General features: G+C 37.3%; 6 protein-coding genes across 12 annotated transcripts in view; 4 read left to right on the forward strand and 2 right to left on the reverse strand.

Moving 5' to 3' along the window:
- Window positions 1-4052, forward strand: part of cntfr (ciliary neurotrophic factor receptor) — a 358577-nt gene extending 354525 nt beyond the window's left edge. For all 3 annotated transcript variants that reach the window (XM_077586331.1, XM_077586329.1, XM_077586330.1), the window contains exons 10-11: window positions 1401-1527; window positions 2721-4052. In XM_077586331.1, coding sequence (XP_077442457.1) covers window positions 1401-1527; window position 2721 — 128 coding nt within the window. In that variant the 3' untranslated portion in view covers window positions 2722-4052. The remainder of the gene's footprint in view (window positions 1-1400; window positions 1528-2720) is intronic.
- A 2255-nt stretch (window positions 4053-6307) lies between these two features.
- On the forward strand, window positions 6308-9707 carry tmem267 (transmembrane protein 267). Its single transcript, XM_077585563.1, has 3 exons — window positions 6308-6385; window positions 7270-7722; window positions 8589-9707. The coding sequence occupies exons 2-3, from the start codon at window positions 7327-7329 to the stop codon at window positions 8922-8924; spliced, it is 732 nt and encodes a 243-aa protein (XP_077441689.1). The 5' UTR covers window positions 6308-6385; window positions 7270-7326; the 3' UTR covers window positions 8925-9707.
- A 40-nt stretch (window positions 9708-9747) lies between these two features.
- il11ra (interleukin 11 receptor subunit alpha) lies at window positions 9748-43551 on the reverse strand. 2 transcript variants are annotated; one of them, XM_077585555.1, is made up of 12 exons: window positions 43413-43551; window positions 25078-25174; window positions 20755-20821; window positions 20289-20455; window positions 19777-19891; window positions 19358-19521; window positions 18812-18975; window positions 18557-18701; window positions 16688-16780; window positions 15812-15911; window positions 14415-14494; window positions 9748-13174 (listed from the first exon to the last, which is right to left on the reverse strand). In XM_077585555.1, the coding sequence occupies exons 2-11, from the start codon at window positions 25172-25174 to the stop codon at window positions 14416-14418; spliced, it is 1191 nt and encodes a 396-aa protein (XP_077441681.1). In that variant the 5' UTR covers window positions 43413-43551; the 3' UTR covers window positions 9748-13174; window position 14415. The 2 variants fall into 2 exon arrangements, with proteins under 2 accessions (XP_077441681.1, XP_077441680.1); XM_077585554.1 differs by having other exon boundaries at window positions 20289-20458.
- A 2630-nt stretch (window positions 43552-46181) lies between these two features.
- LOC144063736 (cystatin-M) lies at window positions 46182-48642 on the forward strand. 2 transcript variants are annotated; one of them, XM_077585565.1, is made up of 5 exons: window positions 46182-46325; window positions 46396-46628; window positions 47917-48068; window positions 48150-48251; window positions 48420-48642. In XM_077585565.1, exons 2-5 carry the CDS (start codon window positions 46541-46543, stop codon window positions 48522-48524), a joined length of 447 nt encoding a protein of 148 aa, XP_077441691.1. In that variant the 5' UTR covers window positions 46182-46325; window positions 46396-46540; the 3' UTR covers window positions 48525-48642. The 2 variants fall into 2 exon arrangements, with proteins under 2 accessions (XP_077441691.1, XP_077441690.1); XM_077585564.1 differs by having other exon boundaries at window positions 46255-46628.
- On the reverse strand, window positions 48643-55712 carry rassf6 (Ras association domain family member 6). Of its 3 annotated transcripts, XM_077585561.1 has the most exons (12): window positions 55600-55689; window positions 53687-53886; window positions 53430-53506; window positions 53244-53317; window positions 52467-52618; window positions 52228-52322; window positions 51586-51782; window positions 51263-51364; window positions 50204-50255; window positions 49971-50089; window positions 49677-49774; window positions 48643-49503 (listed from the first exon to the last, which is right to left on the reverse strand). In XM_077585561.1, the coding sequence occupies exons 3-12, from the start codon at window positions 53446-53448 to the stop codon at window positions 49428-49430; spliced, it is 984 nt and encodes a 327-aa protein (XP_077441687.1). In that variant the 5' UTR covers window positions 53449-53506; window positions 53687-53886; window positions 55600-55689; the 3' UTR covers window positions 48643-49427. The 3 variants fall into 3 exon arrangements, with proteins under 3 accessions (XP_077441687.1, XP_077441686.1, XP_077441688.1); XM_077585560.1 differs by lacking the exon at window positions 53687-53886 and having other exon boundaries at window positions 53244-53322; window positions 55600-55712; XM_077585562.1 differs by lacking the exon at window positions 53687-53886 and having other exon boundaries at window positions 53430-53503; window positions 55600-55618.
- Window positions 55713-57604: 1892 nt separating this feature from the next.
- Window positions 57605-71146, forward strand: part of musk (muscle, skeletal, receptor tyrosine kinase) — a 20439-nt gene continuing 6897 nt past the window's right edge. Inside the window, exons 1-12 of the mRNA XM_077542774.1 lie at window positions 57605-57686; window positions 60860-60986; window positions 61102-61253; window positions 61350-61477; window positions 61542-61683; window positions 62661-62785; window positions 64929-65088; window positions 65489-65495; window positions 67019-67282; window positions 68627-68820; window positions 68909-68932; window positions 69021-69109. Coding sequence (XP_077398900.1) covers window positions 57605-57686; window positions 60860-60986; window positions 61102-61253; window positions 61350-61477; window positions 61542-61683; window positions 62661-62785; window positions 64929-65088; window positions 65489-65495; window positions 67019-67282; window positions 68627-68820; window positions 68909-68932; window positions 69021-69109 — 1494 coding nt within the window. The remainder of the gene's footprint in view (window positions 57687-60859; window positions 60987-61101; window positions 61254-61349; window positions 61478-61541; window positions 61684-62660; window positions 62786-64928; window positions 65089-65488; window positions 65496-67018; window positions 67283-68626; window positions 68821-68908; window positions 68933-69020; window positions 69110-71146) is intronic.

Raw genomic sequence — 71146 nt, forward strand, 5'->3', positions numbered from 1 at the left:
ATATTAAAAAAAATCACTGAGTGAGCTGGAATTGCACCCAATTGTCCAAAAATATTTTGAAGTTCAAAATGGCACCGTCCAAAATTTCAAAATTATTATTGTCATTATATGTGGGGAACTATGACTGCGTAATAGGGCCACGTATAAATATATTATAGGGCCAGGGCAATATTCCGTGAAAACAACTCACAAATTTGCCACTTTCTAAACTTTTTTTCTCTGACTTTATTTCAAAAAAACTTTATATAAAAAAAAAAACTCAGAAACTTACAAGAAATACACGTAGCGTAGCTATAGCCTAATCATGTGAGGATTCATTGGTGGTTAATGAGACATTGTTTATAAAATGAAAAGGCAGGAGGGAGACGGATTCATTCTTAAATTAAAACTTAACTGGTCATTCACCGCAACCAGGGCGACAACACTTCCTGATCCCCTATCAGCTGACTAACACTATCCAATCAGATGCTAGCATACTTTGGGTAAATGCAAGTGAATGACGGAGAGCAGCAGATTCGACATGTACAAGTAAATATACATTTTAACAAATTTCCTTAAATGCTTAAATAATTTGTCGCTGGCCAGTGGCCGTACACGATTCAAAGAGCGAATGCTTAACATGATATGGTTAATCTATGCTAAAGCATTTACTATTTCCTTAATTGGAAACCCGACCGAAAAGTATTGGCACAAACAGTCGAGTTGTACGCTACGTGTATTTCTCACGTTTTTTTTCTCGCAAATCTGCCACTATATAAAGTGGCAAGTTATTTTTTTCGGAATATTGTCTCTCCCCTCCCAAAAAAAAAAAATATATATATACGTGGCCCTAATACGCCGTTTTATAGTACAAGAGTAAAAATGTCCAAATTTTGATAACACGATGCCAATAAGTTTAGAGCCTTACCACATCATAACCTCGATCCAATGTATGTTTTATCGGCTAGTGTGAACATTCATTAAACGAATCATTTCTCCATTTTACATTGAGCAGTTTGGCTTGCTTCACCCGTATAAGAGCGTATAAATTATAGCCGCAAAAAGAAAAAGCCAGAGCAATTCTATGACCTCAACAAGAAGTTCAAGTGTATCAGTTCTGGGCAGCTTCCAAAGGAATATGATTTTTCTTGTCCAGTTCACTTCATAACTGCCTCAACAAGTTTCCTATTGATTGCTGGTGCAGATTAGAATTGATTTTGCACTGCAATGCATTTTCTTTTCTGTTTGCATCTTCCCGCTATCATGAGCTTTTTTTTCCTTTTCTTTTCGGCGGCCACTCGTCAAAACAGTGTTTTAAATGTCAATTCCCGTGGGAATAAAAACAGCTGTATGATGTTGTAGGAGCAACAACATGTAGATTTATTGATGAAATGAAATGGTGTGTGTGTGTTTCCCCACAGAGACCAAGACCTCCCCCATACCTTCGTCCAACGCGCCACATAAGGCTGAACCTCCAGTGGGCAGGGCTGCCAAACTTCTCACCTTCTTCTCACCTCTTCTGTTAGGGATGCTGCTGCTCCTCATCTAGTGAGTACACACACACACATATACACACAAACTCATCTTTGAATTGATTATGCACTCAGCCCCTCAGTCACATATCAGCAGCATGACCTTCCACGGCGAGAACACATTTAGAGGCATCGGGTGAGGTTGTTTTAAAAGCCCAGCTGATGAAGCGAGTTCATTTATCTACATCTGTCCCGTTTCATTTATTTCTGCTTTTTTTTTGTGTGTGTTCTTTTTCAAGGTGTGCAACTCACAGACTTCCTAAAAAGCATGCAAGCAGGAAATGTTTTGCTCGTAGAAAGAAAGAAGAAAGAAATTGCAGCTTTTGCTCTATTTCGCAAGTTTCTTCAGGCTAAAGATTAGCTAGCTCTTAACATGAAAAGAAAAATGCACTGAGCTGTCACCAACGTCTTTAAAAATGCAATTATGCCATCTAGTGGCAAAAAGATGACCTCAACACAAATCAATATGGCACTCGTTTTTTTTTTTTTACAGTACAGTACTTCTTTTTCATTTTAACTCCATTTTATGAATTATCATGAAATTACTATATCAATGACTAAAATATGCAGCCATTTTACTCTATTTCGCAAGTTTCTTCATGCTAAAGATGAGCTAGCTCTTAACATGAAAAGAAAAATGCACTGAGCTGTCACCAACGCCTTTGAAATGCAATTATGCCATCTAGTGGCAAAAAGATGACTTCAACACAAATCAATATGGCACTCGTTTTTTTTTTTTTTACAGTACAGTACATCTTTTTCATTTTAACTCCATTTTATGAATTATTATGAAATTACTTCATCAATGACTAAAATATGCAGCCATTTTGCTCTATTTCGCAAGTTTCTTCATGCTACAGATTAGCTAGCTCTTAACATGAAAAGAAAAATGCACTGAGCTGTCACCAACGTCTTTGAAATATAATTATGCCTTCTAGTGGCAAAAAAGATTACCTCAACACAAATCAATATGGCACTCGTTTTTTTTTTTTTTACAGTACATGTTTTTCATTTTAACTCCATTTTATGAATTATTATGAAATTACTATATCAACTATATTGGGGTTAGATGCAGTTTTCTCCCTGAAACAAGATGATCAATGTCGTAGCAGTTGAAATCAAAACAGAATATTTCATCACTCTGCTATTCCTATTCAGGTTGTATACAAATAGAATGACGTTGTTTAACTGTTTTGCATCTCTGTCTAGACGTCTTAAAGTGGAAAGAGGAGGAGGAAGAAGAAGAGGCTGGATCTTTGTTTTCTCTTTTGCACAAAGTCCCAAGGATGCAGTGCATTGATCATTTCTGTCTATCATACACTTACTTGCCAAGATGACTTGGACAATGCCCCGCCCCCCACTCCCCCCCACACCCCCCACCCCAAGGCAGCATTTTTCCATGAATGGCGACACACAAGTTCTTCGGTGGAACAGTCTCGGCCATCATCGTCTTCATCAGCAGCAACAATAGGAGCATCGCTGCAAACACTCGTCGTCTAACAGCACCTGCTGGCTTTAATTTAAATCCTTTGGCTGGTAACAGTATTGACTCTCTTCTCTGCTCTTTTTTTAAATTTTTTTAATCTTTAATTTTTTTTGTTAACCTTTCGCCGGATTTCACTTTTTGTGTGTGAACATAGAGCGGAATTCACACGGAAACGGGCGCGAGTAAAAGTCGAGCATGTGCACGTGTTTGTCGCCTTCCCAGTGCCCCATACAGCTAAAACGTCATGCCAAAGACTCAACTACCACCCCCCCCCCCCCCCCACCCCGCAGTAAAATGGTCCCCCAAAACGTACAGATTTGATCAATTTGGATATGAACGGTGCAGCAGGAGTCACAAAAATGATCGATGCCACTTGAAGTCTGTTCATAATTCAACAGATGATTTTAGTGGCATATGAGGACTAACACTTGCAAAAGTCTGGTTTATTTAGAAAGTTAGCTTGCATCTGTCAAGAAGGACTATGATTGTAAAAATAAAAATAAAAATAAAACAAATATATCTATATGTAATGAAGTCTCAAGCTGCCCAATTTTATTTTTTACTTTTGACAAAGGCTGTTTTTGGGAGGCATTGATGGCTGTAAAATAACACAAATCACTTCGCTTTCTGCCGCCTTCACATCCATAGAAAATGTATTTTTTGCAGTTTTTTTGTTGCCAAGATCAATTGTTGGTATTATGTTATTCCGATGAGTACTGATGTGTTTAATTGTGTGTGTGTTTTTTTATGTATTTTATGGAGAAACAGCTACAAAAACACATATAGGTTTTTAGTTCTTCTGTTTCTGGCTTTTTTCCCTTTTTTTTTATTTTTTAAATACGACATTCATAATGGCTTATTTCTCTGATTCTATTTTGTAAACTATGATATGTAACTTTAACATTGAACAAAAGTTTATTATTTAATGATAATAATAAAAAATATTAATGTATGTATTAGCAGTAGAATGTCGTTACCTGTACCTGGGGTCCTTTTTTATAGCTGTATATACAATGACAGGTTTCAACCATTAAATGTGACCATTTCACAATGAAGGATGACAACTGGGTCTTTTTTTTTAACACAAGCCTCATTTTAACAATTTACCATGAATCACATATTTGTCTTCAACAAGAGGAAGAGGTTCGAGGGCACATTTAGGTGAGTTCAATTGAATCGATCAGTTTGCTTTTGTTTGCAAATTTGTCTCAGTCCTTCTGTTTTCATAAAGATGCTTTGAAAATAGCATGAAAAGGCTGTGGTCGTAAGTCCCAATATCTTTAAAAATATATATATATATAAAAAAAAAGGCCTGGTCTTGACCCAATATCAATATTTGGTATCAATGTAAAGTACATTACAAATATAATTTATTATTGTTATTGTTATTTATTATCACTATCAGTACTAGCCCATCAAGTCTAGCTACTGATCGGAAAACTGCCACAAGAGGGCGCTAAATTGCCCAATGCGAACGGTCAAAGTCCGCTGTGGACAAAAAAAAGGGTAAAGAAAAGGATGGATAGAAAAAGATCATTGGTCTCTCTTAACCTTTGAAGCCTCTTGTGCATGTCTGTCGCTTTAAAAGCACCTCGCTCTTCTCTCTTCGTTATTCTGACAAGTTCTGGCAGGCCAATACGGAGACTGGGGACAAATCAATACACCATCTAACAGCTGTCAGCTGGTGTTCCCATTGTGTGTGTGTGTGCGTGTTTATTCATCCATTCATCTTTGTGCCTCTATTTTATTCATTCCTCCCTACTCTCCTTGAATCCATAATTGTACACAAGCTAGCTTCAAAATGTGTCAAAGAGAGCATGACGCAACCCGCACTTGTTCGTTGTCACAGCTGTCCCACGTACATCTCATTACAAGTTGAGAAAGAACAGATTGGACTCGTCGCCTGGTACTCGGACCCGGCTTTTAATTAAATGGCAATTGGAATGATCAGCCACGCTCTTTGTCCGTGGTCAAGACGTGATCCACATTAACCTCAGATATCTACTGTGTGTGCGTTGTGTTGTGTGTGCGTGTGTGAGTTTGCGTGCGCGCGCATGGAGAAGCCATCAAAAAAGGCCTCGCTCGGCTCTAATGACTACGTTGACCTTCCATTGATAGACGAGTGACGCAATATTTTACAATTAAAATTTGGGGGTCGTTGGAGTTTTTGGTTTGAATTAATCGATATTCAATTACAGTTTCAATTACACAACACAATTACAAAATTGGTATAATTGTAACTTAAAATATATTAATAAATCTTGTTTGGTCCAAATAAACTTGCAGTTAGTAATATGCATAATAGTGTTTCAAAGAAATGTATTTGTCTGAATATTTTTAAAGTTGAAACATTTTCTTGCATAAAATAAAATAAAAATAAAAACATTGTCCTAATCGTGATTTAAATGGGGGGTAGATGCTACGGATTTCCGACTTCCGGGATTGACACATCAGTGTCGTTTCGCATTCCAACAGTCGCACCCCCACCCCTGTGCCCCCCAACCGCGCAGCGTCTCAACTCTCTGAGATGCTTCGCAACCGAGACAGACACACTACACACTCGCACCCGTAGGAGGTAGAAACCACATTCAGTGGAATTTTACATCCCAGCTAGCAACAATTAAAAATGTGAAGCCCTATCTTTGTATTGTAATTGGGGAAAAATGTTTCCATGCATTAGTCCACAAGAGGGAAGCAGATCAAATCTAACTGTGCTGTCCGTGGTGCTGAAGCTCATATTGTGTTTACGTAAAAATAAATTCCGACTACCATAATTGTATGCATCAGTTACTTTTGTACTTAACTGCATGCACCACTGTATGTTTTTAAATTATTCGTTTTCTAGGCGCCATTTTGTACTGCGTGGTCCATCTTGGCCTGAGAGTCAAATTGAAAGGAGGTATCATCTTTTGGTCAGGTCTGACCAGACACTTTGGGTGATGGTAAATAAACCCTCAGTTGGAATCGTCATTAGAGAGTGCCACGGGAGATGTTTTGTGCAGGAAGATGCGAGGAAGCCAAAAGAAACTAAGTCCAGTGGAAAAATTGTTGGCATAAATACTTTATATTCAACGCAAACACAACAGTGGCCTGGGTGCTAACACATAAAAGTACTACGAAAATAAATATAAATAGTATGTATAATTTTGGGGGGATGTTGGGATGATAATTGTGTGATGCTAAGTTATGATTTAATTAGCAATAGAAAATTCGGATAAATATGCCATGGAAAATAAAGTGAGAAATGAGTAGTAACTAACAAAGGGTGGTATACATCATAAAATCCGCTGAGGGGCGCTAACGAGCTATACCCACTGAAGTACGACTGCGGTTTCAAATCAGAAGAAGTGTGTGTTTTGCAGCTGGACTAGCAGTACAAGACGATGGGGTGAGTGTCGTTATTATTATTATCTCGGGGAGAAAAACAAATCTAAAACAATACTCAACACAGTCATGATTTGATGATAAATTGTGCTTTGACGGCAAGTGAATGGCGTGTTCGCTTGCAGCATTATTCGACGTTAGCAGAGCTCGATCTGCTGTCAGCCCACACAATGCAGCATCCTCCAATTAGCTTGTTAGCTCGCTAGCTCCGAGCTAACTGGCACTTAAGGTGAACTTCGTTTGTTTTTTTGTCATAACAAGACGAACAAAAACAACGTAGTTGCATTGATATTTTAGACGTGATTTACAAGGCAGTGGCAGTTTAATCGCGTTTGTGGATGCTACATATAATTATGATTCCTGATCCAATAATGGTTAAAAGCATTTATGATGTTAAAAAAAAAACAGTCTTGAAATATGTTTTTTTTTAACTTTTAAATAATTCGAAATGGTCAAAGCCACCGATTTTTTTTTACTTCTTATTTTTGCCCATTTGAGATGTATTTGTTTCAATATGTGTTATTTTTGTCCAAAAAAAATTGCAGCCCTTAACATTAATTATTATGTGTAAATGCCAAAAGGCTAATTGAATGACTAAAATGTCATATGTTATTTAGGCTAGAATGCTAACTAATACTCTCGATTAGCCTCATATGAAGGTGGTTTGTTTGTTCAATAATTGAATGACCGATGTAACATGGATTTAGGATTGTACACTCAAAAATGGACCATTTGACCCAACTTTCTGAGTTGTTTTATACAAAATGACCCCATTTTTTGACCCAAGTAAGGGATCTGACCAATATTTATGAGTTGTTTAACACAAAAATATTAATTTCTGAGTGCTTTGCAAATGTGATCTATTTAACATTATTATTATTTGTGTAGTCGACAAGTGTCCTGCTGACCTTCAGTGGCGTTCGTGCGGCCACCATCATCATCAACATGCAAGGTTTTTACTCCAAGCTGGATTCCTCCCCGCTGCTGGGCGTGGGCCTCGGCGGAGAAGGCGCCCCCGTGCCCCTCAGCCTGGCCGTGGAGACCGAGAAGGCCCAGGCGCTGTTGCAGACGTTTAGCTCCGCCTCTCTGCTGGCGTCGGCCGGCCTGGGCGTATTCTGCGTGGCGGCGGACCACGCCCTGCAGCTTCCGCTCATCCAGCATCACTTGTGGCTGCGCGCCGCCCTGGACAACGGAACGCACGCCATCGTGGGGTTGTGGTCTTGGGCTGTGGTCATCGGGCTCAGGAAGAAGAGCGACGTGTACGAGGTGCTGCTCGCGGGTCTGCTGGCGTCCATCATTGACTTGGATCACTTCTACATGGCCGGCTCGCTGTCACTCAAGGTGCTTTTTAGTATAAGAGCAGAGGAGGGCTGGATGATTATGGAACAAAATTAGCAATCGTGACGTTTAAGCTAGTAAATATGATGTGAAATTCAAGCCTCTTTGCTTTTTTATTCTTCATTTTCATTCGTATATCTCTTGTTCATCATATTTATATTTATAATATCTTATGTTATTTTCACAAGTGATGGGATTTACTAAAATAACCTGGGACCTTGGGGGTTATATTTCATGTCATTTATTTAAATATAAACAAGAAAGTAAATACATTTGTAAGAGAATAAAATAAAAATATGCGAAAATATTACCGGCTGGTGCTGAGCGGTTTGGCCTTTAGGGGGCAGTGTGGTGCCGTGCATGGTTGTAGTACACACTTAAATAAGAACTGAAGAACGTTGCGATTAAACTCTTATTAATTTTTTATAACTAGTTTTTCACAGAATGGAAACAATTTGTGCCTTTGAGTAGTGTTATCTTACCTGTGTGTATACGTGCACACAATCGTTGTGTGTGAATATTTGTTATTTCAAGGAAAATCGCTCCCAAAGTCGATGTTAATTTCCTGTTAGCATTTCAACGGGATCTTCCATTGACTAGCATTAGTTGCTAGCGATGTTTTAAACGTGTGTAAAAAAAAAAAAAAAAAGTTTGTTTGGTTTTATAGTAAATTTTCATTAAACAGATTAAATCACGCTCAAAGACAGCAGAACCACATAATGCTAACGTTGCTAAGTAAGCAACATGGTGCATTCAGGTGACATGCATAACGTTGGGAACTTACAAATCACAGTTCAATTTTGATTAATCAAACGTCTCATTTTAGAACCCTACCATGAAAATATATATTTTTTTTTTTTCTCCCCCAGGCCGCCGTCTCCCTCCCTCAGCGCCCCCCCTTCCACTGCTCCTCCCTCATCCCCGTCCTGTGTCTGTCCCTCCGCTTCCTGATGTGGCTGGGACGTCTGAAAGACGCCTGGTGCTCGTTGCCGTGGATGCTGTTCATTTCCATGGCGACGCACCACGTGCGGGACGCCGTGCGCCGCGGCCTGTGGGTGTGGCCTTTGGGGAACACGGCGCCGCTCCCCTACTGGCTTTACGTCAGCACCACGGCGACGCTTCCTCACCTGTGCTCCGTGCTCATGTACCTGACTGGAACCAGAGACGTCATCTCCACCAAACACGGAGTCGCCATCGATGTCTAATGAATTGATGGAAGGGAGAAACTATGAACAAAATTGAAACAAAATGTGCCAATCACAGGAACGTTTACTTTCTTACCTTTAACACCCCTGTATGTTGTTTGTGCATCGTCACCTTTATGACATTTTATTCAGTAATAACTGACTGTACTTGATCACAACTACTCACAAGTATTTATTTTAAACAAAATGTCTTAAGAAGTGTCACCTTTTAAATTCATTAGAAACCTGAAACCACCTTGCTATTTATTGTTACGACGAAAATGTATTTGATTTCCTCTATCTTTGTATCATAATTTTACTCATATTTATGATTATTTAAAAGGTTGTAGATACACATTGTTTGAATGTGACTAGTTTTTGTTACTCATTGCGTTTCTCTGGCAAGAAAACGTTGTCCTCATCCCTCCACTAGATGGCGGTAATGAACCTAAGGAGTAATTGAATTCATTTTGCGTTAGATATTTTAATTGTGTGCAGCTGTACTGTACAATCATTTGTAATCCTAGGGTTTAATAAGGTTGTCACTTGTGATTTTTATGGTATAAATAGTATTAAGGATTTTTTTGACACACATTGTACTTATAGCCGAGCATTGTTCTGCCGACGTGCACTGAAACTTGTAACTGATTTTCCAGAAATTCGATTAGCCTGTTTTGTCATTCACTCGAAACTTGTTTTGCACATTATGAGTTTCTTTCAATTTGCTATGTAAAGACAAAACTTTAGTTGTGAACAAAACTGCAATGTAATGCACTTTTAATCTCAATAAACATCCTGAATGTGTGTTTGCTACAGAAAGTTGAAGAAAGCATTCAAAAGCTGATAATGTGATAAAATAGTATTTATTTTTTTTACAGAAACATACAAGGACAAGAAAGGAATAACAGCTTATGGTGATATCTGGCAAACATATGAAGGAAAAAAAAAAACATACTATGTACATCTGAGGATGGATGCCTGAGTGTACAAGCAACAGGCTCCCGGCATCATATACTGTACAAGAAACAGGGAGAATGCGGGGGGATTCACATGGAATTATGGACAGTCACTAATACTGCACTTTGCCCAAAGAAAATGTAATTGTATTACAAAAAATATCTTTTTAACCAGGACAAAAATCTTCCCAAGTGTGTCGTTTGTTTTATTTCAGTTTTACTTTCATAAAAGTGTGCATCATGCTGGTCATAATTTAGATAAATCAGTGATACAAAAATGGAAATATTTTTTAAAGATTATTTTCCCCCATTGACCTTTGAAATTCAATAAAAAAAGAACTAATTTAATTATTTTTGTTAGATTGTGAGGGGAGGGAAAAACCCTCAACTAAATTTTTTTTTTAAAAAAAAGACACTGAAAAGCACTTTGAATTATCAGTCTACAGAACAGCTTTGTATAACTACGCAAGACACAAATACACAATGTTGGGGATAAAAATACAGACTATCCTCAGTGATCTTCTTTGAAGCTGTTATCTGGAATTTCAAAATGTTTCTTTCCATTCTTGAAATAGTACAAATTATTTTTAACATCTATAAATTCCCAATGAGCTAAAATTAACACAAAACTGAGCTAACCTGTGCTATCCCAAATTGGTTATGTACATAGGATAAAAAATATATCAGGAAATGTGTTTCATTATTACGGAAGAGGATTAGGGCCAGTGAAGGTGAAAAAACTTTTTTTTTTAGTCAAACTTTAAAGTTAGAGGTCACTTCCTGTTCAATTTGGGTCACTTTTGGGTCACTTCCTGTTCAATTTAGGAGCACTTCCTGTGAATTTGGGTCATACAAGAAAAAAGTGAGAATACCGCCAACCTTTTTCTTTTCTTCTTCTTCTTCTTCACTGGCCCAAATCCTCTTCCGTACATTACATACATGTGATATACAACAACACACAAAAAACAAAGCTTGTACTGGATCTGTGCATTTTCTGTGGGGCTAGCTTGAGTCGTCAAAACCGCAACGAGCTTGACATCTATGCACCTTGTGTTCCTGATGCGTCGTACACGGTCAGTCAAGTCAGTCCGCTCATTGACTGCACAGCTTTGGATCACAACATTGTCATCACGAGGACACAAAACACAGGAGAGAGATATGAAAAAGAAGAAATACGAAACAAACTGAGGTATTTGGGGCTTTTCATGAGCACTGACCGCCCAGTCATTACTGTTTACCAAAAATCCAAGCGCAGAGAGACAAAAGATTGGCTGTTGTCAGGTAACCATGGTAACCGTGATCCACCACTATCTTGCCAGACCACATGGCCACAATAAAAAGAGTCAAACAAGGACTTGGAACTGACCAATTTTTTTTTTTGTCTTTCTCTCCAAAGCTTCAAGGAAATACGTACATCCCTCTTGATTTTATGTCGTGCAGGTTTTCTTATCAGTACTGTCGCCGTATTTGTCCAAAAATAAAATAACTTGGCTTGAGTGTGAGCGTCTGTGCGCTATGAGCTGCGCTTGCAAGCTGCTTAAACTCTTGATGTGTTCTCAGACAATTTAGTAGCAACCTGGACAGAACTTGAAATTCGCACTTCAAAAATAACATCTGCAAAGTCATAAATCTTGCATAACTTTGTACAAAATCCTACTAAACTGTCATGAGGAAGAAGCTCCTTGTTCCACAAACGCTTTTTGAAATTTCTTTACAGGGCAGCAGCTTCCCAAAGGATTACTCTCTTCCCGATATCCAAACGCTAAATATTGTAATTTAAATGACTTTGTAATTAATATCCATCAAACATTATAATGCCTCCGAATTGTTGAGAAGGACATGAAAGTCGCTACATTAACTGCTGAAAATTTGATTAATATTATTTTCATTAAACGATAAAACAGACTTTTTAAGTTTTAATTTCAATCTTTTTTTTTTTTATCAAAACGGGAAATTATTTCACCTCGAAAGTGTACTAAAAAATTAATTACGGTCTGTGACGTGAGGAAAATAGACAAAAATGATATTTTTTTCCCCCCCAAAGTAAACAACTGATTTACAATATTTTGGTTCAAAACAAAGATAAGCAGTTTGCTTTCAAGGAGAAAAATCTGAGACTATTTACTATATATATATATATATATTAGGGGTGTTAAAAAAAATCAATTGGGCGATTATTAATATATTGCGATATTGCATATCGTATCAATTCAATATGCAGCCAAATCAATTTTTAAATATACATTTTTGATGGAAATATTCAACAAAATGTCTTAATCAGAGTTAGGGTTCACACTTTAAGCATGGAAGAATGTTATATTCATGGAACATTAAGCCTTAAAATTAGATTTGTTCGTTTGTTAAATATGGTGGACCACAGTTTATAAGCTCGAAGTACATTTTCATACAAATCTTACAGTGTACAAGTTTATTGATTAAATATTTTCAAAATTTGAGTAGAAAATTAAAAAAAAAATCACAATAATTTACTTGTAGATTCGTATCAGGATTAATCGAATCGAACCGTGACCTATGAATCGTGATACAGATCGAATCGCAAGCTACTAGGCAATTCACACCCCTAATATATATATATATATATATATTATCATTAAGACTATTTAAGAACATTTAGGAAACACTGCGACCTTGAGCGAACCCTGATGTGAAATCAACATTCGCTAGCGTCACAAACATTCACCCCACAGTGGGCTTAATTAACTATCAAAAATAATTTGCGATTTTAATAATCAATGAGTTGTCTATTAATTGACCTTTAAATGGGATAGTAACAAGGAATAAATAGATCCTGTTTAGGATAACATTTAGAATGATTAATTCAGTCAGTCATCCAATTTCTGGATAAAAATTTAAACGTTGCTGCACTTTACACGGACTCATCTGTATCATCACGGCTAAAACGTTACCGTACTTACCGCTTACGGGGGAAAAAAAAAAAAAAGGAACTTAACCACGCAACATAAAAATAAACGTAATACATGACGTGTTTACAATCAGCTGCCCTTCTTCAGGCCTCTTGGACACTTCAATGCTGCCAGATAAAAGTTGAAAAAAAAAGTTGAGATAAGTTCCTCCACAGGGGGCTCGTGCTGCAGATGCATTGTGGGAAATGCCATTCGGCATGACAGCTCATACCAAAGGGGTGGGTTTGTTTGCGTCGTCACAGATCTGAAACGGATTCTAGTTCATCGACTGTATTTGAATACGGAATGTCAGCATTGCTGTCGCCATGGCCGACTCTTCGGAGGAGGAGCCCTAGAACGGGCTGAGGAGGAGATGATGTCTGACTTGAACCTGGGGAGAGGACGAAGGACGAAGAAGGGACGCCACATTAAAAAACATCCATATATCATATCAGTAAAGCACTGCCAGATGTAAATAACAGAGTGGAGGACACATTTACAAGCCCATGTGTGTGTTTTTTTTTTTTTTTAGAGCAACACATGGACTGGATTTGCTCAAATGTATCATTTGATGGCATTTCATCAATATGGGGAATAATAAAGTCAGCCTAGGAATGTATTGTACTCAGCAACCCCCCCCCCCCCCCTGTGTTTGTTTGTTTGTTAGCCTCACAACTATGACACTTGTTTTAACTTCGCAAATGGATTCGGAAATAAGAGAGCGTGCCCTTTAAGGGTTATAATTATCTTTGCCACAGCGGCCGCGGGTGCCATCCGCAACCATGTCCCAAACGGGCAACGCTGAGGAGACGCACAACCACACGCGTGGGAAGTGATCGTATTCACAAAATATGTGCGACGGCATAAAAGAAGGTGAGGGAGAGAGATTATATCGTTTATTCCCGCAGATGTGGATGATTTGCATTTCAATTTATTACCACGGCAAACGGGGGCGGAGCCAAATGAGCAATTTATATTTACCGCGTTTTATAGAAGAACAAATCTTGGGACTTTTTGTGATGTTATTGGATATGAGCAGATGTTCAACCCTCTGCGTCAAGTGTGCAAAATTTTCATCCATTTTTATTCTCATAATATGATACTAGGGGTGTAACAAAAAACAGTTTGAAAGAGAAAATTGTTTTTGAGAGCGATATATCTTAGAAGAAAACGGCATATTTACAGTCCCGATATGTTCATGTTTGATCACCAAAAAATTTATTGAATCGTACCCTCATAAACTGAGCCGTACCACACTGAATCCGAAACGTTCCCATTTCAAGTCAAATTGCAGAAACGACACTGACTTTAATAATAAAACTTTAAAACAACCATCTTAAGATGGAACTCAGAGGCAGCAACGAAACAATGAAAACGGCAGAGGCTCCACAATTGAGCCCTGTGGAACACCATACGTTCCGTTATACATGTGAATTCTTTTTTTCTTGCTCTACATACAGACATACACTTGAGAGCAAATCCTGAATTCTGTGTTTCAATGTGGCGGTATGTGAGGGTTTTTTTTTTTTTTCAGTTTTCCATTATGGCACCTGGGAACTGTTTTGATTATTTGACCAAGAACTGTCACCATGTGTTTCAGTGCAGAAAAAGTGTAAGAGGTGTTTTCTCACATCAAACTGGCATGGACTTCATTTTGACCATCGAGGTGAGCTCCTGTTTAGTCACATGTTCACGTCGCCTGTGCCTCACCCTGCAAACAAAAATCAACAATTAACAATGTTTGATACCATTTTTTTCCCTGACAGATACCATTATGATGAGTACAATAGAGTATACCAAATATCGATATCACTAGTGCATAAAATCTCCCCCAAAATTACAGAAAACTTTAAAGAAAGCCCTACCAGCATATATCCCATTTACAGTATAGAAATGCAGGGTCGATACCGATTATTAGTAGTCAAGGAGGCTGATTACAGGAATTTGGAGCTGATATTTTCACAAAAAAATAAAATATTGGCATCATAATTTAAAAAAATACAAACTAACTTTTAAGGTTGTCAAAATGATTTTAAGCATATGTCTATTGAACAACTTTTAGATTTACTATTAACAATGCCTTTGTTATAAAAATCTACCAAAAGTTCACAGACTTTTTTTTTTTACACAAAAAATAAAGTTTCAAAATATCTGAAAATGTTACATTTTGACTTATCTTAGTTCTAATTTCAAACAAAATCAGAAGGTGCAGCGAGTTCCCAGGGTCAGCAGGATCTCTTATACAGTAAGCTGAAATTTTAAATAAATAGTTCCCTGAAGTTAACACAGTTTTAAATTGATCTATTATCGGCCACGTGATTTTTCAAAAAGGCCGATGTCGATATCTGTCAAAATCGGTCTATTCCTTTGCAATATAGCATTATTTCTTAATATTGCATGAAATTAACTCATTCACTGCCATTGACAGCTACAGACGTCAAAAATTCCTTTAAACTATTTCAATTAGTTTTTTTTCCATTTTTGTTAATAAGTTTGAAAAACTAGAAATTATTTTTCTGTACACTTAGAACAGATATAACATTTGTGATGATTGTAATCCTAACATAACTATATATATATAATTTTTTTTAAAAATTTTTTTTAGAAAAGATTATTAAAAATTAGGGGTGTCAGGCGATTACAATTTTTAATCGTAATTAATCGCATGACTTAACTAGTTAACTCACGATTAATCAAAAATGTGTTCTACTACAATAAAAAAATTTGAGGTTTTCATACTCTTGTTAACAAAAGTGGGAAAAAATGTTAAACTAATGGAAATAGTTTAAATGAATTTTTGACGTCTATAGCCGTCAATGGCAGTGAGTTAATGGCAATTTTCTATTCTTCTAATTTATAACTTCCAGTTCCTGATCGTAAAACGGCCACAAGAGGGCGTCCCATTGTCACGAGTACAAATGTCGGCACCGATCGCTAATAACAATTCACATTAAACAAACAAAACTAACTTTGAGAGAATAAAAGATTGTTTTGTGTCTTTGTGTGAACTGCAATTATGTCTACTTACCAAACCACAAAGATGAGGGAAAGGACCGTGGCTATGATAACCACGGCAAACAAAACCAGCAGAATCACCAATCCCAAATTACCGTCATCCTGCACAGGCTCTGAAAAGGAAAGATCCAAATTTCATGGGAAAAGAAGGCGCAGAGATCATGAGAATCCGAAGGCCGGCGGTTAAAGAGACGAGATGTCAAAAGTAAGATAAACGCAGTGGTTTTAAGAACTCATAACCGTGACACGTGAATGTGCGCGTGAACTTTTGATATCAATCATCCTAAATAAGCTAACATTGCTTTACATTCATATTTACATGTTGAGAGTAAAGAGACCCACGCAATGTAAACAAATACAAATCAAAGTGAGGGCAAAAAAAATAAAATATCTCGTGGTAGTCGACTGATTGATGTGGACTGACAGAACACACAACGAGAATGCATCTGGTTCGCAAAACAATCCGAAGGTCTAATCACTCACAGATGAGCTTCTTGCAAAATGGAGTGCGTTTGGAAAGCTGAGTGTGTGTTTCGAGCGTGCCAGGTGCATTCTATACAGAACAGCTTTCATGCAATTTTCTTTTCATGACTTCATATACTATCGAAAGCAATGACAGCTCACAGGTACATTTTGTCATTTGGGCAGCGAGCCCAGCACAAGCCAATTTTTGCTAACAGTAAATCATGCCTTATTATTGTGCGAGTAACGATGGCTGCCCGCTGCGATCAAATTGTGCTTCGATCTCGCCCGTCTCGTTTAAAACTCGAGAATTTAATCCACATGGACCGCCTTTAAACAGTCAGCCGTGTCATTGTATCGCAGGGAGAAAAAAATAGTAAATATGATATTGCAAATGGCCACGCATTTATCATTTGAAGAGACTTACTAAGTGACTTTGAAGTGGAGGTTTCTGGCTTTGTGTCGAAGGGGAAAAAATAGTCTGGAAAATGATCCTCTGGAGGTTCAGATGTGGCGGGTTCTGCAGGATCGACACACAAACACGTGCATATGTCACTTGCTGTCGACGCGGACGCTTGCTCAACTCGAGAGCCCCACATGTTCTCGACAGGAATTACTGGAAACGTGTACACAACATCTTTAAGCATCACTGCTAACTTGCTGTCCTCAACTCATTTCATTACATGCTAAAAAAGCAACCAAAAAGCCTCACCCAAAGAAACCAACATTCAATTTTGACTATACATTTTTTATCCAATCAATTACATTCCAAGCCAGTGTGAAAGCAGCTAGTCAGGCACTCAATCATTCAGGACAACATGAGAACTAAACTCACGAAAAACTTTTCCACTAAATCCCAACCTACGATAATGTCTGATATCACTTTGTTTCCATATGGTGTAGATAAAGTGCTATATAAAAAGGAGTCCATTTACCATTTCATGTTAATACTGTTTTGGGTTGAGTTGGTTCTTATGATGTTGATGTTTTCCGTTGCTATGCAGTTACTATGTCCCCTTTGATGATAATGTTTGATGATGGTGTATTAGCCACTCTTACTTTGTCTAGTCTTATGCAGTTATTTTTTCCTATATGATGATGATGTTTTAGCCACTCTTGGTTTGTCTTGTCTTTTTCAGTTACTATGTTCCTTATGATGATAATGTTTGATGATATTTTAGCCACTCTTAGTTTGTCTTATGTCCCTCATGAAAATCGTATTATGATGGTGCATTAATCACTCATATTTTATCTAATCTTATCTAGTTACTATGTCCCTCATGATGATAATGTTGGATGATGGTCTATTAGCGACGTTTTGTTTGTATAGTCTTATCCAGTTACTATGCCCCTCATGATGATAATGTTAAATGATGCTGTAATAGCCACTTTTAGTTTGTCTAGTCTTTTGCAGTTACTATTTTGCTTATGTTTGATGATGCTGATTCAGCCACTCTTAGCTTGTCTAGTCTTTTGCAGTTACTATGTTCCTTATGATGATGTTTGAGGATGATGATATTTTAGCCAGTCTTAGTTTGTCTAGTTGTATGCAGTTACTATGTCCCTTATGATGATAGTATTTTAATGACGGTGCATCAGTCACACTTATTTAGTCTAGTCTTATCCAGTTACTATGTCCCTCACATGATGATATTGTTTTAATATTTTCCTTATCGTGATAATGTTAGACGAGGGTGCATTAGCCACTCTTAGTTTGTCTAGGCATATGCAGTTACTATGTATCTTATGATAAAGTTGCCAGTTGCTATGCAGTTGCTATGGTCCGGTATTAGTCACTCTTATTTGATAAATGACACCTTTACCAGTACGTCAAGGTACCCTAGCCAAGGTTTCTTTCAGCACGCCGAGGGTTCCGATTCCTACTCTTCCATGCAAGCTGTTCTTCCGTGGTTTCACATGTTTTCTTCAAGGCCATCTGAATCCCACCATGCTCTCTGTTTTTACTTTGTATTAATTCTGTACCACACGTGACACTGTAAACATGGTGCTCACATGTAAACAGACGTGTGTTTAACAGCCCTTTGATTGTGACAACTCGCTTTAGTGAGTGAATAAATTAAATTAAATTAAATCAAAAGTAGAAATAGACAAGTTAAAAATGCGGCATGCGACATGCAGACCCTTTAGCAAGAGCGGGTTGCATAAATGAATTTCACTTTTTGACCTTAATGACTAAAACAAAACCAAGTTTCCCACAATTTTCTTTTTGAGATACACCTCTAGATGTGGCTGCAATTTCCTTGAAATAAAGCCAATGTGCGATCCACTTTCTAACCTTGCCAGGGCTGGCCGTTGTGCAGTGGACTCCAGTCACTCCACTGGCTGTAGGCGTCCAGCTCATCCCTCGCTCGGACTTGAACCTGGTGAGGATGGCCAGCCAAGGCGTCAAATACCACCATTGGACTCTCTTCAGAGTAAACCTGACGTAAGGAGGAAGACAAAGGACAGCAAATTAAGATCACTGGAAGAACTCTAAGACGTGTCTTAAATTCACCAATCTGAATGTAAACACACGTGGCCATGTACTAACCTCTGACCAGTATTGTGATCCATGTGGTCTGTATCTTATGTGAAACATGAGAGGGAAAGCATCATCTAGTGGCCACGAGGAGGGACCGTTCCACGAGATAAACAGCCTCGTTGTAAAGCCTTCCACCTTATTTACCAACACTGACTCTGGAGGGTCAGGTTTCACTGAAAAAGCAAGACGGAAAAAGTCTTCGAATAAGCTAACGACTCAAACAATTCAAAGCAGAGATCCATTTACTTGGAATCTCGAGGTTTGTTTTGTTTTTACACGTCAAGGACACATCCGTTTTCGCCGTACATGCTTTTAGTCAAAAAGGCACTTTGACATAAAAGCAGCGAAAGAAAATTCACAAAAGTCACAAAGCAAGCTAGCGCATATCAATACTTCAAATGTGTACACATATTCATACCACTGTAAGATGATGAATGTGGAGGTGAAAAACAAGGCAAATACACATATAATGAATGGACTTGGAAATGTAGTGACAAACCTATTCAGGATAAGTTATATAGAAAATGGTCAGACAAAAAAAATCTCCATACTTACAGAGCATATCTAACTTAAACTGAGCAGACGTCGTCTCGGACCCAAGGGCGTTTGTGGCCGTGATTCTAAGCGTGTGGATTGTCTGCCAGAAGGCTGGGTGCTCTACATCACAGTATTTGTGAACTTCATCCACTAGGCAAGGCTGCCACTCCTGGCCAGTACCCCTTGAAAAAGACACAAATATGACTGATATGACAACAACAACAAAAACTCTTATTTAAAAAAAATAATAATATATATATATATATTTTTTTTAATTTTCAAAAAAAGAGAGAGCAATGATGATGACAAATCGGTAAAATTACCGAATGAACAATACTGAGCTCTCCAGCAAAAAAAAAACAACTCTTATTTTATAAGAGTTCAAACAAAAACATTGCAACCAAGTGTTCACTTCAGTTGCAGTAATTGTCTTTTACCTGAAGGAGGCGTTGTACTCGACTGGAAGAAAGGTCTTCACTGGTTCTACCCAGGAACAGCGAACGTGACTGTGATTAGGAACTTGGCAGGAAATGCTAAGCAGCCCGGGGGGGTCTGGAAGAACAAGAGTCACATTTACTTCTTTATATATTCATTTAGAAATTGTATTATCCTTCAGATAAAAGAAGTAGTAGGAGTAGTAGTAGAGGCTTCATATATTGTACTATGTAAAACAAATTATGTATTTGCTGCCCTGTCCTTCAGAAGGAAGGGCATTTAGGGAGCCATTTCCTTTAAGAGACAGTCACAGGAAGTGGAGTCTTTGTCATTGTAGTGGAAATAACTCGTGTTTTCTTCAAGGACCAGTGGCAATAGCGCAATTACCTTTTTTTTTTTAATTTTTTTATTACATAACCAAGCTTGCAAAACGGATGAAAAATTCAAAACCTTAGAGACACTTAAAAGATGAAGAGAAATGTTGTCTAAATGACGCAGACAAGTCAACACTCACGGCCCAGTCTGAGTTGGATGGAGTGAAGGAGGAGTCCCTGGTTGTCATAGCAGCTGTAGTTGCCCTGGGCTGAAAGGTTGACGTGCAGCAGGACTAACGATCCATCCGATGTTACTCTGTGCCATGGTAACGCTCGGCTGTCGTCGAGATGCCACACCGCTGGTTTTCTACTGGGGGAACATGTTATTAAAGCTTGGGAAGACTTTGGGCATCGGCGGTACTTTCGCTCCAAACTGCACTGTGAGAATCAAATTTACAAAAGATTGTCTGGTCTGTTAAAGTAATTGACTACATTACTGAAGTTTGGCTCGTTACCATGAAAGAAATGAAATTGTTTTCATCTGGTAGTTTTCCCAAAATGATTTACTGATACTGTAACAATAGCAAAAGAATCCCGCATACCTTAGCCGGTTATAAAACAAAAATGCAAACATGATGGCACAAAGGCAAGTTTTAAATTCCTTACTTAATTTGTGACTTCCCACATGCCAGTGTCACATTCGAGTCCAAGTGCCCGTACTGCACGTCTGAAACTGCAAAACACAGACGCCACATAAAATATTAAAACACGCTGCGTGTCTGGCTGACCTGCAAGCAGTCATATTTTCTGCCGGCGTGGTCTGCATAAGTGTGAAATATGTGTCACAGTTTGCAGGAAGGACACAATAGCATGACCAAAGAAGGTAACTGGTCCCTGGGCACCAAATTGAACTTACTTTGACTTACTTGTTTGCAATTAAATAGTTATGAGTGTTTCAGCTTCTCTGAAAGCTTATGTCTGTTATCATTGAAAGTCCATTAACTCATTTGCTCCCCAAAACGTATAAATGTGTTCTATTGTAAATATTACCATGCTCCCAAAGACGTATTTATATGTTTTTTGGTTTTATGCTAGAGCATACAGAAGGCTTTGATGCAGCCTTTTAACTGAAAAGAATAGTTGAAGCAATGGAAGTTATTACAAACCGCCAGCAGATGGCAGCAGAGTATAAGAGATCAACCAGGGCAAATTTGCCATGTTGCAAAAAAAGCACTTTCCCCTTCTGGATATTCACAGATTTGTGAATAATGATGAAACTGAAGCTATATTCTAATGCTAATTGCTGCAAAAACGGAAACAAATATAAATACACTTTTTTTCCTGATGAAAAAAGAGACTCTAATCTTTCTTTTGGTAACTTCCATGTGTTTATAGCAATAGAACACAATATTCTGTGGTTCTTACAAAATCAGTCAAAATCCAGTTAAACAGCCGGGAGCGAAGGGGGTTGCTTCAGTGAAAATGTCTGGGAGTTAATGAGTTAATCAGTATCAAAAAAGCCGCCATTCTACAATAATAAATTGTCATTAAATTAACATTAAATAAGAATCAGAATCATCTTTAATGGCCAATTATGTTAAAAAACACATAATTTTTCTTTGGTAGTTTGAGCTACTCTAGTATTACAGCAACAAACAATTCTTATTATTATTATTATTATTATTCGTAAAGCACTTTGAGTTGCAGTATGATAAGGTGCTACATAAATAAAGTTGACTTGACAATTAATCGATTAATCAACCAGTTATCGATTATCAAATTAATCAACAACTATTTTAATAATCAAGTCGTCGTTTGGAGCCTTTTTTTTTTTTAATTGTTCAAATCCTCTGATTTCAGCATATCAACAGTAATTGTTCACTGATTTCCGGAGTCCTTCATGAAAGAAGACTGATTATCTTATGTGTTTAATCAAAATAAGACATTTGCAAACATCAGTTTTTACTTTGGAAAACAATGACAGAATTGTTAACATAGCACAACATCAATCCCCCTTTCTTTTTTAATTACTACACAAATAGGAAGTACGAAATAAACACCAATCTTATTCTTTTCCTTTCGGCTTTTCCCTTCAGGGATCGCCACAGCGAATCAGTTGCATCCATCTAACCCTGTCCTCTGCATCATCTGCTCTCACAACTACCTTCATGTCCTCTCACAGGGAAAAAAATCCAGGTTTGACACAATGTCTGAGTTTTTGTATGGATTCAAGCACAGGTAGGATTTCCATTGGCATACAAGTAGGTCCAATTTGAACTGCATAATAAAAACTGGTGCAAGGCATGCAAGGTAATTGAATTATTTCTGCCCCAAATCACAAAGAGTATTTTTCTCACTCACCCTCACTGGCATTTAGCAATGGAACAGCCTCAGTTTTGACTTATCCAACAACAAAAAATACTGTAGTTGCACTTGAAAGGTCTTGTAGAATAAGTGAAAAAGTTCACACTTATATGGTAAAAATATCCAAAGATAATATTACAGTACATACTCAATTGGATAATAAGCAAGACTTGCTGTAAAACTAAGAGCAGTGTATATCTGAATAAATATTTGTGTTGAATTTTGTAATTTGCCAAGAGGATATGATATCTTCAGTATAAAGTGTGTTTAGATTGACACATTATATGAAAGTTGGCTTTTACAGCACATCTCAAGTGGAAAAATATTTGACAGGCAGCACAAGGCTAAGCACATAAACTTGAATTAATTCACAATTTCTGTGGCCACTTTTTCTTACTGGTAACTCACAATTTGGCCTGAGTTTCAGTTTTGTGTTTTTCATGTCAGGCATCTCCATCTTATCCATTTTGATCTAAATGGCAAACAATCATGGGGTGGCTGGGATCATTGGTAAAGTGGTCGTCTCACAATCCTTGAGGTTGCGGGTTTGATCCCAGGACAGTGTGACCATGTTGAAGTATCCTTGAGCAAGATACTGAGCACCCACAGTTGCTCATCATGCTGCGCCATCAGTAGGTGAATGAGTAGTCAAAATCTACAACACTGAGGGGCCTTGTAAGGTGAAAAACTTCAGGAAATCACTCCATTTGTTGCTGAAAAAAAAAAGTCTCTTTCCTCTTCTCTTGTGATCTAATTTAGATATGCTTTGCTCGAGTGTATATTCTAATGTAGTTACTATTTGTTTTTTAAGTTTTCCCATGGGAAGTTTTCAATTGATGCCTCTCAGTCTCAGGTCTCAGGTAACAACCAATCAGAGGGCGGCCTCAGAAAACAGGTGAGCTGTAATTGGTCGTTGCTTGAGCCTGAGCAACATTGATGTCATCTTCAGACGACAGCAAGTGGCAAAATGGCCTCTCCTGAGATGGATTAAAAAAGGGCTGGATTTTGCTTCATAACTCATATTCCAAAAATGTAATATTGCCTCATTCACTTCCAGCCATTTTCACTGAAGCAATCCCCTTGGCTCCCGGCTGCTTTACTGGATTTTGACTGATTTTGCAAGGCCGACTTGCAAGGCCAAATATTGTGTTCTATTGCTATAAAAACATGGAACCTACCAAAAGAAAGATTAGAGTCTCTTCTTTCATCAGTATATTTGTACAGTATCTGTTTCTGTTTTTCAGCAATTAGCATTAGAATATAGCTATGTTTCACCATTATTCACAAACCTGTTGAAAACAGTGGGGAAAAGAGGTTATTGCAAAATGGCTCTGGCTGATCTCTTATACTCTGATGCCACCTGCTGGCCGTTTTTTGTTATACCATTGCTACCATTGCTTTAAGTGACCTCTTTAGGTCAGAAGCTGCATCAAAGCCCTCTGTATGCTCTAGCATAAAAAACAAATTTATTTATTTTTGTTTTTGAATTTGAATGAGTCAATCAGAATGTCATGTTTAGACTAGTGAGATCATATATAAAATATTATTGTCAAGAAAAGGTTGACTTAAAGATTTATTTGTGCTTATACCCAGATATAATGCACTTTCTACTCTTTGTTTCTGTGTACGTGCATGCGTGTATGTGTGATTGTGTGTAATCGTCAGTGTAAGTGCAGAGCTGGCTATGTGTGTATTCATGTTTTATTGGCAGTCAAGCACATTATTCCCCGTACCCGCAGCGTTCCACTCATATCTGATTTTACCTCCGGCAAAAGGGCCACAGCACATGCACAAGTACCCACACATAAATATACAGAAAACCACAAGCATATGAGTTTAAGTGCAAGCCTCCACATACACAAATAAACCTTCAAACAAACTGCAACACAAGCTGCACATCTTTCTTTGTTTGAAATCAGTTCAAGAAAACTCAGTACTTGCCCCCCCAAAAAAAAGAAAAAAAAAAGAGAGAGTTGTGTGGGTTATGGGAAGGGGAAAAAAAGTGACAGTTTTACTCAAAAGGCAAAGGGCCAGTTTTCTTATTAATGAAATGAATAATTTAACCTCAACTTGGCTCAGATAAGAGACACAGGGAGAAAAAACAATGGACAGACATTAATAAAAGGGGGAAAATGTCTTGGTAAGAAAGAAAGATGTGCCATGACAATTTCTGAGACTGGGTCAGGAAAAACACAACAATAGAATTCTTGTGAAGTGCTAACTGAAAAAAAATGTGAATTTAAAACGCACTAAAAATGTTTGGAAAAGAAAACCATAAAAGTGAACAAAATTGTAGTCGTGCAAGATGATAAAAAAAATGTTTTTCTTTAAAATGTGTCAGTGTTTTACGATGTTTTCGCAAAAGACAAAACATGCACAATATAACCAGTTATTTTATTCTAAATGCTAGATGTGTTTCCTCCCTCTTTTTTTTCCCTTAGCAGTTTCTTTAAAAGAGATGGGTCAACTTCAAGCACCCAAAATAGATCCAAAACTCGCTCTTTGTATGTGAGTTATAGTGTATAAGCAGAAGGTTTGTGTATGCCTTTGTAAATAGTTTTTTTTAAAAAAAGGTCTTTGTGATAAGGGAAGACAAGACATACATGGACTAGAAGTGTGTGTTACCTTCATTGGTCCAAATCTGAGCACCACTGAGACACAGTGACCAAGATAAAAACCAGATGACTGTCAGACTCCCAGGACTGGACAAAAGACCTGGCATCTGGAAAGACACACAAGGTATAATCATGAAGGGGGAGGGAGGGAAAAGACTAACAAGTCTATCCGCGGCCTTGTATTTGAGGATCTTGGCTACTATATTTTGAGTCTGCAAAATTTGAAATTTCACACAAAATACAACGTGAGATTATCTTCTACTTCCAAATCTATGCATTAACATTGAATTTGATCTTTTCAATTTTAAAATAAAGTTATCTAAAATTTAAATATTGTATCTAAATTTAAAAAAAAAAATCTTCAACATGGATCAAATTTGAAAAGTTATTTTAACAAAGCAATAGAATTGGGTTGCTTATTATATTTTCCCTTTTACTGCAAATTAATATCAACTCCAAATATTGATTATTGGCCTATTTGACTGCTGAAACAACAATATTGGTATCTGCCCTAAAAAATCTATATATTTACACAATATATATATCAATCTATCACTACTGTATACATATAGTACTTACGTTAAGTTGCAGTCACATTTAAAAACATAATACCTTATGTCTTTAACCTGGTCAATAAATAAACACGCACACCAAAAAAATTAAATAAAATAGAAAGCACATACACAAGTGATTCTTTGATTAACTGAGCTTGTATGACATTATTCATTCTTAACATTCAGGGACACTCCAGTTCCTAACTTCCACTGCAGTATTACAATAATTTACATTGTTTTAGTAAATGTTACCCAACAATTACACAAGACTCCAAATTGCAATAAAATTTTAAAAAAAAAACACTTAGAAGACTTTTTTTCTACATATTGTGGATTCAATCAAGGGAAGTTATGTTATGCTTTCATACACAATGGTTTAATTTGTCATGATGACATTTTTTGCAAACATTTCAGGAGGACTAACTGCACTGCCGTTTAAATTTTTGGCACACACAAGGCTCAGTTCAACAACTACTAAAATAAATACCAATAGATTTCCATCGGCACATGATTGGCTCATGTAATGGCAGAGGACTTGCCATTATTGGTCACAAAAAGGTGCTGAAGTAAATGGACGTTAATTGTAGAGAGTAACATTTTTAAAAAGATGATGATTTGACAGTTTTAGGCCAACGGGGCTTGGACTCTTGACTTGAAGAAACATAACACCATCAAAATAGAAGACAGCCCTCCTCCAAGGCCAGAAGACCACTATCCTATTAAACCTAAATCTGCAACTGAAACCATATGTACTGTATGTCAGGACATATTTTCAAAAGGGTTAGGAAAATGCTTAAAACCTTTCCAAAACATCAGCAAAAAATTTCCTGGTCAATTATTTAAGAATAACTTTAACATGAAAGTGAAGAAAAATGCATTTTGCTTCCACTGGCTACCATTAAACTTATACAACAGGCACAACTTTTCTTTCCCAGCTAGTGCATAAAAAAAGGTCAACAAGCGACAATGCTTGGGTGAGTTTAGCGGCGAAGAACCAAGAGAGGGTTAGAGTCATCTGATCAAACACTTTTGAAAATAACTAGAAAAGTATAAAATATCACAAAATATTGTAGGAAGTCTCCTCAGATACAGGATTCCATTTTTAGCTGTATTAGGTGCCCAGCATTTTGTCTGTTGAAGTCTTGGCCCGTAACCATAAAACCATCTAAGACTGCAGAAACCTAAATACTCATGCAGCAACTTGCATGAAGCCTATGAAAACAGTACAGCTTTTATTTCCAATTTACAACTCATTGTAGCTTTCAAAATCCAATTTCAGGAAAGCGCAGAAGTTATGAAAACTGCATGAGTTGAGATATTTGCATTGCGGTGGAACGGTCTGGCATAGCGGCGTTACATTCATCACGTTGGCCGTGTAACTTCTCACAGCATAGTCAGCAAATTCACATTTTCAAGTGTTTACATTCCTTCTCCTCAAGCCTTCCACCTTGCTCGAGAGCGACGAGAAATGTGAAACGTCCGACACCCAGCTGGAACGCTGATGTACTCGTTAGTATTCAAATATGTGGCATAAGAATTGTCAGTTGATTACTAACCATAGTATAAAGCTACAAAAAGATTAATACAGATATATTTAAAATGAAAGTCATCATAAAGTTCCTAGTGTTAATGGGCGGCCCACCCAGTTTTAAAAATGCCTTTTTTTTTTCTTTGCAAGAAAACGACACCACTTGCATTTGTTCAACTAGTGGAAAATCTCATCTTTCACTGTTGGGATTGCCGACTGAAAATTGCACTGTGGTCTGCCAAAACCAAGATGGGAGCTAACAATTGCAATGTAGTCGCCCAGTAGTTGTGGATATTTCACAGGCATGTATTCAGTACACTGATTAGTTTCTACACTCCTTTGAGGAGTCAGCACACAACCAAAGCTCATAGCAAGGGCCAAACCATAAAAACACTTCGATTAACCACAAAAATCTGCAAGCAAAGCAGCATTCCAAGTCAAATACTGATTCAGATTACAAACATATGCAATTAAGAATGTCAGAGAGAGTATCAGTCAGATGTTTGTCTATATAATATATATAAATATATAATATAAATAATTTAATTAATGACTCATACGCTCAACCTCAAGTCAAATTTAAAATAAATTTTTACTTTTCGCACTTTTCAACATCATAACCAATAAGGTAAAGCTTAAAGGCGGGACTTTCATGCTACATTACACTTCAATATTAATGCAAAGGATTTATTGCTGATGATGTGAGCATTTATGCATCATTTGAATTGGTTTAAAAGAGTCAGTAATCACACCCCTTGTTCTACTAAGTTTTGCAATTCTATTATATATAATGTTAGGACAAGACAACAAACCTATTGTAGTAAAATGTATTTTGCGGTGAATTTTATACAATACTGCATGTATATAAATTATTTCATGTTTTTGTTGACTTATATGCTCTATAATCTATGGGAAGCAAGTCTATGGTTAAAATAATGTTAAGATTTACATATTGGGAGGGGGGGGGGTCCGTTTTTGTTTCTGTTAGTATATTTAATGAATCAGTCTATTCAGCCTTGGCTTTCTGCTTTTTCGTTACCTCAAAGGATAGCAGAGCAACTATGTCAAGGACCACTTATAACTCCTCAAATGTCAACACATGTTCTTTCCCCAGGCTGTGAGTTCTCACTGCAGGATTTCTTTGTGACTCAAGCCCACCAATTGTCAACCTTTTTCGGTCTCTTTTAGTAAGGAACAGTGGTAAAGCCTCTGTAGTCATGGATTGCGTCACCAGAACGCCACCTCAATGCATAATTTCTCATAAGTCTGTCTAAGGTATGCTAAACAAATCTAGAGTTCCACTTAGAAATGCTTAAAACAGATCAAGTTTATAAGTGCTTATAAGGATTCTTGGGTTCCCAAGAACCCTTTTCTTCTTTGGAAAATATTGAAATATACATTAAATGACTGCTATATGTTCACTGAACACCAAAATATATGTTTTTCAATTTTAACCCTTTTTTTTAACTAGCTCAGAGTTGCTAATTTATCAATATATATATATAAAACATACTCCTAGGCATTCTGCAACATGATATGAAATAGATTAACCAAAAAAAACACAATTTTACCATCTGATGGTTTGCTGAGAAGATGGTTTTGTTTGGATTGATTTCCAGCTCAACAAAACAGCATGTTGCCAGCCATTTTGTCACCACCACTCTGGCTCATGTAAGTGCAATAGTCCTCCACTAGATGGCCCCATGCAGGGGTCAGAAGTGGCACTCTGGACTTTTGAAGTTAAATTTGTAAAAAAAATATTCAAAAAAAGTATTTGTTATTTGAGTAGCAGAATTTATAGGGGCCAAATTTGACCCCGTGGGTTCTCTAGGGTATTAAACACCAAAAGTTCCTCAGAGTTTCGGAGATCAAAAGAATAATACAACAATATGACACAATGACTATTGGTTTGAAAGAAATTCAAAAAACAAGGCCAAGGAGGAAAGCTGAGGAATTGTAACAGAGTTCCAGCATTAGCTCATATGCTTGAAGCCCGAATCTTAATGAGAGCGGCGGAGAGGCAGAAGAAAATGGGGTATGTACTTCCCAAAGATCAAATCAAATCTTTAGCCAATGACAAAAACAACTGGATGCTAAAACAAGCTGCATGCACACTTGCACGATGACTAATCTCATTCAACAGTGCACGCTTTTAACTGTTACTCTCTGTGGCACTGGCAGTAGAATCCCACACCCTGAGTCACTCGCACTGCTGCGTGCCACTGCACATTCAGTCATCTTTACGAGGCAAAAAGAAAGGCAGAAAGGGGGGTGAAGAGAAAGACAGAATAGGAAAAAAGTAAGGCGGTTGAACTTGAGAGGGGGCTTAGGTACAAGACTGGAGAAAAAAGATTTCCACTCCAGTTGTTTTCCAACATCACTCACCAAGTACGGACACTGGAGATTAGTTTGCGGCTCATTATTGAAGACTGATGTTTAATGTAGTCAACTCTCTGGACATTATGTTTTCATCTGTGTTAATGAGGGAGCATGTGCCCAAGATTAAATAAATGATACCTTGAGCCGGTATCGGCCAACGGCGTGTACGTGTGTGTGTGTGTTCGCACGTGCGTGTTAATGTCCACAAGCACTGAACCAACAAGATTTGAGGGTCAAGCCAAAATGTGCCATGTTAATGGGCAACGCCACAATGGCTCCTGTGTTTATCCAAGTTGCTACGGCAACCGTGCACACTCATCTGGCCGTTTCAGGCGATAACAACTCGTGCATGTGCGTTTGCGTTGTACTCCCCATATGTCAAGCACTTCAATGCAGTCGTGGTTGTTTGTGTGTTTGTGGATTTTGAGATAAGTCAAATTTTCTGGCAGTTTTGCATCCGTAGCTACTTTTTCCCCGAGGGGTTTGTGTGTGGCGGAGTCAGTGGAACAAACAAGAACAAACATATCCTTTTATCTGTTCCACACGCTACATTTGAGTCGTAAGAGTATTTTGATACAATTCTGAAACAGTTTAATATGTAGCTTGTGGTTTATGCATGAGAAGAAAATGTGTAATCATTTCAGCTTCCTGGTTGAACTCTGGAGACCTTGATTTTAAATACAATACACAAATGTTTAGCTGAAATGAGCTTAATATTTGTTTTAGAGTAGGCAGTTGACATTGAAGCCAATAAATAAAATTAATATATTTCACAAATAAGGGTTAAAGTGGCAAAATGTTTGTAATAATATGAATGTACTCATGTAAAAAAAAGTGTGGTTCAGAGCCCCAGAGATATTTGAATCTTGATATAAATGAAGAACAAATGTATGAAGGGAGAGTACAAAAACAGGACACATCGATCAAATGAGTTTTCTACAAGGGGTTTTGTGGCATGCAATCTGTGGCAAACGCCGAAGACAAAACACACAAAAAAATTTGGCTGCCATGTGTATACTGAGATAGCACTCAGCCAATTCCAAGATTAATATAAAAGTCTATAAAAAATGTTCTTAGTGAGAAGATTGAAATAATGACATTTTTAGAAATCTGACATGCTGAGTTCCTGAGTTATTCAAATTAATTCCCTTTTCAGAATTAATTTGGCACATGTATCACAAAGTGGACATGTGCTGTGTGCGCGAGTGTGTGCGTGCTTGTTTGAGTGAGTGCTGCGGCACTTTCTTGGCCTAAATTCTACAATGCTGGAATTTCCTTTAGCTCAGCCGCCAGCGTAAGATGGCTACCATATGCCAGATATCCACACAATGCAAAATGCACACACAGGGTCGGACGTGGAGACCGCTATCTCGTTCACAGTATAACCTCACATTTGAAACCAACAAATGTACTTTATTACACTATCAATAACACAAGCACAAACATAATTTCAACAAAAGTTTGGTACGTTTGAGTGTTCAATTAGTATGCATAAAAAACAGCTTGTAAACCAAGTTATCCATTAATAACTGAGGACTGAAAGGTTTCATTCATTTGAGGAAGTGCTGCCGATACTTGGTCATCAATACACAAGGTAGCAAACCATAACGCTGAGATTTCCGAGGGTAGATCTAAAAGAGTAACTGAGGCAACTGTTAAATCCTACCTCCAGCAAAATAACCCTCAATCATGAATGCAGCAAGGTGTCGAGTGCTTAAATTACACTCCCTCTAAGGTGGCAAACAGTGCCACTGTAAACAGCACTAGGTGCTAATACGAACCACAAAGCTGGGTTTCCATTGGCCTTTTTGTAGAGATAAGGCAGCAATAAAAATGGAAGATTGATGATACCCCAATCGGTCCAAAAATTATACTGCTAAAAAAGAAGAAGAAGAAGAATAGGCTTTTACTCTTTTTACAGAAGAAATTTGCAAATCATACTAGGGCGAAGAACGAGCCCGACTGCGAATGGTGAAAATGTGTAAGCTCCCTTACATAAAAAAAAAAATAAAAATCTACAAAACGTGAATAAGTCAGGGATCAGGTCAACAAACGAGAATATGTGGTAGACAGTTTAAATTTGGCGTATGGAGTATGGAGTATCATCGTCATTTTAATTTGCATTATTATACATAAAGGTCATGTATGCTGCTACAAGATGCAAAGGTCATTGAAAGTTGAATCTTAATTGTCTTTATTTTTATTTTGCACATACCTTAAACACTTTAAATTGAAAACTAATGATAGTTATATAAGAGCAGCTGCTTGTAGGCACGATAAGCTGCAGTTCATATAGTCGAAAGAAAAATCAGTAACTAATCCAATTATCGAAATAATTGTCTAATAACGGGATGTAAAATGTGGCCACATTGCACAGTGCTACAATAGAGATTGGTCCTTTTTTTTTTAGTTTTTCAATTTTCATGAGACAACTTCTGTTTTATTTGGTAACAAGCTTCATGTTGTCTGCATTTTATATTATTCGCACAGGCCAAGACATTTTGTTCCAGCTGTCCCACAAAAGGCAACCCAAGGACCACAAACAGTGGCCAAACAGATGTTTCCCTTAAGACTTCCCTTGGCATCACAAATTAGTTACTGACAAACCCATTTATGCAAATCCTAGGGTGATTTTGGGCCCATGCTTCGGTAATGTAGCAAGACATTGCTCGGTCCTGGTTACATAAATGACTTACACGTTCTTTGTTGCTTTCACACCAAATAAGACAATGTGCAGACCCTTTTGTTGTAAACAAGTGGGGCGCAGCTCCTCTGGAAAACGTCCCCCTCTTCATACAGGAATAACTCACCAGAATCCCACTCCTTCTTTAGGTCCACTTTACAGTTAACACTTAAATGTAACTACTAAAAAGCAGAGATGACTCCCACCCACCCACCCCCCAGAAAGAAAATCAACTGCCCCTGTTTTATAGAGCTTAACACTGCTTGACTGTTTGGACTATATTCGGCTGGAGCCAGCTGTAACAAAGAACCAGGGCACTATGTGCCTTTGGAAAACTGGAAAATTCCATCTTGCCAATCATGTGTACATAGATTAACAGTCAATACGTCAATGTGCTGTCATTAGTGTAAGTAATGTCCAAATAGTGTAAAAGGTTTCACTTTGAGACAGCACTGGTTCACTGGCAGCCGTGGCCAAGTGATTAAAATGGTCGCCTGTGGCCTGTCGTTGACCCCAGTTCAAGACCATCTCCTCTGGACACTAGGAATGACGATATATCGATATCGCGATAAATCGTGATGCTTCGTCTCCCGGTAGGTTATTGATACGCTGAAGGGAAAATAACCATGGTTTGATATGTCCTCATGTAACCTCTTATATAAGGATATGTTGTTGTCCTGAACTGTTGTACGAATCCAGGCGCCCAACAATTTGTAAATAAAGGGCGGAATCAGCCTGGGAGTGAATGCCTTGTTTATACTACAGTTTTCCCTGCTTCGCAAAATGTTTTCGAAAGTGTCTGAGAAAGGGCTTGGCTAGCCCGGTTTCTCACGCTAACAAATAGACGAAGCGGCACACGGTCCGGTCGGAGTCAGCTGTGGAATACGTACGATTGCCCAGCCGTTTTGCAGCTCGTTCTACCCAGACTGTGGGCTCTCCGGTCTAGTGTCAAGGTAAGCGCTGATGATGATCATATTATGCTGCTTAACGTTGTAGTGTATTGATTGCTGTTTGCGGGGAATAAAAGGTACAATTATTCTAGCACAGCACAGGTGTTGATTACTGTTTGTGGGGAATAAAACGTCCGATTATTCTAACACAGTCCAGGTGTAGATTGCTGTTTGTGGGGAATAAAAGGCACAATTATTCTAGCACAGTAAATCAGTCTCTGTGTATTCATTGTTACCGCCGATCACTCACGATCCTGCATAAAAATATAAAGATGAAGTAGTGTTTTCCACAAAACATATGCCTACTCAAGTATCGCGATATTTGTAGTTAATATACAGCCTCCATTGTTCATGACTTATTGAGCAATTACTTGGCAGGTACCGCTAGGGGGAGCGCCTCATAAGAGTGGCGGGTAAATGTATGGAAGTCTTCAGGTGAAGAAGAGTCATGAGCTTACTTTTACTTGTGTAAGACATTTATTATCTGTCCAGCAACTGACTCAGTTTTGCATACCTAACATTTTAAAACATATTTTATGGTTCAACTTTGTGAAGCACACAATTTCTGAGGAATCTTAATATTGATTTAATATTTAAGTAATTTTATTTATTTACTTTTGCAATGTTACACACACCCAAAAAATCGTCACAGTTTATAAAATGAAACAATTCACTCTGTAACTCACTGACATGTGTCATAACAATAGTGTTTAAGAAAGACACAAATTTGTTCACAGAAAGTGGTCTCTGTTAAGAAGAAATTTTTATTTGTTTAAAAAAAAATGCACGTAAGTTCTCACTGTGAAGAAAACACCAGTTTTAATGTTTCGTTTCAGTGACGGTACAAAAATAAAATATTTTCTCATTGAAAAAACATCAATTTATTTCTTGAGTAGTTTTATCGTAGATTTATTACCTGACCAATATATCAATAATCGCGGTATCGTCATATCGTGAGCCTTGTATCGCATATCGTATCGTATCGTGAGGTACCCAGTGGTTCCCACCCCTACTAGACACATGGCTGTGGTGTCCTTTAACAAAACACGAATACCCTGAACGGCTTCCCGGGCACTTAAGCAGCGTGCCACTAACAGTGTGTGATCCCTGCGATTGGTTAAAATGCAGAGGTCAAATTCCGTGCACACTTGTGTACATACATAACCAAAAAAAAGAGGATTTCTTCTTCTTCTGCTTCTTCAACTCATCACATCTGTTCTCCGTAATATCAACAAGGCTTAAAAGATACACCCAGTCCAATCAATTTCTGCATAACCTATTACCAGATAAGGACCTAAACCACAAACTGTCATGAGAAGATAAATAGATTGACCAGCCAATTTCTTGGCTTGCTGTCAAAGCTTGGGAAAAAAAAACTTTGTCAAATGCATTAACTCCGACATCCATGCGCTCAGTCGCAGACGATGATTGCTGTACTTAACTCAATCCAAGGCCATAAGACAGCAGGTTGACTGGCCCCAAAAAAAAAAAAAAATCCTAGATCTGGTTTGCCACACTGTGCTGATAGCCTGTGTGTGTGGGTGCAAGAGAGAGAGAGAGAGAGAGACAGAGAGAGAGAGAGAGAGAGAGAGAGAGAGAGAGACAGAGAGAGACAGAGAGAGACAGAGAGAGACAGAAAGTAAATGCAGCGTCCAAGTGCATTCGACTGGCGCCACACTACTGCTGGAAGTAATTATAGAGACATAAAGCAGATAGTTGGAGATTGTCGTTTTACGCAACGCTGAGAATCAAAAATGCATGCATATACACCAAATACAATGTACGGATTTAGCTGTGATTGATGAACGTGTCATTTCATAACAATGCGAATTTTAAACACTAGTCATGCCAGAGGCTCAAAACCCCCTCCAAACAATGTATTGAAAGATTCCAATGTAACTAATGACAGCAAATTACATGTTGCAGAAGTGGTTAAGCATTTTTATTATATTAGTGATTTTAGGTTTTGTATCATTTAAACAACTAAGTAATCAGCTATTGTTTCTTTAGACCTTAAACACGGTTAGCATTTCCGCCTTTTTTTTCAGCATGAAGGAAAAATATTGGGAAGCAGATACTCTCTTCCGCCCATCCACCCACACAAACATATTGTGACCATCACACGTCGACCCCGAATTTCTCGACTAGTGAGTCATGCTGCTGGGAATTCCATGCTTTTGCCCATTGCTACCGACTGTCCCCAAACACTGAGGAGAGAGTAAGAGTGAAAGTAGTAGTGTCGCTGAGCGCAAACGTTTTATGAGGGGAAACTGATATTGGGAAAAATAAGTACATTTAAAAAAAAAAAAAGGGATTAAGAGGGAGAACAGACAGACAGGCATGGTGATATTTACTGCGCACAACATAAATCAGCATCCGTTTAACGATGCATAAAAGAATGAATAGCGTCAGGTCCGACAAAGCACAGTCCAAACCAAATGAACGTGTAATGATTTACAGTAAATAATTCTAACAGATACAAAAAGGAACACATGGCGGGGAGAATAATGAGCAGGTTTATATCACTCCATACTGCCATGCTAGTAACAAGCTTCTATCAACACAGAAAGCCTTCACATACAGCTCCGAGCAGTTTGTCTGGGTCTTTCTCTGGCAGACTGCTGGTAAACAGGAAGTGATCCGTGTTTGCAGTAGCTGATATGAGCAGTGACGCAAAACAGATTATATATAATAAAATTTACAATGTTCTTCTCAATAAAAACATTGTTCAGATATGCTCTGAGCGTTAGTCACGTTCCTTCTATTATCTTTTGTTTTTGTTTGCAAATTAATTCAAATAAAACAATCAACAGCGTGATACAGGATAATACGCATAATTGGATTCAGTTATTGCCGAAAAGAGTTAGGTTCGGTCAGGCCTTTTTTTTTTATGTAGGAGAAACGATTTTTTTGATATTTACACAGCCAATAAATCCTCCATGAAAAAGCACTTGGAAACTGTGGAGGGAAAAAGAAGTAACTAAGTGAGTGAGAAAAGATGGCCATCTGCCTCTAGCCGTTGAGTTGAGATTGGTAGATTAGTAGAACTCAAGTTATAATTTACGATTAAATGGTGAGATGCAAGCAATTCTGAATTGATTAAAAAAATGTCAGAAATTGATTAATAACGTAAGGCTGGCTGAACAAGAAATGTTTAGTCAAATAATAAAGAGCCCTGAAGTGGTGAGTAAAAGATCCATTGAAACAAAACAAACATATGTTGGGAAAATGACCAACATGAAGAATCACATGAAGCAATCCCATCCAAAGAAGCACGAGAAACAGCCGTTTTGGAACTTTTTTCGGCCATCCGGTGAAGCATTGAGCAACGTTGTTGGACGGATTAAAATGTAATATTTGCCGCTGTCTCTCCCATTTAGTCATTTATTTTAATCTTGAAAACAGGGTCCTTGAATTGAGTTGAATCATTACCCTTTGCATCATAACCTGATCAAATCTTGGGATGGCGAGAGATTCCTACCCACCGGTATTGAGACGAAATAGATGCTTTTGTTCATAGAGAGTCCCGTTGTTAAGCTGTTAACCAGGTCCAATTAGTCATGTAACATCAACACTGTCTTGGCCTCATTACATTAGCTTCCCATTAACTCCATTATCCTATTTAAGAATCTTACCATAACCTCTGTTTACACAAGATACACACATGGTAAAAACATTGGTTTCGGTCACTCATTAACACGGAAATGAAAACTCGAACTTGAATTGATTGCAACTAGACTGTTTTGGTTGCCATGGAAGACATTTCGCCTCTCATCCTCACAAGCTCCATTAGTGGTTTGGAAACCTAAGTATTTATCTTCCAAATTAAAGGATAATACGACTAGAACAATCCGGTTGCAAATCAAATTGATGCTCAGAGAATACAATGGCCTGAATGTATGACAATATTCACAGGCACCAGGCTCAAAGCAGATGTTAAAACTGGCATTAATATCCAAGCTATTAAGTACTTATTTCTCTATTTTATCTTCAACAGATGTGATGAGGAAGACTTTAGCAAATTGGTAAGCTATTGCATATCACTACAACTTTACAGTTCGAAATGGTTTGGTTAGGGTTTAACAGTATGAGTCAAACTCTACAATTGGGTCAGGCATAAGTTCACAGAAAAGCTCAAAGATGCATTACTTGGCGCAAATACATTTACAGTTGTTGAAAATGTTAACCTTTTCCCAAATTTGCAACCTTGTACGAACCCTGACGAAAACCTTCAATTCCCTAACATTCACAAGCATTCGCCACTCAGTATGATAGCAGTTTATAAAGCACACACAACAAATGGGCTAAATTATAGTTATCCGTCTAGACGGTCTGATTTAGATGAAGAGACTGATATGAGTCTGATTTTCAGTGTACCACCATGATATAAAATGTTGTTGACGTTGAGACACGTGCGTGTGTGTGCATGTGCCTTGAAAAGAACAAATAGTCGTATTGAAGAATTCCATGTTAGATTACTTTTTTTTTTTTTCTGGAGAGCTCAGTATTGTTCATGTGGTAATTTTACCGATTTGACATGTCATCATTATTGCTCTCTCTTTTTTTCATTAAATTTTTTATTTTTTTATTTTTTATTTTTTTGTCCATGTTAGATTTCTGACTACGCTGCCACTTTGGTGACGACTAGTGGTACATATGACATGTTTAACTAAAACTATTAACAAATATAGATTTGAATGATCTTATCATGCCTCTCATACTTACAGTAGCTTCCATTCTCACAAACATTCTTCCTTGAAAAGCTTCTGGTAGATGTAAAGCAAACTAGATTATTTCAGTTTGTTTAGTTGCCTGTTCCGGACAAATGTCACACTAATTAGAAGTCATTTCCATGTAAGTGATGACATCAGAGAAAGTGCGTTTAGGTGTTGCTAAGAGCTGGCTGGCACTCTCAGAATCCAGTACATGTCCTTTTATACTTTGTATAATTGTGCTCACTCTCTGGACATATACTCAGACGTAAAAAGAGAAAATGGTAGACTGCCAATTGTCAAAAGACTGAAAATATAACAAATGTTAGCATGCAACATTCAATCGATAAAACAAAATAGTTTAAACTCCAATGTGACAAATTACTGGGCCCTGATAAGACATACTGCTGAGGCTTTTATAGGAAAAACAACACAACTTTTGTTGTAGTGTGATCACAATCTGAAAGAAATCACTTGTGCAGTTTTAACTTCATTTCCATTAGTTTCTGTCATGTACCTGCCAAATCTGATATCATCATCACACTCCATAACATCCCTTTAACCTCCTTTAAAAACACAGACGTTCCATAAAAACAACAAACACAGCATGAGTGGGCAGCCGGGAGGAATAAAAAGCAGAGAAAGCCAATAAAATCATGAAAAGGCAACGATAGAGGAGGAAGAAAAAAAAAACTTGAATTTGTGTCAAAGGTCACAATAAAATTTAACTGAAAAGGTGGAGCTGGTTCATCATACGCATCTTCAATAGACATTCCATCAGACTTATGTCAGCACATACGTGCGCTCACATGCACGCGCAAACAACAAGCACAAAAACACTGACAAATTCAACTTTAAACCACCTTCAAACTCATGGTAAGTTAAACATCTGGTTGTTTTTCTCACAGGCAGATCTTTCTCAGAAATACGTTTTGCTCCATCATAGCGCACACCCTCAAAATTGAAACTGACAAGTCCATCAATTATTAATGAGGAGTCCAAAATAGTCACCTTGCTGCAAAAGAAACACATCTTAAGTTTGGCCACATAAAAGGTAGTGCAACTACTCTATACAATATATTGTTTTGTCTTTTAGTTCAGGCAATATCACTATAAACTGCCCTGTGAACAGAGATTTCCAATACACCCTAATTTCCATCAGAGGTAAAGCATTCAAATATAACTAACTTTAAAACTGATTAAAAAAGGTTACCTTCTGCTTTAACAGAATGCTAAAGGATAGATCATAGGGAAAGACAAACACTTATTGGATTAACTCATTTAGAATTATGTCAAATGTGTGGAATTGATTGTGAATAATTAACGTATGAAAAAAATTGAAGTGTGACAAACAATATGTGAACAAAGATAATCTTTTTTTTTATATATCACAATTTTGCTATTATCGTTACATCCCTAATCCCAACATATCCAATGGTCACGTCATTACTTTTCTTTGGTCCTTCCTCGGGTCTCCTGACGGCTTCACGACTCTGGCTGGAAGTGTTCGGTTTAGGTGAACGGTATGGGATTTTTTTTATAGGTTTTAGGTGAACTAATGAATGAAAGAAAAAAGAAAAAAGTAATGTGTGGTGGTAATATCTTTGATTTGGAATGTTTTTCCATCAATGATACAACTCGACATGTGCATCACCTTTTTCGAAGCAATCAATCCACAGTTTCAAATATGTCTCACCAACATCTCGAGAATCACTGAAGCACAAGCGTTTCTGCCGCTTCGTCAAATGTTAGGACTAATGTTATCCCATTTTTTCATACATCCGCTTGGTTATTATACAATTGAAAGTGGTCCGCACCAAACTCATCCACTTGCCCGTGTGATTCAGCCATTTATTTTCTGGAATCTGGCATCCCGTGTGATAGCGCAACTTTATTGGGTGTTTTCTTGAGTAGGCGTCACCGCAAGCTTTCATCAAAAGCATTTATCACGTTTTTTGGGCTTGTTTGTGTTGTGTGGCTATGCAATAAGTTACAATGGAGTAAAAGAACGTTCAAAGTGCCAGCCTTTGAATAAAGAAGACAAGAAACATATAATAGAATTCACAAAATAACTCATAGCAAAGTACAAAGTGGAGGTTTACCCTTTATCTATTTCATTAATAGTGGCACAATGTTTCATTACAATTACTTCACATTGAGTTCAGTATGGTAAACTATAGTTAGTCTACAAAATATTTGTTGTTGTTTAATAGTTTTAGATGCCTGTAACAGATTAGTTTGATTTAAATGATTTCCTATGGGAAATATTGCTTCAGTTTTTGTCCAATTTAGTTTTAGTCTGACTTTTTGGGCTGGATAAATAAAAATAAAAATAAAAAGCTGAGGCTCCACTGTACATTTTTCCATGCAGGTAAAACTTTTATTTTCAAGCAAAATGTCACGGGCATTATCACAACAATATCACTATTTTTATTGGTCAGCTGAGTTTAAAGGAAGCCACAACTCTAAACCACAAGACCAGGCTCCACTTTAGTGGCTTCACTATGTGGCTTGGAGCAGTAAGAACTGTAATTAATATTGGGAACCAAGGTTAGGCTAGAAAGGGACCAGCCACTATGTAGTACATAATATTAAATTTGATCAGATTATTTTGTTTTGAAAGTACTGCCTAAAAAATACTGAGCTCTGCTTTTGGTGAGTATGAGTGGGGATAGACTACATGAAAAGAAGCAGAGTGGAGAAGAAATGCCCCATTGTAGGCCCCCTCAAAGTTGGTTCAATATCAAAAGCTGGCTCTCTCTGCCTCTCTCATACAAACACACACACATACCAAGAAAAGTACGGCCTCAGAGTCAGAGCTGGCAAGCAGTGCTCAAGTTCTTGGAACAGCTTTCACTCTAATTTTGAATTGATTACCGAGGGCCCACATGTGTGCGACGAGTGAAATCTAAGTGCAGAGAGCAGAATATGAAGAGTTTGGAGTACTGGGTATACATGTGATTATGTGTTTATAAGTGTGTTCTGAACCTCTGGGTCTGTACGCATGTGCTATATGTATATTGTGCATGCATGAGTCTGCGAGGAGGTCCATATGGAGCCAGCATGTGTACACACATACAGTATATGTCTATGTATGTTTTGGCCAGTGCTGGAGAAGAGATTGGGCTGCCAGTAAGAGCTGTCTGCAGGCTATCAAGGGAAGCTGAAGAAACTAAAACCAGAACCTCTCTCAAATGCAATTCAGTGTCCAAGGAAAGTTTAGCTGTGAGAAAAATAACATAGCGAAGCCAAAAAATATTGTTTTGTGCTTCAGTAGAAGATGTTGGCTCACTTTAAGACAAGTTATTGCTTTCTGAGCATGAATATTGAAAAAGCGTCAGAGCTGCATTAACCATGTAAAACTTAAAAACATATGTACAATGCAACCTCTATAGATGGTCGTCCCTGAAGTTGCAAAAATCCAAAATTTCAAGGGAAAGTCGAAAGAAAAGTTACTCAAATATCCAGAGGCCAGCCAGCTTCAAGTATGACGCCAAAAGAGACCTCTGCATATGTCAAATACAAATATATTTTGTTAAACTTTGCATGAATTAAGTACACAGTGTTTTGCTTTTGCCATTTTTTTTAGGTGTAGAATAAAAGTGAAAAAGCTTAACAACCAGAAATAGATGCAAGATTTAGAAAAGTTATATACAGGAATATGTTTTTACTGTTGCTTGTCTGCACTTGTCTGCACATTATGGCTACGTTGATAATAATAATGTTGATAAAATGAAAAAGAATGAAATGTTATGTTGAGACTTGAGAGTGGCCCATGTTTAGTGTTTTTGTGAAGCAACAAGCAGTAATCTCTTGCAGGTCTGTAACCGTGAGGACCCATTTAGCTTTATTTTGACAGCGATGAACTTCTTTATAAACTTTTATGATAGTTCAGAATGTTTAAAAAGTGATCTACACAAAGTTTGTGGGAGGTGACTTGCTCTCACAGCAGTTACTTCCCTCTCCGCTTCACTAGTTATCAAAGTGGAAATTGAGACGACATTTAATTGTTTGTACATGAGTAGATTTCTTGTACACTAGCATGACGATTACAAATGAGGTTATAGATTTACCAAGGAACACATAAATTCAATTTTCAACATTTCCTACGAACTGATAAGGCCAACCACTTGAAATGGATCGTGTTCAACCTTGGAGGTTCCATTGTAACACAAATTTATATATGGTATTTGTTGATGTAAAAAATAATAATAATAATAATTTTAAAGAGTGAGCTTTTCCTTACACTATTTCAAAAAGCTAGCCCTAAAATCCCAATTAAACTACATTTTCACCTTTCGATAGACAAATGACTTATTTGGGATGGATGAATTTCACGAGGAGCAGCTAAACAATTTTTTTCCTCAACTAATCTCCGTGGATTTTTACTTTGACAGTGGAAAAACAGTATGTGAAATCAAGAGATTTTCTGGTTATATAAGGGTATCAAATTTAGTTTTCTTCCAAAAATGGGCCAAGGAGAGATTACGGCACAATTGAGAAACCTCTCCTGATTAGGTCAGAAAGGTGGCGAGTGAAAATGGCAGCGTTACCACAGTAGTTAGAACCGTTAGAACTTATCAAACTTATCATGCACTTGCCAGCCAGTCATTGGTCAACGGCAAAAACACAACAAATGGTCCTCCCTAAAGCTGTTTCTATTGATTAGCCATTTTCTGCCTCCCAAAACGAAGCCAAGCCGATTTAAAACACCCCAAAAGAAAGTCGATGCCTTCCAAATCTGACAAATTGCCGTTTTCACCATTCTTACTTGTCTCTTAAAGAACTTCAACACCATATTTTAAGCGGAAGAAGAGCGACATCTCCTTTCGTGAAAGTATCCTTTGCACAATGTGTCCTCTCTAATTGGAGTGACATCCAAGAGGGGGGCACAAATTGCTGCTTATTTTAAGCTAAATACCTTTACTCTACTACTCCCGAGACGCCCCCAGGTTTGGTCTCTCGACTGGGTCTGTTTGCATTCCTGTTGGGCTCTATTTAAAGCCTTGATCACTTCACTGGCTGCAGGAATGCACATCTGTAGTCCCGAGACCGCTGTCTCCAACTCTATTTTCTCTCCAGGGGCAATCACTACATAGGGACAGGTATGATGTTGTTTATCATTTTGAGATGGGTGAGGGGGGGCAGTTTGAAGATCTTACCACCACACAAAATAAACAAAAAACAAAATGCAGATAATAAGTATAAACATCACATGTCTGGAAAAATAATCACAAACACTGACAATAAACAATTGTTATTTGGGACACCTAAATCAGACTATATTCAAAAAGTCAGCTAGAACGAAAATAACAATCATGTCAAACATGTTGAGATGTGTCAAAAACAAAAAGGTGCACGCACATGATAGTAGTATGACACATTCCCACGGGGACAAACATTGGAGTAATTTCCCTCCTGTCCCTAAAGAGTGAGCAGGATAAACTTTCTGCCAGCCGCACGCGCAGCTACCCCGCTTGCTAAATTCCCTCCTCCGACCTCCCGCTTCATTTGAACGCTTCAAAATGAACTAACTTACCTTGGAAAATCTCCCCCCGAGTCAAGCAGTCATTATTAGTTTGTCGTCCATGTTTGGAACTTTCGGTAGGTGTTCTTCGGCTTCCCGGAGAGACGAGAGGTGAGCTAGCGGCGCGAGACAGCAACCGAGTTGGACGTGGAGGGGGAGGAGGGGAGGAGGAAGGGAAAGAAGGCCAGTCACGATAGGAGAGACTTCATTGGGTGAACGAGCTGTCGATCATTACGTGAGTGAGTGGGCGGGGCGTGACTGTAAAGCGATTATATTGAGTCTGGGAAAAACAACACTGAGGAGTGAGCACAGTTTTGAGGAGACATTGCCCTTGAAACAGAATAACAAACAGGATCGTGTTTTGTTCAAAATGTCATCAATTGACAGTTTATACTTTATATCTGTTTATTTTAAATTCAAGTGCAACATCAGGGATGTTGTTCATATTGCCCACTAATTGAATACACATGTACAGTCCATATACAAACATGTTTACTGTATCGTCCAAATTTATTTTTGATCAGTCATCAATCAAACTTCATTTGTTTTAAGGAGTATCAAAAGTAGATAAAGCATTCAGTTGTTGGCACAAATGCATTGCATCATTTAAAATAGATCTGTTACATGAGTCGATGTCTATTTGAGGATCCAAGCTAGTTTCTCTTACCGACACAGGACGCTGATCTATTTTTATATTTATCTGTTACAGAATGTGAGAACAGCATTGCATTAAAACCATTAATGGTTCCTGCTAATTCATGAAAACAATTAAGTTAATGGTCAGTAATGTAGTTTTGTCGAACACTACAACCTTGTTTGTTTATACCTCATATGTCGGTAAAAACACACACACACACACGCACACAAAAAATATCAGCTCTCAAGCTAATGCACTCGAAACGACTCAAACTGTGACCTCAAAATTACACAATAATTAACTATTTCATCGGGAAAATAGAGCACAGTTTAAAGTTATAGGAAAAGTCAAACTATTTGCATAAATATTATTTACTTACTTACTTACTTACTTACTTACTTACTTACTTACTTACTTACTTACTTACTTACTTACTTACTTAAGTACATTACCTTATCGTGTGTAACCTTGAAAACAGTGATAAAATTGATTAGGAGCATTCAAGTTTGAGCTAATAGTTCAATTTTGGATGAGTCACATTCTCTCTCATTAGAGACAATCAGGCAGTGAACAAGACACATTAAAAGACAAATGACAACTTGTCTGTTAATAGAATATTTGAATTTAAATTGTAATTGTTGAATTCCACTCAATTCCAAGAAAATGGTTGTAGCTAAATGTGCGGTAATTTGAAGTTTGATCTAATACTGAAGTTTAATTGTACATGAGTCACAGTCTGTCTCATGAGAAACAATTAATTGTAGTGAAAAAGGCCATCAAAAGACAAATGACCATTTGTCTGTTATATTATTGCCATTCAAATTCAAAGGAGGATGTGAAAAATAGTATTCACAAGACCTGTTGCGCTATTTATTATTTGTTTTTACGTTTTATGGGTCCACAGCTAGGGCTTGTTCACAGTCACAATCATTGGGTTAATTTTAGCCTACCGGTAACCTGTCACTTCTAGTACTACTTCTCTCCTTAGTATGTACGTTTTGTTTTTTTGTTTTGTTTTTTACATTTGTCTCCCAAAAGAACACCACTGAGTGACCTTTGGTTTAAATGATCTGGAATCGTTCATTTCAACTTTCTATAGCTATCATTGAACTGTTAACATTAGACTACTTGACTATAGAGGACAACTGTTGAATGTATGTTGCGCCCTCTGCAGGAATTTCTGTCTCGTTACACAAATGTTTGGAAAAATACTGCCTGGGCAAAAGTAGTTACACAAGCACATTGTAAAAGTATGAACTAATGCCAGTTTTTTTTTTAATGTCAGATAAATACTGATATGACTAATATATAACATTATTTAAGCAGATTGCAGTCATTCAATGAACAGCTTTCTTTAAAAAAAAAAAAAAAAAGTTTATACCACAACACATCTGCCTTTATCAGTTTCATTCATGGCGATGCTGACCTTTGTGTATTTAATCTCACCATTTGAATGGTTGAGACCATCTATTATGATGACAAAATGACAGTGTTGATGCATGCTGTGACAGCACATACTATACGAAACCTTCATGGGGGACAAAGTGAAAATAAATGCACCCATCCTTACAAACATTTACATCCATTAAACAGATTAAACAAAGGTCCTGAGACACACATCTTAATTAATCAATCACCGGTTATGATTAGACTAATTACACCCACCTAAACCACAACTCGTCTAATCTTCTCATGACATAATGGACAATCGGATGCTTGGGAAGCTCCTTTTCTCCCTCATTAGCACAAAGCACACACTTAACGATATGTTTAAATAAGTTCATTGTGGAAGAACCTGAAACACCTGACCTCAAACCCTGCACTAAATAAACACATTTGGCATACACTGGCACATACCAGCTCCTTTATCTGTCATCAAATGCACCCCTGTTCTCTCTTGTGGATGAATGGACACAATTTTCTACAGACACACTCAACATCTTGTAGAAAGTCTTTCCTAAAGAGTGAACGATGTGAAAACTACAAACGAACCTCATATTATCTTCTATTTATCACTTGTAATCCTCATGTTGATACTTTTGTCCATTTAGTGCATTACCCAAAAACATAACACACACGCACTAACGGGTTCTAAAGACACACTGATGACCACTTAATCCCTGTTCACATGGCGTCATTGCCAGTCAGTGGGTGGGTCGCCACTGACTTGCGAAACATACCAGGCATGAAGTTCTGCTCAGTCACCACCATTTACAAACAACACACTCCTCTCCCTCATTGTCGCTCCAGCACCCGGAGAGTGAAGTCACACTTTCCCGCCCCAAAAGGCAAGTTCTTCACTTTTTGGCACTATTACTTTGTGTATTACTTAAATGGTATTACTGCTCTTTTCTCCAGGTGGACTCACATAACATTTTATTGAAAAATATCGGTTTGGCATCAGGACAGTTCGGCCTTTAAAGTGGTTCAACCTCACCTGCTCAGCAACGATCATCGTTTGGATTTTTCACCAGCATCTTTCTCAACAAGACAACCAGTAAAGATGAATCTCCCTCTTTCAGTGTTTCTATGTCTCTCAGTTGTTCAGATGTGCGTGGGGGAGCAGCCTTTGGAGGAAGTCATTGTATCAAGTAAGTCAAATGCATAATAAAGTCAAAGTTGGGACAAAAGCGGGACTAATAAAAATCTATAAAAAATAAATTTAAAAAAAGAGCAATGATGATGACATGTCAAATTGGTAAAATTACAGAATAAACAATACTGAGCTCTCCAGAAAAAAAACGTTTAAAAAAATAAATAAATAAATAAAAATAAAATAAAAATCTATAAATTTGATAGCTACCTTTTTAACACCCTTTTCTCCCCTAATTAGTTAATGGCTTGGTCTATAATCAACAGCTATAGTAATGCTGATATCTTTTGTCAACTTTGCCATCAATAAATAAATAAAACAAACTATGATATAAACAATTTTACTTCTCATGTTTTTGTTACAGTAGAAAAAACATAATTTTTAAAATGTAAAGTATATGCCTTGCAAACACACTCAACTTGTATATGCCCGTATAAGTATGACACAATGGTAAAATGCGGTCTGGCTCAGTGTTATGACTCAGAGGCTTTGGCTTTGTCAGAGAAAATCGTCATTGCTGAGCTGCTATTTCTGTTGGCTGAGTGGAGTTGGGGTCGGGAGTCACTTAGGAAGAACAATAATCAGAGCTATAGTGGACACCAAATGTGGTGAACGACTAAAGAACAATCAGTATATTTGGGTAGATTGCCTGGCTGTTAAAATAATACAATATAGTGACTGCTTAACCTACTTTTTGTAGAACATTTAGTAATTTTTTTGCACACTTACTGAATGCTACAGCTGCATTTACCATCAGAAAAGTATTATTTAGAGCTCCTTATGCTTATTTGCAAGTTATTTCCATCTCAATCTTAACTGCCTGCTGATTTTCCGTCATTCATCTTTATAGAACTGCTCCGGTCCTGGAACATTTGACAAGGCATGGGAGGAAAAAAGCTACCGCTAAGTGGTGGCAGGCCTAATTTTCCGCATTGATTTAGAAAGTAGGAATTAGACAGATTGCGACACAACGGAGGAAGGGATGGCAGTATAGATACAATCCTTAAACTGTGGTATTAGTTCATTAAAATAGAAGAAAAATAACATGTTTTCATTTGTTTAAAAACTCAATGAAGTGAATGCTACTGCCACAAGTTTGGATCTATTCTCTGGAAAATGTAAGCTCTACAATCAGAGTTGGCACCCATTTAGATTGGTTTGGTAGCTAAAAATCAACTTTACGGTTTTAGTGGTTTTACAGTTTTTTAAGTACTTGAGTCCCTCTCTGGAAACAGACTGCACACCATCTAAAGCTTTTCTCTGAATTGTTTTATCACCCCCACAAGGAAAAGCACCTCTATTAGGTGGCTGGGTTGACAAGAGTCCAGAGTCGCAGGAGGTTCAGGTGGCGGCTCAGCACGCCGTGGACACGTTCAACACTCATTCAAGAGCCAAGAAGTTGTTCAAACTGACGTCCATCACATCTGCACAGATTCAGGTTGGATTGCGTGAAGGAAGCTTTATACGGTATACTTTTTCCTGCTCTTTGAAACTGTGCATTCGCCATGCTACTCTATAGGTGACCAACAGCATCAACTACAGGATCGATGCGGTACTGCGAAAAACCAAATGTCTCAAGGGTGAAAATCACGACTTGAACAGCTGCAATTTTGAGAAAAAGGTACATTTCATTCATGTCGTTTTGCATGTGATACAATAGAAAATCCATAGCAATCATGTTTTATTTTTCTAAATTGTTGATATAGAAAATAATAATACAAATAGCATCTAAAATACAAAAGCATGAAGTAAGACAAGATCTCCCGTTTTGTTGTTTTCTCCTGTGAAGCAACTCAAGTGCCACATTGAGGTTATGTTCAACCCTCGCAACAACAAACATGAGCTGCTGATGAAGCCCAAGTGCAAGAAAACAGAAGCCAACATTCAAGCTTAATCGTTATGCTTTTTTTCTTTCTTTCTTATATTTTCGTACAACGACTGAAAGTGTTGCTTGTGTAATGAGCAACTTACTATGACACAACAGATCAATAAAATGTTTGCTTTATAATGAATGAAGTCTCAATTCTTTTATTTTTTATGAATGCAAAAAATGTATAAAGTCACATTTTACATAGAACTCTTATGTAAACCTTTCTGGAAGTAATTAAAAAAAATGTTTTTGAATTTTAGCTCATACTGAGAGTGCTCTGATGAGATTTAAATAAGATTTCAAATGCAAGGAACAATGAGTAGTAAACATTTCCCAAACACTTAAACGCACACTTACACTTAATACAGTGTTTTTTATTTTACTTTGGACTTGTGCTTCATTCCAAATGAATATTCATTCAATCATGTAAGTCAATCTTTTGACCTTACAGCAGTTTGCCATCAACCTCATGCACCACTTTAAGGTGACATTAATTGCAGACAGAAGGAAATACAGTATACACCAGGGGTGTCAAACTCCGGTCCTTGAGGGCCACTGTCCTGCATGTTTTAGATGTTTCCCTCCTCCAACTGATTCAAATGATCTTCCACATCTGAATATAGGGGTTACTTTTTAACAGCTACACAACAAAATAATTACAATTATTGTTCCATTCAAGACATTTTGGGTAAATTTGACTCCTTGGTCCAGTGGAAATTTTGTTTTTGCCATTTTGAATAGACACACAAGGTGGCAGTCTCTCTCTCTCTCTCTCTCTCTCTCTCTCTCTCTCGTTTCTGTTTGCATTACACTATATTCATATATTGGTAGCAGTTCTATTTCCCCTTTACCTAATTTGTTGCAATCCAGCTATCTGTTTTGTTGTTGTTTTTGTTCAATGTGTTCTCCGTTTGTTGCGTCTTGTTGTTAGACACTGGTCTCAATGTGAGGTGAAATCTTGTTGCTCAGCACACGTGAGAGGACCCTGTGATGGTTATGGTACCTATAAGAAATATGCACACACACACACACGCACACGCACACACACACGCACACACACACACACACACACAAAAAATGATGTGAATTTGGTTCACACCGACTTTATTTTCTTTTTAATAAGCATGTTGTCAAAACACGAGAAGAGAATGCAACTGTAAAATATATGGTACCAACTTGCTAATAACCACTTGTATCTCCCTGTTCTCCTCTTCTCTCAAATTCAGTAGAACTTGCTCCAAGATGGGAAGCTCCAAGTTCAGATATTGGGCCACCTGGCAGAATACATTGGCAAAAAAAAAAAAAAAAAGTAGTCAAATTCATGCAATTTTATTCTGTAGGAAATGCAGCATTGCACTTTAGTCAAATGTAGCTGGTGAATTCAAATAATTTTAGAAGTGTTTTGTTGTTACCGGGGGTCTCAATCTCAATGCTTCATGTATCACTTGATGAAGATGGAGGGGCACTCACATCATTGCTGACTTCCTCTTCATCCATGTCCATCAAAAATATCTTCATGGTGTCATCAGAGGGCCCCTGTAAGATACGTTCCCACAGCGGCTGGTCTCTGTTGCTCATCTTCTTCTTTTCTACATAAAACAACATGAAATTGCACAGGTCACTGAAACGTATTATAATGTGAAATTTTCAACTTTAGTTTACAACACAACATCTGTGCAGTATAACAAACAAACAAACCTTACCACCACTCTGGTGAACACAGTATAGTGCAAACTCCTGGGGGTCATTTTCTATCTGTGAGGGAGGAATTAAAAAGTCTGTAAGTTATATAAAATACTCATGTACAAATTGAAAACTATAGTCCATAAAAATGCAATCCAGTGACAAAAACGGAACAAGTCAACTCCCATTTTTTGGGCGACAATAATATGTTCTATGCAGCCCCAGTAGTCTAAATATGGCATTCTGGTTAACTCATTCACTGGCATTGACGGCTATAAAATTCAAAAATTCATTTGAACTATTTTTATTAGTAAAACAATTTCCCCCACTTTTGTTAACAAGAGTTTGAAAACCTAGATTGTTTTTTATTGTATTAGAACAGATATAAAAATTGGGATTAATCGTGAGTTAACTAATGAAGTCATGCGATTAATTACGATTTATGATTTTTTTAAAATAATCTTTTCTTTAAAAAAAATATTATTATTTTTTTTTTCATAAATTAGGGGCATCAGGCGATTAAAATTTGTAATCCTAATTAATCGCATGACTTCACTAGTTAACTCCCGATTAATATATATTTTTTTACATCTGTTCTAAATGTACCCCAAATTTTTTTTCTAGGTTTTCATACTCTTGTTAACAAAAATGGAAAAAAATGTTAAATAGAAATAGTTCAAATTAATTTTTGACGTCAATAGTCGTCAATGGCAGCGAATGAGTTTTAATATTGCGTTAGTGGAATATGAGTTAAGCATTTTGTCACTTGCTGTCGACTGAAGATGACATCAATGTTGCTCAGGTTTCAGGTAAGAGGTGAGCTGTGATTGGTCCTTGCCTGAGCACTGAGCAACATTGATGTGATTTTCAGTCGATAGCAAGTAGCAAAATGGCTGCCCGCTAAGATGAACAAAAATGTCTGGATTTGGCTTCGTAATTTATATTCCGCAAATGTAATATTAATCAGAATGTCATGTTCAGACTACTGAGTTCACATATAAGATATTATTGTCAAGAAATGTTGAAGGTTGACTTCCACTTTAACTGAGGATGAATGTTGATATCATTGCTCACCTCACCTTGAATTTGTTTAATAGCTGTTCAATGACTTTGTTTGTGGTCATGCTACTATTAATACGGACTTTGGTCGCAGTGCCAAAAGAAGGAGTGAAGATGGATGTCTGTGGAAACAGACAAAAAGACAAATACCCATTAGAAAACTCTATGTATCAAATTATAAACAATTGGAGGCAATGGGACACCAGCAACCAGCATTTCCAGTTATCTTTGTAAAAGCAGAATTTCTTATTTTAGCTCTAGTAGGCTATTGATATGAATACGTTACTGTCCCTACAATTTTGTGGCCCGTGCGAGAATGTACAAAACCTTACTACAGTCATACCTTATAGTTATAGAAGTGTCCGTTGATAGAAAAGCGGTGCTGTCGCTCTCTCTCTCTTTGTGCGGCTGACTTCCCCCGGCGACTTCTCCTTTTGACCAGCGATGCGTCACTCATACAGCGGAACAGGTTCGACTCAGACTCCAGCTCGTAGCTCTTCTGCCTCAGAGGACGCAGTGTTGTGGTCTCATAAACAGCCCCTTTGTGATGTACAAAGTATGAAAACAATCATAAAATGGGTGTAAATAATAATTTGAAACTGTATTTTGACCCCTTCCCTTTAATGGTTAGTCTATTCGAACTGTCAAATTGAATATTGTGCAAGTGAGTAAAATAGATATGTATAGTAGAAACGAAACAGAAAAACTCAAACTGATAAGAAAATGAATATCATAACTATTCTTTTATTGCTGGTTTTGTCTGTTTCTCACTGAAATATTTGTAAACATTGCCTTTTTTAACTTAAGTGCATGAATAATTATATATTATAAAAAAATCAATTCAATTCAATTATTTGGATGCAAAATATTTTTTTTTTTTAGGAAAGCCTGCTATTTAACTAGAGTTTTACCGTACTCCATTTTGAAACCATACTAAAAGCAGTATAAAACATGTTCCTATGAAAAGTGCCCAAAAGTAGTAAACCTGGTAGAGGATTTTTGATGACAGTTTCATGTGGTGTACCAGCCATCTCGTCTATCTGGTGCAGGTCGACATACTCGCCCCATCGTGACATACCCCTGCAAAGACACAAGCGTGAAGAAATAGTAGTAGCAAAAGTGGCCTTACTGCACCGTAAGTCTACAAAAAGCAACAGGGCTCTTGCAACTTTGACCTATTGATGCTTTAAAAAATTTTTTTAAAAGTCTAAAATTGAAATCAACCTCCTGTTTTCAAGTGGGCTGACTGGGTCAGATGACATCAAGGAAGCAGATGGAATCATCTGTTTCTCATCCTGTATTTTCAGCCGAATGGGTCTTCGGACTCCCCAGCAGATATTTAGAAAGCCTTCTACGACAACTTCCCCATCGTCACGCTGAATTAGGATCAAATCAACAAACAATTGCATCAGGAATTATTTTAAAGACAAAGGCCCAAACACAAATGATTAAAATGGTCATTGTATTTGATATATTAACATGTAAAAATAAAAATAAAAATAAAAATAAAAATAAAAATAAAAATAAAAATAAAAATAAAAATAAAAATAAAAATAAAAATAAAAATAAAAATAAAAATAAAAATAAAAATAAAAATAAAAATAAAAATCCATTTTCTAAAGCACTTAGTCACAGATGGGATAATTTGTTTTGGTGAGAGGTGAGGTAGACTTTGACTGGTTCAGCCAATCCAATCGCAGGCCACATATTCAAACTATTCACACACGTATTTACAACAATAGACAATGTGGCTGGGAAACCTTGGCTGACCTAATCAAACCCATGCAAGCATGATGAGAATATGCAAATTTCTCTCAGGAAGGCTAGAGCCCAGCAGCTCAGAACTGTGACTAAATGCGCCAACCACTCTGAGCTTCACTAAAGAAATCCAATGCTAGATAACAGTGCTTGATTTTGTTTAAACTGATGAGATAATGAGATAAAAAATACATAAATGAAAACATCAGATGTGCATATAGTGTGTGACGTGATGATTGCTACCTGTAAGTAACTGAGATGTAGTTGAGTTTGGTCCTTGAGGAAGCAGTTGTGGGTGTTTATCAACGAGAGAAACTCTGCTCTAAGATCAATAGCGATAGATAACAAAACAAAAGCATTTAAGATTCAATCAAACAGTGGGATGATGAACGTATTCCTGTTTCATTGTGAGTGTTAACTCATACTCACCTGGACAGAGTCCTCCCATCTCCTGCCTGGATCAGTGGAAGAAGACCTGCCCCATTCATTTCTGATTTCATCAACTACTGCAGAAAGACACAAAGACAATCAGATGTAGGGTGCGAGCAGGCGAAAGCAAAGCCAGCATGTGATTAGAAAAAGAAATAAAAACGCTGTGGACATGTGTTTGTCATTGCTGCACATGATTCTAAAAATAGATGCGGAGAAATGATCAATTCACACACAATAAATGCATTTAATCTTACGTTTAACTTCACGATCCTTTCTTCGATTTCTGTCTGAGGCTCTTCTTTCTTCTCTGTTTTTCCCAGTCTCTCTCTCTCTCTCTCCCTCTGTAGTTTTTGTGTTATATTTATCCCCTTCTCTCTCTGCTCCAGCCGTCACTCTCTTATGCTCTTCAAGAGAGTTAATAACAGTACTCCACCCAGTAACCAGTGATGACAGTCTGCACAGTATATAAACAGTGAATCGCTCTGCATTTATTCCTTTACTTTTCTTTCTCCCAATTCCTCAGTTTCCACTAGTGACACAACAGCAGAACTTACCCACTTGCTTCTCTGCAAGCGCTGTCTCAGCACGTTTGCTGCTAAGAAACATCCCAGGTATTTAGTAGTTGTCACCAGTAAAACCACAGCCCCCCCCCGCCCCCCCATCTAACCGACGTCTTCACAATGTGCATTTCACGCCAGAAGGAACAACATTTAAAGGCACATTGTTTGCTATTAGTAGAAACGTTTAAAAAAAAAGAGAGAGAGCAATGATGATGACATGTCAAATCGGTAAAATTACAGAATGAACAATACTGAGCTCTCCAGAAAAAAAGAAAGAAAAAAAAAGTAGAAACGTTCAAACTTTTTTTTTTTTTATATGTATTGAAAAAGGCTAGAGGAAAGATTTCTAAAGACAGAAATACATAGTCATACATTTACTTGTGTACATTTGTAATACAATCTTTTATCATGAGCTAAATTCAATGATTAAATAGGACAAACCGTTCTTTATTCCTTAATTGTTGAATTGAGCATTTAACGAGTGTGATTTGGGTATGGGGTGAGACTTAATTTAAAAAGCAGATATACAGTAGTAGTATGTTGCCACACTGAGGAATATTGACAAAAGTAACAAAATACACCTCTTAGTTATTTCTACTATACAGTACATTAAACAATTTTTTTGGTGCTGCACATTGAAATTGAGTTCCCTATTATGTCACCAGGGGGAGTAAGAGTAGTTCAATACTAGAATACGCAGGCTCAAGCAAAAAAAAAAAAAAAGGTAAGGTTTTTGGTAGATCCTATTTTACACCTTTATAATAAGAATTTATACAGAATGTAAGCATGTTAATTGTTTTATATATTTTTAAAGCTGTAAGCTCCCTTCCCCCACAAGTTCCTTTTAATATGAGAGTGAACTTGATCTTTTGTCAAGTCTTAACATGTAGCTTCTAAGGCCTGGAGCAAATAAATCACACCCAGGATGTTCCTACCTTCATTGTGTGTATATGTGTGAATGTGTGTCACGAGCATGTCAGAAGTGTGTGCAAAACAAGTAATCAAAAGCATGTGTTCTTTAGGCAACACAGTGTTTGTGTGTGCCACAAACATAAATGTAAATTATGTTTTCATTGTCAGGTATAATTCATTCTAAATAACTGGAACTACCCAGCAAAAGGATTTTTGAATTGGCCATCATAGCTTGTGCGCAGTTATTGGCTGCAGTATTTTACACAATAAAAAAAAAAGAGGTGTTTATTGTGAAGTTGAAAAGCAGAAGGCTCATGTACCCGGTACGAAAGAAAGCATAAGGTAGATGATGGTGACACACACAGTTTCTTTGTACTGCCTTCCTCTATGCTGTTCACCTCTTAAATTTCTCTTACAATTGAGTAATATTAATATCAGGTGCTTACTTTTTTTTTTTTATAAATAAAAATGTAAATAAACTGCACGTCTGAGACTGAATGTTAGAATCTCAGTTTTAATATCCATGTCAGCATCAGCTGTTTTATTTAAAAGTTGAACAGATCATAAACCGAAACAAAGAAATGCGTATTTATGTATGTAAAATGAAAAGTTGGTAGCACAATTTTTATTAGCTCTACACTTGACCATACTTTATATTAAGGCAAAACAGGGTATGATATAAAGATCAGTCCTACCTGACTAGCAATTCAATCTTCCAATGTTTGAATATGACTTTTTTCATGTTTGACGTCTTCTACTGTGAGTGTGTTCATGCATCTGTGTGCATGTGTGTGTTGATAGGTCCAGAGTTCAGCATACGAAGAGCTCAGGTATCAAAATGCAGCAGCTGGTTAATCATTGTAGGAGGAGGAAGGGTAGAAAGGTAGGGCATAAGGTCGGACATGACTGACACCAAATCCGACTTGCCTTTTGTGCCAAAGTGGGTTGTGTGTGTGTGCGTGCGTGCATGTGTGTGTGTGAGAGAGAGAGTGATATGCAAACATAAATACAGGTAAAAAAGAAAAAAGGGGGAAAAAAGTTCCTCACTAATTTATTGCGTCAAAAATTTACACCTTTGTATTTTGCACAATACTCTACAGCAGGGGTGGGCACATTCGGGCCTCGAGGGCCGGAGTCCTGCAGGTTTTGGATGTTTTCCTTCTCCAACAGTCAGCAAGCACTGCATAAGCCTGATACAGATCCTGTTTATTGGAATCAACTGCATTGGAGCAGGGAAACATCCAAAACCTGCAGGTCTCCGCCCTTGAGGACCGAGTTTGCCCACCACTGCTATACAGTGTATTATTCCATACTTATTTATTTTATTTTATTTGCAGGATAACATGTTTTGTACCATATCCTCCAATTGAACACAGCATGCTCTTTTATTTGTAAAAACGGTAAATTCTTTTAGTTATTTGTTTTTATTCAAAGGTGTCAAATTACATCAAGGATAATACCAATACATTAAAAAATATAAAACGTGCATAGCAAAACAATTTACATCAAATTTAAATATAAAATAAATGAATGTGTTACTTCCGACGTTTTTAATACATTGACGCATTTCCTGTATATGTTAAGCTAACGTCTGCCTCCCCACCACTCTGAAAAGGTGAACTTTGAAGCAATGCAAAAAAAAAAAAAATCGTTATAATCAGTTAAGATGTTAATCTGATAATTAGAAGATGTTTGAGTCATAAATGGTCAAATAAAAAGGCTATTGTAAAGATATTTTTGGGCAAAAATCCTCCACAGGGCATCATTTAGGCACACATTTACAGCATTGTCAATGTTAGAGCTATACCACCATCTAGTGGTTGAAGTGTTTAAAACATGTTTAGACCGAGAGGACCTTTGTTAGTTCAGTAGCCTGCTACAACCCCATAGCAATATTCATGACACGAGCCTCATGTTGTCAGATGACAGGACACAAAATAAACACAGTAAATTATCAGGTAAATGTCTGGCACTGTGACACACAAAAATAAAGACAATAGCTGTATCTCATCACTGTACAAAATTAGACTAATCTGTCAACGGTACAACAATAGTTGACTACATCCGATGTAAGAAGGATGAAAAGCCAGTGAAGTGCCATTCCTTTCCAAAAATAAATCACAGCATACAGTCAGCAGGCAACAGGTGGATTCAAAGGCCTCCTGCACTGTTTACGCTATATGTAACATAGTAAAATGTGGGTTTTATGTGTTTTCCAGGAATTGTTTTTGAAGAATATATACAAAGAGGTGCAACACTGAACAAACATTAAATGATCTTATTGTTAAGATGAACCCATTTCCTGTTACTTATCATACCATATTACTTTGTTTAAAACAGAATTATGTCTTGAACTTCTATGTTGTCCTCATTCTGTGAAATTAGGTTTTTCTTTGTTTTCCTGTTATAGCATTCCGACGCTTATAAACAGTGGAGTGGTTTTGCAACACTGGAGCCTTTGAAGCTTTTGAGTGTGGCTCTAAACTCTGAGCGACTTGACTGCATGTGAGGATAAGTTAGCAGCTGCCACTGTCACTCACAATGCTAACACACATTAAGTGAGATGGTCAGTGTTAAGTAAGCATGGCAGTCTGACTACTACGGTGCACACCGAAGAAAATAGAAGGTATCATACGGGAATATAATATCAAGCTTTCGGAAATAAGAAACTGGGCACAAGTGGCTCAATTCTGAGCCGGGATGAATAATTTTGGACTCAACTCAGTCTTGAAGATCTTCTCTCTTCTAGTTGTGGTTAGTTTGACTAATGGCATACAGAGAGGTAAGTGGAGCCATGTTGAATGTTTTGCGACTTTTCAAGCAAATGTAATTCTCAATTAACATGAAGTTATTATATTTATTGCGCTTGTATGTAAAGTGTAGAAATGAAAGGAAATATCATGACATGTAGCCTGTTCTCTCTCGCTATGTTTGCTATGTAAAGGCTTCAAACGCAGTATGTCACCCTGAGATCACCAGCTGATCACCACATCCTGCAAGGGCACGGGGGAAGGTGTTTATTGACCAACATAGTGTACTGTAGATACGTCTAAAATCGAATGATTTGATTTCCACGGTGAAGTATATTAACTGACTGGAAATGTCGACTAGGTTATTGATATTGTCTGAGGTACGTTAAAGCAGGTGTGCGGGGTTATGAGGCTCGTCAAACATATTGCAGTTATATTTAAATGAATAATAGGTCAAACTGAATGTGTTGTAGTCAGATGTATCTACTTCATGTTTTAGCTAAATTACAGATAATGGATGGATTGACCTACATAGAAATGGCAATTGTCTTCACTTGTAACAGATATTGCAAGCATTTAAAAAAAAAAAAAAAATCACCAAAGCATTAATTGAAAAATATTTGTACGCTTAAATATTTGCTTGCCATCATTTTTCCTGACTTTGAATTTCAAATGTATATAGTACAAATAGGGTAATTTTGTATGACATTACATATTTTGTATGGCTTTCACACTCATAACAGCCCTCTGAGGGAGACCATAACTATGATGTGCCCAGTGACAAAAACACATCACAATGCTCACCAAACTATATTTTGCTAGATTTTCTGAGATCTAAAAAAAATACAAGGTCTTGCCACCATGTACACAGTTTAAACTATTTCTATGTGTCTATAGCGGAACTTTCACCCCCAAAAAATAAAAAATAAATAAAAAAAATAGTATGATTTGAAGGTTTAGTTGCATATGCCAAAAAAAAAAAAAAGAGCTACTAAGCCAAGCAAGAGACTGCTGAACCTGTGCACAATTTCCCAGAGTGACGCCGCATCATATGATGATCAAATGTGAAACATTAATAAGGCCAGAAACTAGTCATATGCCTGATACTTTAATCGTGCATACCTGAAAACCAATTGTAGCTTCCAACAAAAAAAAAAAACGGTCAAACCCTCCATCTCCATCCAACCCCCATCTTTCAAATTCTGACTGAACGGATGCCATGAATAAAATCAATGTCGACTGTTCCCAATGCAGAGTAAAGCCAGATGGAAGTGGGTTGTCATAATTTTTATTCCCATCATTTGCATTGCCCACTTTTTTGGGGGGGATCCACAAAAATCATCAAATATGTGAAATCATTATTTATCTTAATCTAATCATCATCTGCAACTACATTGAATTACGTGTTGGAAAGTCCTGTAAAAGTCAGAATGAAATATTATGCTTGTTTGTAAGATGCTTGTGATTATAAAAGATTATTTTTTCAGTGTTTGGTTAGAAAACAAGTAGTGTGTTTTCTTGAACTTTGTTGGCTCTTTTGACCATCTATAATTTAAAAAAAAAGTGTGTAAAGGTTCTTGTCACTTTGAATCTGTGTTTCCTGACTCAATGATGTTTTTTTTTTCTCTTGTTAGAACTCAACAAGCAGTTACTCATAAGATAGCATCTGATTCCTTGCCACGTAAACAAATCCACTGTGTATTGCGCAACCGCATCAAAGGCAAATACAACTGATAATGTGACATAAAGATTGGAAAAATCCCAGGGGCGTTATTATAAATGACCACAAAGACCAAAGAAAACAGACGTTTGAGGCTATTAATGTGCTCTATAAACAAACGCCAGTGTTTATTTCCACCAATATTTGGTAACTTTTTAGATGTGCTCCATCTGGTGCATTATTATTATTATTTAATTATCTAATTCGTAAGGACAGTATAGGCAACGACGGGTAAAACAAGACTCGCCAATGTGAAAATGCAACATAATGTTGTACATTGCACTATGGCAGCTAAAAGCTAATGTCAACATGTAAACACTAGCCAGCTTGGTGTATTATATTTTCGTTATTATTTTTATTACAAACTGTAGCAGTAAATTATGTTTGACTTGAGTTTGACTTCCGTTCGCTTTTCAATTCAAGTAGCCCCTTTCAGCAGCAGTGACCTACAGTTTATCCCAAACAAAATAAACCTCATGCTTTCCTATTCATTCCTTATCTTTTACATTCTTTTTTAGTTTTCATTAATTCTGTCTTCTTTTTATATTCTCTTCTACTGCTAAGTTCGTACAAAGTTTAATGCAAACCTGATGTCTCCGGTCAGATAGATGTGGATGCGATTTCATCCCTCTGCTACGAGCACTGTCCATGTTTGTCTTGGTGTCCTTCGCAATATATTCCTCAGACAAAAAATAAATATCTGATACTGTGTTACTTTTCTATTACTCTTGTCTGATAAGTCATTCTCGCTTACTGTTATAAATTAAGTGTTAAAGGGGAAGTTAACCCATATATATATATATATATATATATATATATATATATATATATATATATATATATATATATATATATATATATATACAATAATATGTTCTATGCAGCCCCACTAGTCTAAATATGGTATTCTGGTTAATATTGCATTAGTGGAATATGAATCCAGCCGTTTTAAAAAAATCTCATGGGGCGGCCATTTTGCCACTTGCTTTCGACTGAAGATGACATCAATGTTGCTCAGGTCTGCGGTAACAACCAATCACAGCGCAGCTTTAGAAAACAGGTGAGCTCTGATTGGTTGTCGCCTGAGCCCTGAACAACATTGATGTCATCTTCAGTCGACAGCTCGTGGCAAAATGGCCGCCCCTGAGATGGATGAAAACGGCTGGATTTCACTGCTTAACTCATATATCACTAATGCAATATTAACCAGAATACCATATATGGACTAGAGGGGTTTAATAAAACATATTATTGTCAAGAAATGATTATGGTTGACTTCCACTATAAACAATGTGTAATTGAAATTATTACTAAAAACTAAACAAAATAATGTTCCTTTTTAATGCAACAAAAAAAATAGCTTCTTATCCTCAAATGAAAAGCTTCTTTGATTTGACTTCTGTATAAATAGTCACATAATCTGTATACTTTCCAATAGAATGTAAATTTGCTTATAGTTACTCCATTTGAATACTCTCTTTCTAGCACCTCGTATTGTGACATTATTGGAGACAGTGGATGTACTACTGGATCACAATGCAACCTTCATCTGTGAGGTCGAATCCCGACCTTCAGCAGACATCACATGGACCAAGAATAACCAACCAATAATGTAAGTTAACTTTGAAATCATCTTCCGCTACAGCACTCCATCTCTGTCAGCTTGCGTTTGCAGGTTTTATCATAAAACTGGGACGTTCATTCATTGTCCTTGTTTGTCCTACTAGGTACTATGACTCGAGGTACCTTACTCGAGAACAGGGACAAATGCTTCTTATCCCTCACGTAAGAGAGAATGACAACGGCGAGTACTGCTGCCTTGCCAATAACGGGATTGGAGAGCCAGCCAAGAGCTGCGGAGCGCTCCAGTTAAAAATGAGTATGTCTGCTTCCAGTTTAAACCGTCAATCAACAATGGTTCAAGAACCGTCTTTGGAGTCCTGAATGTCTTAACGCTTGTCCTTTTCTGAACCAGAGCCCCAAATCAAGCGCCATCCAACAAATGTGACCCTTTTGGTTGAGTCCAAAGCAGTATTGCCATGTGTTACTCTCGGTAACCCAAAACCAGACATCACCTGGCTTAAAGACGATGAGCTTATCAAGGTAGAGTTAAACGTTCCCTACTTTTGTCTTTGTGACATTTTCATTCTGACAAAACTTCTCACAGGTTAGTGACCGTGTCAATATTCTTGACTATGGCGCACTGAAGATCAACTATATTCAGAAAGAAGATGCGGGGCAGTATCGATGTGTGGCCAGGAATAGCTTTGGTTTGGCATTTTCCAAGCCTGTCACTATTGAAGTGCAAGGTCAGTATTCATATTTTCCAATGTGGATTGGATTCCTGTGGTGCGCTCAGTAGTCGTAGTGGACTTGTTGCTACTGTTGTGATGGCACACCGTGTGATTTATTTATTTTTAATCCCTTCATACTATCATACTATGCTAAGCAAACAATAAATTAGACGAATGTGTGCAACATTAATTCACATGTAAAACAAAACGTATGGCATTACGCAGGGTTCAATTCTGGGGCCTCTGCTGTTTTCATTGTAACTGCTGGCCCTAGGTTCCATAAAAAAAAAAACAGCAGTATTTTATTTAGTTTTTTTTAAAGCTACTGAACGTAGAATATTCCATTTCGAATCGCTACTGCCACCTGCTGACAAAAAATGAAACTGCACATACACTTCTTCACATACACAACGTGGTGAAAGCGCACATTACGTCACATCCGCAGACAGAGCACGGGAAATTAGAACCTGAATCCGTTCTGAAAACTATTGGCAGAGGCTTGCAGGAGTACTCATTGTGAACAGCCAAGGTGTTAATGTACTAATTAGTAGACATTTCAGTCATAAATGGTCAGATAAAAAGGCTACTGAGTTGAGTGATGGCTGTCAGCGTCCTGCTATACTCTACATAGACGAATCTTTCAAAGTTAAATACCTTCAAAGTGAAAAAGTCATATTTGTTGCAGATGTTAAGGCTGGGTAACTTGTAATCCTGCCATTGTCAAATTTGTTTGGCAATCTCATGCAAATTTCATTTTAGCTCCACCCTGAGTTAAAAGCAGGAAAAAACAGATGACACGTGGTGCAATAAAAGAGCAGACTATTCTTTTACTGTTGTAGCCAAGTTTTTAGGATGCCAAAATGAGGCAGTAGAGCAAGTGCCTCTTAACTGTTTCCATATACCCCAAAAATTAATTGTGAACACACTTTACCTCTATGCGCGTTTTTTTTTGTTTTTTTTGTATGTGTGTGGTCTGCCTGTGACATGTGCAGCTCCAGCACGAATCCTGAGAGTTCCCAAGGAGAAGAGAGTCGCATACGGCAGCCAAATATCTCTGGAGTGTAACGCCACTGGAAATCCAATCCCCACCATCACCTGGTTAGAAAATGGGAATACAGTGAGTGTACAGCATGGGGCTCCACACTAATGCAATAAACTGCCTGCTGCTTTGAGCAGATTTTCATTTAATTTTTTTTACAATTTTAACACATTGCCACATGCTGGTCACAACTTGTTTTATAATGGAACCTCAATTTTATGATATTGAACTTTAAACCTGTTAATGACCATTTCATTGTGGTAACTATTAAAAGTAGTTCACAAAGTCCCTGCATGCAAATTTAAAAGGAATCGTACTAGCATGTTTGCACGAGCTTGTCATGGAAAAATTCTGATGAAATACAAATGTGGAAGAGCATTCCTGACCAAAACAATGATGGATCCTGATATTGTGGTTGAAAGTTGAAGCATTTTTTGTACTGAGATCAAAGATTCCGCAAGGCTGTTTTTGTTTGGAAATTGGACAGCTTGTATCAGACGTTTTCCTCCCACTATGAATCACCAAAAGGAAATCCAAACTTTTGATTTAATGTGTCAGTACATCTACATACTTATGGTAGTCCCAAAGGGATATACACTACACACATACATGAAACAGACCACATCAGTAAGTACAGTACACATGCACAATACATTGCAAGTCAATATAAGCATCACAATCAAGCAATCACATGACAAAGATAATGCTCGGGTTTGATTGACACTGTCAGTGACAGATTTAAATTTGATGTCTTAACGCGGTCTGATGAGTACACGAAAAAACTGAAAATGACTTCATCTCTTATTTAGTGACACAGTGAGCTGGAATCTGAAATGATTTATGGATGCATCAAGTGTAATTGCAGTATGATTATATTCTAATACCAGTGGGATTTTTTTTTTTTTACAATCATCACCAACACCTGCAACATTGAGACATCATGAATCATACCAATAACAAGCTTCTTTCTTCTTTCTTTCTTCTTCTTTTTTTTTTTTACATCCAAATGTGTATTTGTTAAAATACCTAACCAAAAAGTACTTCAGTACGTTTTAATTGGTATGAAAATACTAAATAATTTTAACAGCTGTTTAGATTTTTGTGTCAGTTATGGGGTTGTAGTTTTTTTCCCCATGTTGTTAAAGGACTTTTTACCGAATGCTTTGAACTGTAGTAAGTATGCAATTTCATGAAATGATTCATTGTTCACTGGCAATTGTAATGTAATTTGAACATAGTTTAGGTTAACGATGCAACTAAAAATCATGTTGCCAGCAATCCAAGAGGCATTAAGTGTGGTATTGTGGGCAGACAGACATTATAATGTTTTGGCAGGCTTGGGTGCTGGTTAAAAAATGATTACTTGCCAGTAATGCTTGTAAAATGGTGTGTGTGCGTGCGTGTGTGTAAAAATGTTTCTTGGCAGCCTGTTACTGGAATTTATTTCAGTAACGTATGCTCAAGATAAACTGGAGGTTTACTGTATGCTGCTACTAACATGTGGCATGAATCCCTTTAAAAGAAAATTACCAATGTACATGTCAGTTAATATTGCACAATGGTCATGTTTAACAATGCACGTTCATTAATGATAGAAATAATTCTTTGCTCCTTTGAACCCAATTTTGATGGAAGAGGATTAGGGCCAGTGAAGACAGAAAAAAAAAGGAAAAATGTTGGCAGGATTCTCACTTTGCGTTCTGACTTTAAAAAGAGAATTCTGTTCTCAGAATTCTCACTTTAAAGTCAGAATTCTCACTTTAGTTTCAGAATTCTGACTTTCTGATTTCCCTCCACAATTCGTAGCTCTACGTCACAAAGTCAAAATTCTGACTTTAAAGTGATAAAGTGAGGATTCTGTGATTAAAGTCAGAATTCTCACTTTGAAGTCAGAGTTTTGAGATTAAAGACAGAATTCTAACTTTAAAATCAGACTTCTCACTTCAAAGTCAGAATTCTCACTTTAAAGTCAGAGTTTTGAGATTAAAGTCAGATTTCTCACTTTAAAGTCAGAATTCTGGAAAAAAAAAAGTGGGAATCCTGCCAATCATTTTTTTTCTTCACTGGCCTAATCCCCTTCCGTACAATTAAAATCAGACAACATCCCACTACTAAATTTGAGTGGTGGTTGGGGAGTTTTACTAATTTGAAAACCACAATCCGCTCAACACACCTGAAATTGAAACAGTCTTACTCCTGTCTGTTTCCCCCTCCTTTCAAGATCTCCGGCGCATCAGTTGATGAAACCTTGGTGGGAGAAGTGGTTTTGTCGATTCTCAGGGTGACAGTGAATAAGCCAGCTCTTTACACGTGCTTGGCCTCAAACAGACACAGTGCTGGGGCCAACACTGTCAAAGCAACCGCTAGAGTGACTGTCGCAGGCGAGTTTTTCATTCTACACTTCTTTGAACAAATTGTCAAATTTTCAGAGGAGCATCAACTGCTTGTCTCTGAATCTCATGTTATGTTAGTTGCCAGTCTGTCTGATGTGGCTTCAGCTGTTTTTTTTCCTGGCCCATTTGTTTCTTCTTCAACTTCACCACACCCTACACCTTGCCTCAAAGAAAACATGCTGACCACACACATTGCCCAATCACCTTCTGGTTAAGTCTCTCCGCAGACCTATGCTAAACCTATGACATGGATAGATGAGGATCATGTTTGATTTTCTCTTCCAAGCAAGACTAAATGCTATGCCTCTTCTGCCTTCTTTATTCCCACTTCTTTTCATGCTGGTTCTCCTTCAACCAACATCTTGTGGATATTGCAATTTCCCTATAGAATGGAGGTAAGTCACTGGAATGTACCCTTGTTGATACCTTTCTTGTGCCTTAGTCCTATTAAAGTCACACTGTGGTTAAATTTACAAAAGGTTCAATATAATGCCCAAAGGTTTTAGTTTTCTGATATGTTTGGTCTTTTATTCCCTTCTTTTTAGGTCACTGAATAATTATGCTTTGTATAATCTAAGACAGGGTAGCCTATGGACTTTCTAAAACCCTTTTAGTTATGCTCCTTTGTATATTTGATAATGCACATTATACTTAAATGACCTTAGAATGTTAATCTCCTTATGTGAGCCTGTTATGTTGTAGAGGCAAACAACCATTACATTCACACCGTCACTGATTGGAAACTGAACCCGTGTGCACCAAAGTCAGGGGACTGTCCCGCCACACAACCATCTGGCTTTACTCAGTCTTAAGATGTTAGGTTGAGAATTTGATTCTATTATGATTTTCTGTCTATCACTAATATTGACATACTGACAGGGAGCCGCTCCTGATGTCAGCATATGGTGCGAGTTGAACGTGAACTTTGCTAAACCTCAACATGACCACAATTACCACATGTGAAAAGACACGATGAGGGAAATGAGGAGAAACATTTAGTGACTGCATTCACATTTTTTCTCTGGACTACAATAGTCACACATATTTTTACAGCATGTGTTAAGGCAACTGAATTCCGTACAGAAAAAAATGTTTCATGATCAGGGCTCGAAGAATAAGAGAAGACCAGGTTTGAATGATAGCAAATGTATTGCCACATCTGGACACTGGATGCAGACAGTCATGAGAAAGGTTTGAGCGAGATAACAGTCATGGTGGGATTTGTTAGATTTACGTGTTAGTTTTATGTCGATGGTTTGATTTAATAACTAACCAGTGCTTCAGCCTCCCCAGGAGGCAGCATCTGGAGTTTGTAAGAGTCACTGTAGATGCAAGATGAGAGGAATCAAAGTGAACACTGCTGGAAAGGCAGTTCAGAACGACATCATATGTGAAGCAAATGCTGATCGGAACTATTCTCCTACAGAATCACCAACATTTTAGATCAGTGTTTATTCTGTTACTGTTCAAACACTATCACTAACTAATTAACTAACACTTTTATTATCTGTCAATCTCTCTAGCTATGTAGCTATCTGAATTGTTATCTAGCTAACTTACTAGCTAGCTATCTCTAGCTACATAGCTGTCTGTATAGCTAGCTAACTATCTATCTATCTATCTATCTATCTATCTATCTGTCCGTCCGTCCGTCCGTCCGTCCGTCCGTCTGTCTGTCTGCCTGCCTACCTATCTTATCCATCCATCCATCCATCCATCCATCCATCCATCCATCCATCCATCCATCCATCCATCTATCTATCTATCATATTAATATAGTAATGAAAAACAAAATATATCTCATCTCAAGTTAATGTTCAAGTTTGATAAATTAATAAAATCGAAAAAAAAAAGTGACTTTTAAATACTCATGCAATCATTTAGTCTGACTGCATGTCTCTCTCACATTTCTCGACAGACTCTACAAGGGTGTTGCAGGCTTCTGCAGCGCATATCGCGGCGATGTGTGCCGCGCAATTTTACGGGAGGATTCACTTGTCTTCTTCAACACGTCCATCTCTGACCCCGAGGACATGCAGGAGTACTTGATTCAGAGCTGGTGGACAGATTTAGAAGGACTCAGTAAACTATGTGGCCCGGCAGTGCGTTCACTTCTTTGCCATACTTCTTTCCCTGACTGTAATCCATCAGGGTTGGGACCTGCACCTAAACCGGTCTGCAGGTAAACTACATGTTTTCAATATTGTCTTCTATTAGCAAATATATTTACAAATATTAATAAATTAATCAATCTAGCTAGAAATGTTTCTTTCTCCTTAGTCCCTTTACATGAAGCAAGCTCATAAATACATCATTAGCCCAAAGCTTCTCAAGAATTTTTTGTTAGCCCCCCAGGAGGAAGAAAATATTTAGCGCTCCCCCAACTCCATGAACACTCTTTGTACCACTGCAGAGCCATGTACGGGTGCTCGTCAAAGAATTAGAATATCCTCGAAAAGTTGAATAATTTCTGTAATTCCATTCAAAAAGTCAAACTTTCATAGATTATAGATTTAGGGCCCACAACTCAAGTGATTTCAAGTATTTATTTGTTTATTTATTTTTTACATTATTTGGGCTTCCAGCTCATAAAACACACAAAAATAGGATGTCAAAAAATTTGAATAATGTAAAGAAATCACCATGCATACTTCCCAGTGTTTTACACGGGGAAAAAATATATGAATGGATGGATGGTATTTTCAAAACGATCAAGAGGAAAATGAGGACTACCAGACCCAAAAACAATAAAAAATCAATAAAGCCTGGGCTTCCAGGACCCCCAGGCAATGCCAAGGCGCATCGAGGCAGTGGTTAAGGCAAAGGGAATCCAACCAACTATTGAAGATTGACATCGTTTTGAAAATACCATCCATCCAGGATATTCAAATTTTTTGACGAGCACCTGTATGGACAGAGTTTGGTCAACTCGGTTTTCGGTAGGGTAACAAGATGGTGTCCGTATGTCACGTGACCAGCAGTTGACCAAGCTGTGATTTGGCCAAACTCTCTAAATACGGCTCTGAACCACTGAGAACACCACGGCCACCTGCTGTCATGGATGTGCAATTACACTTTATTATGGTAAGGCAAAAAAAAAAAAAAAAAAGGCCCCCCTACTTGAGGACTGCTTAGCCTAAAAGCATATTTGCCATCATTCTTAAACTAAAAACATCAATGTGCTTGCTATTTTTTATTTTTTTAATGTTCAAGTATGACTTAGTGAACTATGCTATTATGCTAACAATATGATTGAATGAATGGCACACATAAAGCTCTGACCTCATCCCCCTCAAACTAAGAGACACCTGACTAGTTCCTCTTGTTCCAGCAGCAGTAACCTTTTTAAAAAATGATCTTCAACAGGCAAAAACTACCCCAGTGGTTCTCAAAATCTTCTAGTAAGTGAATGAGTGTGATTACAGTTCAATGTCTCCCGCTCCCCAGTTTAGTTTACAGGAGGTGTAACGGTTAATATTTTTATTTATTTATTATTATTGTAAACTTTGTTGGCCTTTTACTACAGGGAGCATTGCCTTGCAGTGAAGGAGCTGTATTGTCATAAGGAATGGTTGATACTAGAAGGCAGCATGTCGGTCCAGCCTGGACTCTTGGGTTCGACCACAGACTCCCGCACACCCCGTTTGTTGTTGCCCAAATGTCAAACTTTACCCAGCCTCCATTCAGACCCCGATGCCTGTACTCGTGTTCCTTTTGTGGGTACGTTGTCAGTCACTAAAGCACCTTAGAAGAATGACCTTCTTTCTTCTTCATACAAGATGATTAGTCTTACTGTTCTATATTTCAGACATCAAGACAGATCAAATGACAAGTAAGTGTAGTGAAAATGATTCAATCAAAAAATGACCGCTGTTCAAAAAAAAAAAGTATTAATCTTACAACCTGTTTCTTCTCAACAGCAACATGTTACAGTGACAGAGGGCGTTTTTACCAGGGTAGCAGGAATGTGACAAGATCAGGGATACCCTGTCAGCCATGGGATCAACAGGTACTCATCAACTAAATATTTGAAAATATATTTAAATAATAATAATAATAATAATAATAATAATAATACAAATTATAATACATTTAATTTGTAATGCACATTGTCAGCCATGGGATCAACAGGTACTCATCAACTAAATATTTGAAAATATATTTCAATAATAATAATAATAATAATAATAATAATACAAATTATAATACATTTAATTTGTAATGCACATTGTCAGCCATGGGATCAACAGGTACTCATCAAGTAAATATTTGAAAATATATTTTGATAATAATAATAATAATAATAATAATTATAATACATTTAATTTGTAATGCACATTGTCAGCCATGGGATCAACAGGTACTCATCAAGTAAATATTTGAAAATATATTTTAATAATAATAAAAATAATAAAAATAATAAAAATAATAAAAATAATAAAAATAATAAAAATAAAAATTATAATACATTTAATTTGTAATGCACATTTCAAAGAAATCTCAAAGTGCTACAGAGGAGGGTTAAAACAAATCACAGTGAATAGTTAAAGTTAAAAACCATAAAATCAACACACGAAAAATTACAATTGTATACAGCTGGATGTGTATAATGTGGCATTGCTTTAAACATTTATTTGCAATCAAGTACAACACAAATGTTTCTCATTTTAGTGTCTAACGAGCTGACATTATTTTTGAAAGTAGTCTAGAGAAGAAAATGAAGGAGTTGATCTAACTATTATTGTAATACCTTTGGGTGGGTTTGTATTTTCAAATGGAAATACTCACTTCTGCCGCTGCCATCCAGTGATGCAAAGTATTACATTTGTAACAAGTGTAAAATCAATTTACTCCACTCCGAGCAGTTAGACTGATTTGTGTGCGTCTGCGTTTCCTATCATACATTCGTGGCTGTTTCTCGGAAAGAAATGACATGAAATGTGTAATGTACAAACATTCCCAAAGGTCTCAAAGCTGCTTTATGTTTTTATGGCTCTGCTTGGTATAAAATAGTCTCTTTGGATGAACTCTTGCTTCTCTCCTGTGCAGTTTGTGCCTGTCTGCATGTGTGAGTGTGTTTGCCAGGTCAGCGGAGAGGGAGGGTTTCATCGAGTCACATCCTGCTTCTGGAAGCAATTAAGCTTTCACACGCAAATCTTGCACAGACTATCGCTAACAGACTCATTTACTCATAGACCTGCACACATTCATGCAAATGAGTGATTACTAGATTTTGAGTTAGCGTTTGCCTGATCATAATGAAACTTTTAAGGTCAATTATGTACAGTGAATACCGTATATGAAACTGTAGTATAATGAAGGAACATTCTCGCAATCTTCACAGCATAATGCTTTGTGTCTATGAGTGCCTTTTTACGTTTCTAAACAAGCTCTGTAGCCAAGATTCCCCTTGAAGTATTGAAACTACTGCCAATATAACATTGCATTTCACAATCATTCATCCCTTGTCACCCCAGTAATGCCGTGACACATTATGAGGTCATGTTTTACATCTGTCTACAATCTTCACATCTTATTAGGATGTGTCGTTATTATTTGATGACTAGAGGTGGGCAAAATAATAGATTCAATTCTTCAATCATATATCATTGAATGTGATGCTGGCGGAAATAAAGAAGTAAAACACTGTAATAGGGATGTGCCAAATGAGAATATTTACGATTTACTAATCTCTTTTTAATATACTTGTATGACTTGCAACTGAAATTTCTTCATTATATTTCTTAAATGTACTTATACATGGCATCACCAAGCCAGATCAGCTGTTCAATATTTAAGTTGGCCCTTTGGACTGTAGAAACTTTCTTGGCACTCAAAAAAGTCTCCAAAGGTCCACTTAAGTTTATCTATGAAAGAGTGATCTGTTTTGAGTGTGTCCTTAAAAGTGCTATTAAACCTCTGACGGCCTCTCGACTCTGGCTGGAAGTGTTTGGTTTAGGTGAACGGTATGTTTTTTTTTTAATAGGTTTTAGGTGAACTAATGAATACACGCACACACACTCACACGCACGCACATACATGTACT

This window comes from Vanacampus margaritifer, chromosome 14, assembly GCF_051991255.1.
Source record: "Vanacampus margaritifer isolate UIUO_Vmar chromosome 14, RoL_Vmar_1.0, whole genome shotgun sequence".
NCBI classification, from domain to species: domain Eukaryota; kingdom Metazoa; phylum Chordata; class Actinopteri; order Syngnathiformes; family Syngnathidae; genus Vanacampus; species Vanacampus margaritifer.

Bases quoted from the DNA above. Each gene is read 5' to 3' on its own strand.
- tmem267 (XM_077585563.1), top strand. From the start codon at position 7,327: ATGCAAGGTTTTTACTCCAAGCTGGATTCCTCCCCGCTGCTGGGCGTG. The intron at 7,723-8,588 runs GTGCTTTTTAGT...TTTCTCCCCCAG, and splicing joins CCGGCTCGCTGTCACTCAAG to GCCGCCGTCTCCCTCCCTCA.
- il11ra (XM_077585554.1), bottom strand. From the start codon at position 25,174: ATGCCAGGTCTTTTGTCCAGTCCTGGGAGTCTGACAGTCATCTGGTTT. The intron at 19,892-20,288 runs GTGAGTGTTGAC...TTGTTCTTCCAG, and splicing joins CATCCAACTCAGACTGGGCC to ACCCCCCCGGGCTGCTTAGC. The intron at 16,781-18,556 runs GTTAGAAAGTGG...TCGATCCTGCAG, and splicing joins CAACGGCCAGCCCTGGCAAG to AACCCGCCACATCTGAACCT.
- LOC144063736 (XM_077585565.1), top strand. From the start codon at position 46,541: ATGAATCTCCCTCTTTCAGTGTTTCTATGTCTCTCAGTTGTTCAGATG. The intron at 48,069-48,149 runs GTTGGATTGCGT...GCTACTCTATAG, and splicing joins TCACATCTGCACAGATTCAG to GTGACCAACAGCATCAACTA. The intron at 48,252-48,419 runs GTACATTTCATT...TCTCCTGTGAAG, and splicing joins GCTGCAATTTTGAGAAAAAG to CAACTCAAGTGCCACATTGA.
- rassf6 (XM_077585560.1), bottom strand. From the start codon at position 53,500: ATGAAATCAGAAATGAATGGGGCAGGTCTTCTTCCACTGATCCAGGCA. The intron at 51,783-52,227 runs GTTTACTACTTT...TACATCACAAAG, and splicing joins CATCAAAAATCCTCTACCAG to GGGCTGTTTATGAGACCACA. The intron at 51,365-51,585 runs GTATGACTGTAG...CTGTTTCCACAG, and splicing joins GACACTTCTATAACTATAAG to ACATCCATCTTCACTCCTTC.